The following is a 72,089-nucleotide window of genomic DNA, read 5'->3' as shown; positions in this document are numbered from 1 at the left end:
TACGTGTTATTCATGCTCTAGGAGCCCAGATCTACGAATGAAATGGATTGGATTCGAGCAAAATCGCATTTTTAGCTCTTGCATGGAGCGGACTCGGCGAGTCGCTCATCTGACTCGGCGAGTCTCCGGGTTTGTCCCCCTTTTGTTACGTCGAGTCGGGTGGTGAGTCCAGGAGGGACTCGGTGAGTTGGAAGCCAGAACTCACCCATAGTGGAACTCAGCGAGTCAATGCCCAAACTCGGTGAGTTCAAGGCAATCTCCTTAGATCAAGATCAGACTCGGCGAGTTGTTCATACAACTCGGCGAGTCACAGTATAACTTGTTCATCGGATGAAGATGAACTCGGCGAGTTGATCATACAACTCGGCGAGTAGGATGAAGGACTTGAACATCAGTTTGGAAGGAGAACTCGTCGAGTCGACGCCTAACTCGACGAGTAGAAACAGAATTCAGGACAGTCGTTTGGACATGGACTCGGCGAGTTGGCGAGCCAACTCGGCGAGTCGGGTCAACTGGAAGTTGACTTTGACTTTGACTTAGGGCATGATCAGGGGTAAAATGGTCATTTTACCCAAAGGTCAGTTAGAAGTTTTTGACTAAGGGTTTGGTGGGAATATAGCCGGAGGATTTCCGGAACAACAGCAGCAGTCAGATTATTCCCACGAAGATCAGCAGCTACTCCGAGGTGAGTTACCTTCCAGTAGCGGTGGGTCTAAGGCCACAATGTTGGCCCACCAGTAGGAGATGTATGATAGATGATTGTCTTTGTGATATCATCTAGGTTTGCTACTACCTGATATGTTATATGCTAGCATGATATGTTGTATGTGATAGTAGTAGAGTTCGGTTGTTAGGACCGAAGGGTAGTCAGACACCTCAGATACGTCTGACAGTATGTGATGATATGTTTGCATGCTGGCTTGTTATGTTATATGCGATAGAGGTAGTAGGAGGGGACTAGTCCCCGAGTTCGGTTGTTAGGACCAAAGGGTAATCAGCACCCCAGAATGGCTTGACATGGGTAGGTCGGCACCCCATAATGGCTTAACACGGGTAGGACGGCACCCCAGAATGGCCGCACGGGTAGTCGGCACCCCAGAATGGCCGTACCGGGTAGTCAGGCACCCCAAAATAGCCTGGCAATATGTATGTTATGTATTGTATGGTATGTGGTATGATGGGGGAACTCACTAAGCTTTGTGCTTACAGTTTACAGTTTCGGTTTCAGGTACCTCTTCATCGAAGGGGAAGGAGCTGGCTCGGTAGCGGCACATCATGCACACACATTGGTTTCCGCATTTACTAGATTTTCTTGGGATTTATACTCTGATGTTTCGACGGATTGTATGACTTGACTTTTGAACATGGTTTATGTTGTGACGTAGTTCGGTCAAACAATGTTTCTATCTATTAACATTTTCTAAAGTAATGTTTTAAAAAAAAAAAAAAAAAAACGGAATTTTTAGACGTGAAAAAATTGGGTCGTTACAACTACACCACCCACCACCTCCGCCACGACTTATCGCCGACACCATCACCATCATCATCACAATTACTACCGCCACCATCGTCATCACCTTCGCCACTACCCCATATCACCTATATCGGCAACCAAACATAATATTTCGTCATCACCTACGCCAACCAAACACCACTACTGTCACCGTCAACATCACTCCCACCATTACCATAATTTATTATTTTTATAATTTATATAATATATTTTTACCCGTTCAAATTACAAAATATTCGTTGCTAGTGCAAGATGTTAGACACGTCTACCCTGAAGATCAAGAAGCGACGAAAGCAGTCAAAGCATCGATTCGGGGAAAATAGAACCTTAGACGCAACTGAAATTTCAATGTTTTATTTTTCTCGATATTTTTAATTTTTTTTTCTAGATTTTCAAGGATGTAGTTTTTTTAGATTTTATATTGTTTTAATTTTCTAGGATTTTAAATGAAATTTCTAGTTATTTAATTAATATGATTGTAGTTTTTTATTTTAAACAAATTTTATTTTTAAAATTAAAAAAGAAATTCATATGTAAATTCATGATCGGATCATGATTATTGATAAAAATGATAAAATCTTATTTGACGTCCATATTGTACCATTTTGCAACCCTTTAGACGGATTACTTATAATAACAGATTGTAATTATATGTTATATGAATCAATAAAATGATGACGCAAACAATCACTCCATTATTGGTAGTCAAAAAATTTGGTTATCATACAAACCATCGAGGTATAATAGATGGATCGATAAAACATTTTTTTTTTTTGACAAATAGTGAATATCCAGTAAAAAGAAATGAAACAAACATATACTTTATACATATACAATAAATATTTATATTAAAAGATTCTTATTTTTTAAAACAATATATTTCAATAAATTATATAAAATAAATGATAAAACGAATAAAAATAGAGAAAAATGACTAAATCATCCATTTGCCATAATTACATATAAAAAATAGCAAAAAAAAGACGTTAGCTAAAAATAGCCCACGATACGGTCAACGTGCGTTGACTACGGTCAATGGGAGAAGTCTATGTTTACCCACAACACGGCTTTCCTTATCACCTTTAGAAAGTGTATCATAAAGACCGCTTACATAGTCAGACCGTAAATTTTCCTGATTATTTGCAATATAATCTAAACGGCCTTCTTCAATACAGGTATCTGGTAGCTATATTACATATTCACCGATAGATTCTTTGCATTGTTACGGGTGTCATTACGCAATTTCAAACGCGGAGATCAGCCATGACAATGTCATACTTGTTAGAATTGGTACCATCACCACAGACAATGCATCCCAAAGTACTAGGGCAGGTGGACCATATCTGTGATTAGGGACATTGTTAAACAAACAGACTCCATATTCATCACATCAGCCATCTCTTTTGCAGTTTTGAAAGTACTTACATATTCATTGTGAGCAGTGAAAATGTCCGTGAGAAACTGAATGATATTACTATCCAAATCCATCATCTTAGGATTATCAAATTCCCTTAACCTGTTAGAAAGCTCGTTCTTAGTATCAAAAAGATATAATTGTAAAACCTCAGACCCTTTGTATCTTGGGGACATAAAGACCCAATCCGATTGCAGACTTGACCTGAAACTTTGAAAACATAAGGACCAACCCCATTATTAATTTCATCATCTATGTACTCCCCAAATGATGTCATGGAAAACATGCTATTATAAGCGCTGATGTTAGCCAAAAAAAGCCTTATTCCTAAAAAGATGGAGAAATTGAGGATGTAGAGGAACAGGATAAGGGAGAACAACTTTACCAGATTTACAACACTGATTATACCTGGGATGCCCAGGATAAGAATCCTTCACAACCCTTTCAATATACCAAAAGAATGCTCCACAAAACTCACACACGCAAACACAATCCCCACAATTGTCATACATAGGAACAATAAACAGAGGCAGACGACGTCAAGACTTGCGAGGAATCACAACAACAGTTGGATATGAAGATAACCCACATTCAACAACTGGATATGAAGATGACCCACATTCACTAATTTTCTGTTTACCACTCTTCTTCATAGCGTCATAAATTACATACAAAAATCAAATTCAATCAGGGTATGAAGAACATACATTAAACAAAGCAGTCTCACATTCACAAACAGAAGACATCAGAAGAAACATAGTTGATAGAAATTGCAACATAAAAAAACAAACAATTACCTTACCTGAACAAAACAGAAAAACAGAGAAAAAAGAGAATAGAGGGAAACATAAGGATGAAAAACCCAGAGATATGCAGAAAGTGAACATGTGTCCTTGGGACTAAGAAAAACATCCACAACGAACATTGAAATAAGTGATCCCACTAACCAGTTTCCACCATCGACATTGAAAGAGGGGAATCAAAGAATACAATTTAAAATAAATAAACCAGTAAGCCTTACAATACAATGGAGGGACTGAAGGTAAAAAAACCAAAAACAACTGGACTAAAAGAAACAAAAATATAACTACAACCAATTTTAATACTCCGTATATACAAGTTTATACTCTTCGCCTGATTCAACCCCTATGGCCCGAACAGATCGTCCCTAAAAACTATCTAAGTTGAATTTAGGTGATAAAAACCACCCAAAATTTGAAGCACGATCACATCTCAAAAACCAGAGTAACCAGTTAAACGCAAATTCAGGTACATAAGCAATCGTTTCCGCTTGAATATGATGTGATGTCGAAGGTAAGAAGAAGAACCGTTGACGAAACCAAATCGGGAGTGAAAAGATCTCTAGAGCAAGAAGTACCAGTAAAACTGTCGACGATCTCTTCCCGTGGTGATGCTGACCCAAATGGTTTCTTCCCTTCCGCATTCTTGCAAAGATTCCAGGGTGGAAATAAACCCTAATTCGAATGGGTTTCAACTAAATTTTTGTTCATTGTTTTTTCTGGATTTGAAAATGGAGGTCTTCATGACTTGTTTGGGTTATATAACTTTATATACCTTGTTGAAGGAGAAGGAAGAAACGAAAGATGACATGGTCCACGGATATTTGTGAAATAACATATATGTCTTTGTCCCTTCATGTTTAATCCAAACAATTGGTCAAGGGACAAAAGTGCAATATGAAAAACTTTTGTGGCCAATCTCCAAAACATCAAAAAGGTTACTGTACTTAACTCAACCCACTTTTAATATATATATATATATATATATATATATATATATATATATATATATATATATATATATATATATATATATATATATAAAATGACTGTGGTTTTTTATTTTAAACAAATTTTATTTTAAAAATTAAAAAAAGTCATAGGTAAATTCATCACCACATCATGATTATTGATAAAAATGATAAAATCTTATTTGACATCTATGTTGTATCGTTTTGCATCCTTTTAGTATGATAACATCTACTTATAGTAACAAATTGTAATCATATGTTATCTAAATCAATAAAAATGACAAGGGAAATTATTGGTAGTCAAAAATTTTGGTTATCATACAAACCAACGAGGTATAATAGATGGATCGATAAAACAATTTTTTTTGACAAATAGTGAATACCCGGTCAAAAAAAAAAGTTGAAATAAACAAATACACTATACATATACAATAAATATTTATATTAAAAGATTTTTTTTTAAATAATATATATTTCAATAAGTTATATAAAATAAATGATAAAACGAATAAAAATAAATGGATCGATAAAACAATTTTATTTGACAAATAGTGAATATCTAGTAAAAAAATGAAATAAACAAATACTTTATACATATACAATAAATATTTATATTAAACGATTCTTATTTTTTTTAAATAATATATTTTCAATAAGTTATATAAAATAAATGTAGAGAAAATGACTAAACCAACAATTTGCCATAATTACCTATAAAAAAATAGCAGTATATATATATATATATAGTTAGGCCAATGTTGACTAACGGTTAACGGGAGAAGTCTACGGTTTTAAGACAATGAGCTACCGTTTCCTGACAAAAACAAAATAAAATAAAATAAAGTTATAAAAACTTAGACTTTTTACCTATAATCATAGGTTACGGTTTGGGAAACCGTACTTCATTGAGAGGAAACCATAGGTTATATACAGTTTTAGATGTTCCAAATTAAAAAACAAGAAATTATACTTAACCCGAAATAGTAGACCATTTGACGAAACAGTAGCTCACTCTAACTACCTAAGGTTTCTGGGCTATTTTTGAACAATTGCTAATTGTTGGCTAAAAATAGTTAAGTAATTAGTTAATTAGGCTAGATTGATAATTGTCTCATAAAAATACATCATCGACGCTAGGTGTTGTTTGTATTTCTTAAAAAACCATTTTTAACCACTTATTGTTTCAAAGACTTCTGACTTAAAAAATTGTTGCATGTGTGTTGCATGGTGCAACACTTAACTCTCAGCTTCAAACTTATTAACACATTACTTTAACTTATTGCAACAGTCTGTAGAGGTTAAAAAATAAACATATTTTTTATTACATGTTGTAGCTATTTGGTCCCCTTCTTTTGCTACAGAGGATTGCAAAAGTGGTCCACATACTTCAAACATTTTCGTTTTGAAAAAACAAACGACACCTAAAATCCGTATCGGCTTCCATATAAACATGACACTGGTAAACTATTACTCTGATAAATTTAAATATAAAATAAATTTTAGGGGGTGTTTGGATAGGAAAAAAAAAAAGAGGTACTTATTGCTTATTCCCACAATAAGTTAATTTGAGTGTTTTGATAAAATCCAGCTTATTAAGCTAAATAATCTAATTTTAATAAGCATGCCTCATCATGCTTATTGTTTATTGTTTATTCCCACCACAAATAAGATATAAGCATTAAGCGAAAAAACTAATCCAAACACCCATTAATAAAGATACGTATATAATAAAGGTAAAAATAATACTTTAGTTTATTGGTAACTAGATTATGACCTGCATTAAACGCGGAGAACGTAAATTAAATACATATCACATTAATAGGTGGCATTATCTTAGGTTGAATTTTAATATAAAGAAAATGTTAGTTAGATTCATTTTTAGAGTTTTTGAACAAAACTTATTAAATAAAAGTATTTAATATTTAAATTAAAGCAATTTGAGTTTTTAATTAAGTAATTTTTAACATAAATGATCTATGTGGTCTTTGTTTTATCACAACATAATGCGACTTCTTGATTAAAACATGTTATATAGTAGCTTTATGAATTGAATTTGTTCGGTGTACCAACCCCCATGGAGGCTCATATCATATTGATCATGTAAAACCAAAAGCAACAATAAGTTGTTACATGTACCAACAACATTAAATTTTGCAAAGAAATTCGATAAACATTATAGATAAAGTGAATTGTCATAACCATAATCATCAAATTCAGACATTTTAATTTAGTTGATTTCAAAGTATTTTTTTCTTATAAAAATTAAAATATGATTCTTCAAGCTACACCCAATCATATATACATATCTTCCGATCAAATAAATTATTACAAGAAAAAAAAACATGTTATGAACAAAAATATAATATTAGTTTCATAATTTGCTAAATGTTAACACTAATAAATAATAGTGAACTTTCACAAATCTTGAATTTTGGTCACTACATCCAACTAACAAATGAAATTCAGTTTAGAGGATTGATTCAAAAAGTGCATTCATGACTTCTTGTAGCTGAATTATGGAAAATGTTAAGACCTACTTAGATATGTGAGAATGGTCTCTTAGGCTACAGTTGGTTTTTATAGGGCAATATAAATTCAAAATCGTTAGCACATATCTTTCCTACCTGCTTCAATTATCAAATTTAGATCAAACTTGTCAAAATCAAATTATAAAAAAATAATAAAAAAATAACCAGATATGTAACCTAACAACCAAACAACATATTTTTCATCGAAATAAATATCATAAATCTACAATTTACACTTTATATATTATTCTTAAATTATATATTACATTTTTCATCTTTAATGGTCACTAACACCTCTTTCTGCCTTATTGTCGTGACACGCATCTATATCGAAAATAATAAAAAGAACTATAGAGAAAAATGTTGACAGAGTGATACTTCATTGAAAACGCAACAAAATTCTTTATAAAGCCGCTAGGATTCTTCTATAAACCTAGAAGGTCTATATAGTGACAACCGTTGTGGCATCCATGAGAACGCACCACTTAAAATAACAGTTTTGATTAATGTAAGTGAAAAAAATCATTTAGAATGCTTACAAGTTGTGATTGTTTCCACTTGGATATGAACATTAACATTCTTATAGAGAAATGGAACTTCAAATGAACCATACGTAGTCAAATCAGCAAACATGACAACACAAAAAGAAGCCTAATTTGGTATATAACGAAATTTCCAACAAATTTCGAAATTTTAAGGTTTAGCCGAACGGTTTTTTTCAGTTTATCAGAATTTTATTTTATTACAACCTTATATGTGTAATCAAGAGTCTAAATCAAATGAAAGAAGTAATTGTTCATTTCAATACGGTAAAAAAAATTACAATATTGTGAAATTGCATATAATTTGCATGTTTGCTTATTGTCTTGGAGGTACCCGACCACTTAGATATGTACTATTATTTGATTAATTAGTGTATAAATTACATTATAGAATATGAAATTTAACCATTGTTTAAATTCATTTACACTTGATTTAACAATAGAAAATAGACAAATTTATAATCATAAAAATATGCTTAATTCAACAAATTTGTTATCAAAATTAATAGAAAACTGGATTTCTTGAAGAAACAAATCAAATACACAAAAACGAATAAAAAACAAAAGCATCTAAAGATCATGTCAGAAAGGTATAACCAATACGATATTTTTGGCACTTTTCATGTAACACCGTAAATTTCAGAACAAAATTTTCAATTTTCTTATAAAACATAATTCCATTAATATTCATCAAACAACCATATTAATTATCCAAAATAGGTCAATACAAAATCCCAAGATCACAATGTAAAACTCCGAGTGTGTGTGTGTACGGATCAAGCCGGCGCCTTCCCGCGGTCGTCACTAGTACCTGAAACAATAACATCAAACACTGTAAGCACAAGGCTTAGTGAGTTCCCCAAAATACCACATATAACACATATTAGCCACTCGAGGCTATAACTCTGTGGGTCCGTGCACCCAATCTCTGTGAACCCTCAGGTTCTAGCTCTGATAAACATGCACTACATAAATCACATAGAAATAATGCAGTACAACACATAACATACATAGCATACAATACTCTATCACATAACTCAGGTTACCTACTCAAGGTAATATAGTATAGTGAGAAGACTCACGTCGCGTATCTCGGTATCTCACGAATCCTGGAAATCCCTCGTGCTCGATCCTCCGAGCTCTAATCCTCCTATAACATTATATGCTTCTAATTAACACTTTGTATCTCTAAGGTTGACTATTTATAAGGAGTCAACACAGGTCAACTCTGGTCAACGGTCAACGGTCAACTCTGACCGGACTCGGCGAGTACCATGGCGACTCGGCGAGTCTAGACGTTTTCACCACCCTCTGAAATCCTCTTACTACACATCGAGTATCCCCCCCCCTTTACTCGACGAGTTTCACCTGAATGAATCGCGGGGCCACCCCGACTCAACTCGCCGAGTCTCAAGGACAACTCGGCGAGTCCAGGTTTGACTCAGTCCACTCGTCATCCCTCTCCGACTCACCCTGACTCATTGAGTCTACCCATGACTCGATTGGACCACTCGCTGAGCAGTCCCAAGACAATCTTCAAGCTACTCGCCGAGTCGGATGAACAGACTCGGCGAGTCCATGCCATGCAACCACTCCAACTCGCTTCTAAGGTCATATCTGCTTCAAAAAACTATAGATCTGGCCTCCCTCGACTGATTCATCACGTAAAGCTCCTATCTTGGTGCTCATAACACACCCTATAACTCAATAATGGCGTTTTTGACCCAAGGCATGAGGATTCCAATCCAAAGCCTCCATTGATCCCCAAAAAGCTTGGGTAAAGGGACACTCTGGACCTCTAAGGGTCCAGATCTATGGTTCCAACCTCATAAGGGACCAAAAGAGCACCAAATCTTGCCATAAAAGGGTTCAACAAACCCTAAATCTAGATACGCAATAACAACAAGAAGGTAACTCGGATTTATTACCACAAAAGTGATGCTCTGGACTCCAAACCCACAGAAATGGCTCCTTCTTGCTTTCCCTTGGCTAGCTCTTCTCCTTTCCTTGCAACAATGGCACCTCCAAGGTCAATAATGGCCTCCTACTTAGCTCCAATGCTCACACTCGATTAGGGTTTCACTAAAGGGGCGGGTGAGCACAAATGACGGCCATTAGGCCCTTTAAATAAGTCTCAAACCCGAGAAATTAGGGTTTCATTACACAGCGCTGACTCGCCAAGTCCATATCCTGAACTCGTCGAGTCCAGGCGCGATCCTGCGTCCAAATCTGCGTCCCTACTCGGCGAGTCTGAGCTCCAACTCGCCGAGTCCCCCTCACAAAACAACAAAATACAACTAACAAGATACCTGATAAAATCTGGCTGTTACATTTCAATATAGACACGGTTAATCTTTTCTCATCTTTAAGATGATCAGTACAAGTGAGTAGAGAAAACAAAATTATAAACATAAAAATATGCTTAATTCAAAAAAATTGTTATCAAAGTTAATGGAAAGTATTTTTGTCGAAATAATCAATTATCAAGTGTGTAGGATATTACCACTAAGGGATCTTGAGTTTTTCATCATCCTCAAGCTTCAATAAAAACATCAACTAATGTTCATCACTTTCAAGTAAAAATATCTGCAATTTAAACTTAGTTATAGTAAATCTAATCAATAACATTATAGGAAAAGGTAAGGTTAAGAATAATTACATAAAGTTATTGAGTTAGATAGTTGGAAATCGAGCAATTGTAATTTAACATGTATGAGACCGATTATTATCTTCAAAATTGGAGTATTTATTGTATTAATAAGAATTAAATACAAGGTGACTGTTTTGCCTTTGATGAATTTTGGTACCATCGATGTACATTGAGAAAGAAATAGAATAATTAAAAAGATATATCATATTGATTTTCAAGCATATAGGATGGTCAGTGCATACGTTATGGCTTTTAATTTGGGGAGGATTTCAAATTTATTTTAGGGATAACAACAATTGGTGAATGTTTGAGCGGAAACATTGATGGACAACATGTTTGACTAAACATTGGTCAATATGACATAAACAATTTGATCTAAGGGTGGAAAAGGTATAAGTGAAACACAATAAAAAATATTTATTATTTTAGATGATGAAATAAAGTGTTTTTTTTTTTTTTTTTTTTTTTTTTTTTTTTTTTTTTAACATAGAATTCAATCTTCTATGTTGTAAATGTAAATGTATTACACTTGGGTTGTTGTGACTTAGTAAGACATGTGGAAGATATGGTGGATAACCTATTGACCCCATGTTCAAATCATGACACTACTCAGCCTCTATGGCCATGGAGGTTCGCCTGCAGTGACTCCAGGGCATGAGGCATAACCTCATGTTCGTAGCGGAGGATTAGTCGGTGCACGAAAGCTGGTCCATAAACCATCGTTAGGGAAGTTCCATTTCCAATAAAGAAATGCAAATGTCTTAGCATTCGCCTCTCTCTATCGTCATTGTAATGAGTTTTATTATTTAAATCTGTAAAATTGTGGATATCATTAATATCTAAAAAATAATAATATTTCAATGGTAAATGTTTACTAATAAATTTATCAATAAATTCATAAGGAAATATAAATAATTGTTTAAGAACGGTTAAAATATTTGTAAAAGTTTATAATTTCATAAAAGGTTGTAGTTTGCTAATATTTATATTGAAGTTGTAATTAATAACATTGTAACAATGCTGACAAATTCACATTCAAATTGAATAATAGAGTAAAAAATAATTAAAACTATAAATTCATATGAGTTCAAACCCAAAAGGTAAACAGATGAATAATTCAACATTTCACAAAACCCAAAATGTATTTAAATGATCATTTCACAAAACCCAAATTGTATTTAAATGATCAAAATTCTAACCCAAAAAACGAATAGTATGAAACAAAGTAATCAAAAACAAACCCAAAAACCAAATAGTATGTAAACATAATATGAAATCAACCGTACTCAAATCACCCAACTACTTATATAAAATCATGAAAATCATATATTATTTTTCTTTCTTTGGAATTAACAGTTTTGGTTTGCCTTCTCCAGAAGTACGATCTGTCATTGATGTTAATGATCGTTTGGTTGATGACATTATTTTTAGATTATCAACATCGTAAATATCTTCCAAGTTGTGATTTTATTCTTCATGTCTAAACACTTTTTTAAAGGATGTCCACTTAGTTAGTGGACTTGTTGCAGTACTTTTATCAAGATTCGAAGGGAGTGTGGCGTTATCACCAGTAAACGAAACTGCATCCTAAATGTAGAAAATAAACTCATATGTCAATTTAAAAGTTAATGATATTTTAAAGTATTTAAAATATTAGATTTAATTAAAACCTTTAAATTTAATGTGTCTTGACATCCAAATTTCGCTGATAAAACGTTAAACGAATCGGATTACGACGCCTATATTTGTAGTACATAAAAATATGTTGGTTGATCAACTAAAATATAAAAAAACGAATCTAATAAGTGTAGTGTTTGTAGTATGTTCGTAAAATAATGTTACCTGTTCGATGTTAAAATTTTCAAATTCAACAGTGATTTTATTATGAACATTGAAGTTTGAGATTCATAACCATCAACAGTGTTCTTCAAATTATAATGAGAAATTTGAATTTTAAACGCCAAATTTTTATCCAAAAGTAATTTCAAAGCAAACAGATAAATCTTCATATTACCCTCCTAAAAATGAAAATTTTAACGGTTATAAAAATATACAGACAAAAAGTAAAATTCGTTTTATGTAAATGAAGTTAATATCAATAATCTCATTAAACTTTTGAAGCAACTCTTGTGTGTTTTTTTTCCAGAAGTTTCTTTGTGTCACAATCAAATAACGTAAGTGACACCATACTAGTAAAGTCTTGTACTGTATCGATAATATAAAATTAGAAAATTTAATCGAAAATTATAATAATATGTATAAAAGAGTTACTGAAAACCTTGGAACAACATATACATCTTTGTTCATGCAAGTTGATGTGTAACAAATAAAAACTTCTTTATCCTGCTTTTGGCCGGTTCCACTAGCTTTGTCATCATGCATAAAATGACTTTTATGGTTTTTTCTTGACAAATATAGGTCAACACATTAAAAAATCGATATAAATGGTATAATTTTGTTTCTGTAACTAAATGAATGAAACTAAAATGCTTAAAGTAGATTGATTTATTTTTTCATGACCTCTCAATAATAACACAATAATAACAAATAATAAGAATATACTAAATGCAAGAAATTAAAGAAGAATAAGGAAAACAGACTAAAGTAAGAGCTTGGAAAAAAGAATTGGAGAATAAGATTGCTCAAGAAGAACACTGTAAATCGTAGGACTCAATCCAAAATCGTAATAATAACCACTTCAGTGTAATCGTGTGTCTATATATATACACACACACACACACACACACACTATCCGTTTGCCCGCGCAAAGCGGCGGCGGCGAATAATTTCTTTCAAACAATTAGTTCCATTCGGAGATATGTTATATTTTTAAGAACACTTGCACCATTATCGATCGGTTTCACAAAAATAAAAAGTGCAATGCCAAAACCAAAAAATATTGTGGTGGTGGATTCCATAGAGGAAAAGGAGATGAAGATTTGAATTAGTCTCCAATCAATTATATTTTATGCAAAAAAATTAGGGAACTCCAATTTGAATGAGCTTTTAAATTTCAAACGATTTGTCGAAAAAAAGTGTTTTGGATTTAGAATGCACCAGATACCAGAGAAGAGATATTTTAGGAGTACAAGTTGTGTCAAAATTGATGAAAATACTAATTTAATCCCTAAAAATAAGGAAATACTAATTTAAATGTGTTTTTAATACTTGTATCCCTAACATTATTATTTGTAAGATATATATATATATATATATATTATAATATTATTATATTAATAGTTGGTTGTACTTTAAGCTTAAAGACTTGAATGTCTTAAAAAATATTATTATTATATTGATTTTATTTATAGAAATAGTAAGATTTCTTTTATAAGGTAGTATATATATGGTGTTTTTGAATAAGGCAATCATTATCTTCTAAAAAAATTGGGATCCTAAAATATCATCTTGGAGATTTTCCATTCATCTGGAAAAAAGAAATGTATCAACTATATGAATTCAAAACTTAAAATTAATTAACTTTAATCATCAAAATTTTAGTTATCATTATACAACGAATGAGAAGGCAAACGGATAACAAGTTACGCTGATAAGCCCTTTTGTATGGTAAAGCCAATTCTTTTGAATATTACATCCATAGATCTAGGGGATATAACATTGATATGCATGATCCGTTGTAGTCTACTAAGAAGTTCTAGTGCATCCGAAGTAAGGAAACCAAACGTATCAAATGCAAATAGTATGAACATATATTGATTTTCCATGCACGGTTTCTTATTTAATCAGTTTTAAAATTCAAACAATTATCTCAAATTGATTCATTTTATGTGAGATATACTGAGAGATAAATTATGAATAATATTGATTTTAATTTTGACTCTTAAATATTTTGTTGATTTAATGGGATTAGATTAGATTTTATAGATTAATAACTTAATTATTTAATTATTGATATGTTTGTTTAATGAGTTTATATATATATATATATATATATATATATATATATATATATATATATATATATAAACGGGTTTGAACTTGAAAATCAAAAGTTATAAATAATGAAGTTAAATTAGGAACAATATTAATTAGAAAAACTAATATCATATATAAATAGAATGATGTTTTTCAATTGATAAAATAATTACTGAATTTAAAGATTTTATAATTAAATATAATTATATTTAAATTTTATTTGTGGAAGATGATGTAAATAATTTTATATTAGGATGGAAAACATAAAATTAAAACACACCATTAATGGTGAATTAAAAATTATTGTATAATAATATTTAAAGATACGTATAAAAAAGAAATTCACTGGTACACTGAAAGCGTGCCCTAGGTTCTTCCTTCTTTGTCCTGACGGCTTCGTCTTCGGCTCTTCACTTCATCAGTTAATCCCCATCCACCCGGCAGCCATCAACATACCGACGCCCACGGCACTTAACTAGCCGAGCCACGCCACCACACCGTCGTCGAAGGTCCCACCTTCTCCGGCGATTGCAGGTATGCATTTTTTCTTTGTGTTTGTTTGTTTGTCCTCCTTGAAACCCTCGTCACCTTCCATCTCCGGCTAGAATCAGTAGAAATTTATGTGGCAATTTCTAGAAATTTCTTTGTGTTTATTTGTAGAAATTTTGTTTGTTTGTTTGAATAAGTTTCTCTGTGTTTATTCGGTAGCAATTTCCAGCAGCCTAACTTAGTACTTGACTATTTTCCATTCCTGTTATTTGCATAACCTGAGTTTTTCAGTAGCAATTTCCAATAGCATAACTTGATTTTTTAGTAGCAATTTTGAGTACCAGTAGCTAATCCGGAGTTTTGATGGACTTCCTGGTTATTTTGTTAACAATAGCAATTAGCACGTTTCGGCTTTCTGTGTGGTCATACATATATATGATTTTGTGCATTGTATTTGGAAATCTACATGCCTTTCACTATCCATCTATGATGATGTCAGGGAAATTAGATTAATTATGTTAAATGTTAGTTAACCACCTGCTAACTTCTCACTTCTATCTAACATGCATTTTTTTTATTATTATTGTAAGTTTGAGCAGCCATTTATGTCAACCTGTCTACTTATTGATGATTTTGATTTTTGTATATTCTTGCAAGTGAGTGAAATATATCAAGAATGGCAACCAAGGCAATGTATCTTTCTGTGACTAATCAGTCTATACTCTCAAGTCCTGCAACTACAAAATCACTACAAGTTAGATCATTCACTGTGAGATGCTCCACTGGTGCTGCCTCCACGGGTGTTCCAGTTTCTGGTATTATTTCTTTAAAGTTTAAACAAGTTGAAAATTCTACCAGTTATCTAAATTTGGTTATCTGTAAACAACTTCACATATGTTAAGCTAATGGAAGGTTTATATAGCTCCTTGGAAGGTCTCAGATGCTAGACTTGTCCTTGAAGATGGATCCATTTGGAAAGCCAAATCATTTGGTGCTTCTGGGACTCAAGTTGGTGAAGTTGTATTTAATACTTCATTAACAGGGTGAGATATGGATATATGAGGATGTAAATAGATAGAAAGCAATGATTTTTTTTTTTTTTTTTCTTGGCATTTTACCTTTTGAACAATAATATGTGTCCATATGCTGTAGGTATCAAGAAATTCTTACAGACCCAAGCTATGCAGGCCAATTTGTCCTGATGACAAACCCACACATTGGCAATACTGGAGTGAATATTGGTATGTAAGCTTGCTTTTGTACAAGCTTTCTAGGGGTATTTTTGATTATGGGAATGAAAATAGATTTTAATCATCATGATCATGATCTGAACAAGAATTATATGTTTACATACAGATGATGAAGAATCAATCAAGTGCTTCCTGGCTGGTTTAGTCATTAGAAGTTTGAGTATCAGGTATGATTTTCATTTCTGTCCTCCATTGTTTCGTGGCTTTATTTTAACCTAACCTAATTTTGATTATTAACAGCACTTCAAATTGGAGATGCACGGAATCACTTTCTGACTATTTGTCAAAAAGGAACATCATGGGAATATGTATATTTTGTTTTTTCTATTTCTATTTCATCATATTAATTACAACTTACATGTGAATAGGTTTTGATTGTTATTTGTGGATTGTCAGATGATGTTGACACGCGTGCAATCACCCGAAGGTTACGGGAAGATGGAAGTCTGATCGGTGTCTTGAGCACAGAAAAGTCAAAGACGGATGAAGAGCTTTTGGAGATGTCACGCACATGGGATATTGTTGGTAATGACCTTATCTTAAAAGACCAAAATGCCCTCATTATATATGTTTAAATAAATCCGATTCGGTTTTTGTCATTGAACTCCATTCCATTTCTCTTTAGGTGTGGATTTAATTTCTAGCGTCTCTTGCAAGAAACCTTATGAATGGGTTGGTAAGACCGATATGGAATGGGATTTTAACTCCAACAAAAGACATGGCAACACTTTTCACGTGAGTTTCTTTTATAAATGGACTCAAATCACTATAATGTCATCCGATTCCAAACACAAGAATTTATTAAATCCCTGTTTATGAAGGTGGTGGCATATGATTTTGGAATCAAGCACAATATATTGAGGCGATTGGCATCTTATGGGTGTAAAGTCACGGTTGTTCCTTCAACATGGCCAGCATCCGAGACTCTTAAAATGAAACCAGATGGGGTGCTTTTCAGCAATGGACCAGGTGACCCTTCTGCTGTACCTTATGCTGTTGAGACAGTGAAGGGTATTATCGGAAAGGTTCCTGTTTTTGGAATTTGCATGGGACATCAGTTGCTTGGTCAGGCGTTGGGTGGGAAGACATATAAAATGAAATTTGGTCATCATGGAGGAAATCATCCTGTTCGTAACCTCAGAAATGGAAGTGTTGAGATTAGTGCCCAGGTATTGTATATTATTATTATTATTATTGTTATTAATAAATATGATTAATTAATTAATGGGGGGAATACGTTTGTTGCAGAATCACAATTATGCGGTTGATCCTGAATCACTTCCAAATGGAGTGGAAGTGACTCATGTGAATCTGAATGATGGAAGCTGTGCAGGTCTTGCCTTCCCTCGACAAAAACTCATGTCTCTTCAATACCATCCGGAAGCTTCTCCTGGACCCCATGATTCAGACCTTGGTAATATTCAATGCCCTTCTTCCTTATCATTCGCAAGTAAAAATAATTCCTTACCATTGTACTTGTATTGCTTTGTTTCTTGCATTTAGCTCCTTTATTTGTGTAAACACCTAATATTTGAGTGATTGCAGTATTTGATGACTTTATGGAGCTAATGAAAAGGGAAAAGGCAAGTACATGAGTTGTAGTTGATGCAAATCTTGACAAAGAGTCGTAGAAGATTTTTATTTAATGCCAAACCATCAAGGATTAAGGATTCTGATGTTCTTTCTTTTATAAGATTTCATCACCTATTTGGTTTTGTATGCAAAGTTGTGTTTGGTACATTGAATGAGACTGGATTGGACTGGACAATTTTTTTTTTTTTAATGAAAATGAGGGTATTTATGTCTTTTGCACATAAGAGAGATCCCCTCCAAGAGCATGTCCTTTTTTTTTGGATACAAAATTGAAAATTTTGTTCCATTGATATTAGTTTATGCTCATTGCACACCAATTATTGACTATAGTTGACTGTCAGTCAGCTGACTTTTTTTTTTCTTTTTTCTTTTTTCTTTTTCAACAAGTTACTTCCAATGTTCCAAACATCAATGTATCTCCAAACTTTTCTTTAAAGGGCAGCATGAGAAATCTACATGTTAAAAACGCTTGAAAAACCATCCCGTTAATATAAAAAGAGAAGTTTTTCAATCATAAAAAACTAGGGCGAATAATGCAAATTTGATTAAAAAACTAAAACAAATGTTTATGCGAACAACTATTTACCTAGTTCATCATTGCAATTGTATCATTGAATTTTGAACTCATGTTGAGGAAAGTTGAAACCACATCATTAATCAATTCCTTTTAGTAATGCTTTAAGTTTATGATGCTTGTCCAAAACTAATGCAACAACAATTAGTTATGATGATTATCACCTCAAAAGTTAGGATTTAATCAAGAAGTCGTTTTGTCTTCATTATGTGAAAATTTTAAATATTGATATACACAAAGGCGAGGATGCATAGAGTTATGCTGTGTCTATATGGACCCCTTTGAGTTGGATTTTTTGGATATAATATTATATTTTTTGGCGGACATTATTAAAAGTTATAGATGTAGACTTACAAATTTTAAATAAAACAAATCAATTAAAAATATATCGGTAGACATCATTATATATTTTAGATGAAACAAATCAATTAACAAAAAAATATAGTCCTAACAACCTTATTTGCCTTTCGGCCATATTTTGAAGACAAACAACCTTATTTTTTGTTCCAATAATAATTCAAGGTGTTTAACTTCTTTTAACTTTAGTCTAGGGTCTCCCGTAGATATTATACAATCATGAGGGGTATTTTAGAAAATCTGGGTATTGCAGTTCCAGTTTTACCCTCCAAAATTATGGCGCGCAATTCTGCAAGGCGTTGACCAACCACCAAATTAATGGTGGTGGGCGCGTACAGTGATGTAGTTCAAGTAACCGAAACCCTACTTCCTCGCTCCTGTATCAGGTGTAATTTATAAGCTTTAAATTATTTTTCTATAATTTCATTTGTTTTTACTTTTGTCTCTTGTGCATTCCAGCTTCTTCGCATATACCCATAATTGGCTTTATTACTCGTCAGATTAGTCGAATTCATTCCATATCTACGACCCCCTCATGAATGTCGTAGGGATTTGATATAATTTCTCCAGTTACAGCATCGAATTCCTTTCTCTTTATTGTTTCAATATGATGGCTTATACGAGTGTCGGTGATTACGAAAGTCGGAAAGTGGGAACGATTACGATGTGATGATTACAGATCCAGCTGTTTACCTGTCGTTTTAGAAGCAGAATCCCTCATACAAGGTTTGTTTTTCTTGATTTATTTCGCTTTCAATTCTTAAATACTGAAGTAATTCAGTTGATGAAGTGTACAAGAAAGTTGTATTTCTCAAATGCTTACAGTTGTATTGAAACCTTCTTCAGATTTGATGATCTTGAGGATGGTTTTCTATTTGTGTTTTTGCTTTTGAGATACATATAATAGTTTCTATCACGCAATTTAGGGGGGTTTCCGCCTATTCTTTTATAGATTATTTAGGTTAATACCAAATATTTATGTTTTCTGCACAGATTTGAACTTGTTGAAGGTGATGGAGAACAGTCAAAGCACGACGAGCGTTATTGCAAAATTGATGGGTTTTGATGAAACGCCACCCCATCAGCAGCCTGTTTCTAGGCAACAAAAGGTCTTGTCTGACAACTATCTACAGAAATCTGGTTCTATAGGGAAGAGATCAAGAACATATTCCCAAAACAATCTTCTGGGATCCAAGAAAAGGGTGAATCAAAGAACAAATGATTCTTATGTCGACCAGAAAGTTTTGAGTTCTGAAAGCAACAGAGAAAATGGGAAATCAGACACAGTGTTGACCAGAAAGAAGATTTTTCTCAAACCAAACTTAGCAAATACACAACAATCTTCCCGACCTTCCTTTCTACTTGATTCTCAGACCACTTTTGCCTGGGAAGCCAAGAAACAACTATTAGAGAGGCTCAAAATGACCAGAGTTTTTCAAGAACGTCAATCTAGTCGTCAAAAGTGTTGTAATCTTGGTGAATCGTTTTCTTTGAACAATACAAAATCAACCTCAAGACTTGGAAGTTCGATTGGTATTAGCAGCAATGAAGGTTGGAAATATGATTCTGCTACCAAATTACCAATATTCAAACGTTTGAACTTTTCTAGTTTGACCAAAAAGTCTGTGAAAATGACTACGACCGATGTGAAGCTAGGTTCTGGGAAACTGGTGAACGTTATGCATACAAACACCAAGAAGAATCAACTGGTTTCAAATTCAGCAACTCCCTTCGTTGCAAGTTCTAACACAGATGCAGGAACTGAGGATGGTGAATCTTTTTATGGTGACACCAAAGAACATCCCGATAGCAAGATTGAAGCTTATCATCATAGTCCAAATTCAGTTCTCGAACCCCCGTTCAGGGAAGACAATTCGTCAAACTCCGAGTACTGCGAAAGTTCTAGCAACGATCTCCATGGTTAGTGTACACAAACCAAATCTTTTCTGTATCATAAGCTTTATACATCCGTAGTCTCATGTATGCTAATATTTCACAGATCTATGGATGGAAGATGATTTCGGCCCTGAAATGGCTACATCCAGCGACGACGAAAGATCATGTACTGGTCAAACCCTAGGGTCAATGACACCATTCGGAGCCACAGAAAGTCGCGATTTTTCATACATGGTAGACGTATTAGACGAATCAGCGTTTCAAGATGGCGACGTGGAGATACGTTTTGAAAAATGGCATTCCTCTGAATGTATGGCGAGCTATTCAATTTTTGAAACATTAGAGAAGAAATACGGGAAGCAGGAATTATGGCAAAAGTCTGAGAGGAAGCTCCTATTTGATCGTATAAATTCAGGAATGATCGAGATTCTCAGACCACGGATTGATATTCGTGTTTCCCCTAATTTATTACAGAGAAAGATGAGAAATATGTCGAGAAGAGACGTCATCGAGGAAGAACTATCGATGTTTTTACTGAATCAAGAAAAAGGAGTCAACGATGGAGTGTCTGAGAAAGCGGTCGGAAGAGAACCATGGTTTGATCCGTTGGACGAAATTGATTCTCTCGTCACAGAACTCGAAATCTTTTTGTTTGACAAGTTAACAGCAGAGTTGGTCAATGTTTAATTTTTCTATATATAATAACACGATCATTCCACTTTTGAAGCTGAAAGCACTCCAATAAAAAAAAAAAACAGAAATTAAACAAAATACATGAAGATCAAGATCAAGATAAAGATCAAGATCAATAGATCAACTTCATGGTGTAGTAAGGTAGACCTTGACATTAACAATGGTCTCAACGCCATCAGTGGTATGTTCATCCACCTGAGGAAGACTTTCAATGGTGGCATACCCTTTAGCCTCTTCATACTTTCCGGTCCCACCAATGACAGCAATATGCGAGATTTCCGAAGCAGTCCGGTGGACCCCAAAGAAACTAATCGTGTCATCCACCTCGTGGTCCCCACCATGGAACAATGTTGTAAGCGCAAACGTATGACTAGACCCGTCTAACGAGCTCGCGAGGTAAAACCCTTGTCCACTTCCAATCACCCCGGTTCCAAGCTCGTGTCCTTCGGTCAACTCATTGTCAATGACCGTGATTGACCCAAACATGAGTTGTTGGAGGGTGATTCCGGCCGGTAGTTGACCGGCGGCAACAAACGGTAAGTTGTTTCCGCCGTTTACGACATTGTTGTTTCCGGTGTTTTGTAGGACAATGTTGGAATTAGGGTTGTTAGGGTTGTTTCCGTTGAATCCGGCTAGGAATGGGAGGTTGTTGTTGTTGACTATGCCATTGATGTTGTTGAGTGGGATTCCGCCGGTGATTGGAAAAACTTGACTGTTGGGCGTGGAAAAGGGAACAGTGTTTGCGCTTGAGGTGGCTACGATTCCGGTGACCACCCTGCTGGTAGCGTGGGACCCTCCGATGACGTCATGCATAAAGAAACTCATCGTTGGATGATCTGCTCCACCGGTTGCTGGTACAATTCCAGTACCAATTCCAACAACCGATGTAGACCCACCTGCGGGTGTTGTCACCGGTGTCGTGACACCATTGCCAACAATTGGATTTTTTACTGCTGGGGTTGTTATGGAAGGACTGACGAGTGGTGCAGGTGTGATGACGGTGGGGGTGGGGTCCACTTGAGGGGTCACGTCAGGGGTATCAGAGTCGTCTATTGGATCAGTGGAGTCGTGTTGGTTGGTTGAAAATGGGGTTGTGTCTGTGAGGATGCGGGTCCCCCTAGAATATTCCAGAGAGATTGAGAGTAAAAAGATGCAAAGTGCAGTTTTGAGAAGGGGAGAAGGGTTGTAGAGGGCCATTTGGGTGGCGTTGTATTGAGGAATAGATAGAGAGTTTGTGTTTTGATGATGAGGAGAAGGACGAATATGGACATATTTATATATGTGATGAGAATTGAGAAGTGGAGCTGATGAGGTACTATGGAGTAGGTCTTTTTAGTGGTTTGGTTTATAGCTAATTATGATTTATGAGCATATTTGTTATGGGAATTTGAATGCTATTGTTGAGTTGTTGTATGAGAGCATATTTGATCTGCTCCAATAACCGAAGGACTATATCAGAAGGATGGGTTTGGTGATGAAATAATATGAACCCTGTCCATTTTCTTTTTATAATTTTGTAGGAGAATAATGCTTATAAAAAGTAACCACTATACTTTTCCCCCTCTGTTTGACAGTCGAAAAAAATATTTTTTATTAAATTGATTTTCTTTTTAAACAACCTTAACTGGATATTATTTAAGGATTTCCATATAACCATAAACAACTAGGGTTGCGTTTAGTTACGGAAAAACAATTTTCATTTTCCGTTTTTTGTTTTCCCTTTTCGATTTTCGTTTTCCGTTTTCCGTTTTCATTTTTCATTGAAAAATTTAGAGAACGCGTTTAGTTAAACTTATTCATTTTTCATTTTCAGTTTTAGAAAATTAGAAAACGTGTTTAAATGTCTATTTTTCTATCAGTTTTCATTTTTAAAAAACGGTAGTGGTAGTAGGGTGTGGGTGGGGGCGGTGACGGTAGCGGGTCGGCGGCGGTGGTGGTGATGACAGGCGATGGTGGTGGCGGCGTCAATTTTATCAGTGGTGGTGATGGTGGTGGTGCTAGTGACGGGTTAGTGGTGGTGGTGGTGATGGTAGGTCGGTGATTGTTGTGGTGGTGTTGGGTGGGTGGGGGTGCGAGTGTGTGTTTGTGTGTGTATGTGTGTTTGTGGGGATAGGTGTAGGTTTGTGTGTGTGTGGGTGTGTGTGTCTGTGAGGGTGGGGGTAGGTGTGGGTGTGTGTGGGTGTGTGGGTATGTACGTGTGGGTGTGTATGGGTGGGTATGTATGTGTGTGTTTGTGAGTTGGTGTGTGTGTGTTTGTTTGTGGGTGGGTGTGTATGTATGTGTATGTGTGTGTGGGGGGTGGGTGGGTATGTATGTGTAAGTGTGTGTGTTTGTAGGTGTGTGTGTGTGTGTGGGTTGGTGTGTGCATGTGTATGTTGGTGAGTGTGTGTGGGTAGGTATGTATGTGTGTGTGTTTGTGGGTGTGTGTGTGGATGGGTATGTATGTGTGTGTGTGTGTGCGGGTGGGTGTGTGTGTGAGTGGGTATGTATGTGTGTGTGTGGGTTGGTGTGTGTGTGTGGGTTGGTGTGTGTGTGTATGTGTGTGTGTTTGTGGGTTGATGTGTGTGTGTGCGGGTGTGTGTGTGGGGGTGGGTATGTATGTGTGTGTGTGTGTGGGTGAGGGGTGTTAAAGTGGGGGTAAGTAGAAGTGGATGAGGTGAAGTGGGTGTGTGTTTATAGAAAAATTTTGGAATTAGAAAAATATGGAAAACAATGATTATCAGTTTTCCAAAATTTTCCAACTTGTTTGTACTTTTAGAAAACGGAAAATTTTCATTTTCCGTGAAAAATTTAGAAAAATAGACGAACTAAACGCGTTTTCAAAATTCTCATTTTTCTTGGAAAATTTTTCCAGAAAACGGTTCATTTTTCCGCAACTAAACGCACCCTAGACTTTTTTTTTTCCTAAACCTCCCAAGTAATTTCAATATTTAAATTCTTTAGATCTGTATGACACAATACTAATTGTTTATTGAAAATGGTTGATGATTACATGTTTACATTATAATCGTTTGTTGAAAACATATATTTTGATTATTAGAAAAATAATGTAGTTTTGATGTATAAGAGAAGTTTTGATAGACGGGTGAATGAATATTTTGCATATAAGATTGAACTTGGAGAGGGCCGATGCATAATCCTATTTTGATTGTGATAATGTGAAAGGACTAGTAGGATTCCTTCAATCATTTTTATCAATTAACTTTAAGAGTTTTGGACAGGAACACTTGCTTTAAATTCACTTTTATGGTACAAGAAAACATTAAGAAAAAAGAAGTTACGGATATATAAGTATATATTAAGTAGAATTAAAAGATACACGACTAAGAAAAATAATATTGATTATCATTTTGTGTCATTTTTTACAATAATTTTTATGGAAATTGACACTATAACACAATCAAAATTGGTGTTTGTTCAAGTCAATTGTTTTTGATACCTCCCTAATTTACCTTTTTGGCATCAAATCTGGTCGAGTGGGTAGGTTTTAATGTAATTTCGCGATCTGAAAACAATTTTGGAAGTATATCAAAAAGGTTATCTAAGAAGAAACATATTTGCAAAACTTTTGCAATCAAATCTTGGATAGACTGATTACTTAATCGAAAAAGAATTCTTCCAATAGTTTAAGCAAACTGTATATCATATCCCATGGAGACGAAATTATAAACCCTTGTGGGTTATGACCTTACTTACAGGGAAATAAAACCGTAACTTAACTGGGAAACTATAATTTATGAGATTTATCCCAATATCAAGAACAATGAAACAGTTTCATGGCATCCCATCAGTCTCCTATGCATTTGAAATCCGTCCTTGAGTCTTGAAATTTAGATGAATTAGAACATACAAGCTGCATGTAGTTGACATAAATATAATTCTAACATCGTCATTATCTCTACACCCATGATTTTGACAACTAGTGAATACCTTGTTCATTAAGCAACTCTTTTGTGTAATTTGAGTTGATATCTTTTACTTACTTGACACAAGAATCATTATAATTGATAACACCAACATATGGACATCAAGTAAATGCCTTAAAATACCCCTTAAGTAATGTTCATAATTGACGTGTTCTAGTAGGACAAATTGTCCTTTTATAAAAAAAAAGGGTGCGTCTTTAGGTGTAACAATCCAGGGAACAAAACTAATGACAGGTTCCAATAGGAGCTACATTGAAAAAAGATTGTTTTTTACCTAAAGCAAAAAAATCACATGTATGTTTATTACAACATTATAATTTGTTATTCTTTTCCTCAAATTAAAATATTAACCGTAAAAAAATTACCAAATCAAAGCATTGTACTTCAATTTTTTTTTTTACTTATTAGGACTTTTTGGTCTAAAATTCAACCCAATTATACAAGTGAAATATAGTAAAATTCTTTTTTGTTTTATTTTGTGACGGTTAAAAATTGGTTTTTGACAGTCATCAGTTTTCTCCACAAACAAAAGCAGCTCTGCCTGTTTTTTAGAAGCAATACAAAGAAGGAAGAGAGCCAAAGGGACGCATTATATTTCAAAGTTGGTATTAAGCTCTGTTTCTGTATGCTTATTTTTTTACTATATATGAAGGGCAATTGCCTTTTTGTGAAAATCCTTTTTGTTAATTCAGCATACTTTATATTCATGTTTTTGAAGTTTATATCTATTGTTTCTGCAGTGGCTTATGTCAAAACCTTTGCTTTATGCTAAAGTCTGTTTATTCCGGTGAAACACCTGTACTTTGTTAGAAGATAAACAGAAGCAATTACTGAGTAAACAGAAGCAGAATGACCTTTTGTTTGCTAAGCTTAAAAAATTAAAACCCCTTAAAAAATTAAAACCCCAGAAGATTAAAAATACTGCATCCACACAAGGAAAACCTAATTGAAGCAATTACAACATAAAATCGGAGTTGGTTTTTTCCGATTTTCCCCAAACCGGTAGTGAAAATTGAATACAATACAATACAAAATAGAAACAATAAGCTCGCACTAAACCCCTTTGATTATTGATATAAAAAAAGTTCATGACAACAGCTCCTACTTATCGATCTATCTTCACCCAATTCCTCGAATACACCCAACAGAAAAACATCCCAAATGGCCGAACACTCCATGCTCATATCATCAAAACCGGCTCCACCCATTGCTCTTACATTGCCAATAGTCTCGTTAACTTCTACGCCAAATGCCATCTCTTAGCCGAAGCTCATCTTGCTTTCGAAAGCATCGAAAACAAGGACGTTGTCTCATGGAACTCATTAATCAGTGGATATTCTCAACTGGGTGGTCGTCAGAATTCTATCCTTGTCATGGAACTTTTCAAGAAGATGATGAGCCAAGAGAATATGGTGCTACCCGATGCTCGTACTTTTGCCGGTTTATTTACCGCTGCTTCAGCTTTAATGGATTCATATGGAGGGAAACAAGCCCATACAGTTGCCTTAAAGTTGGGAAAGTGTGAGGACATTTTCGTTGGTAGTTCTTTGTTAAACATGTACTGTAAGTCGGGGTTTGTTGACGATGCCCGTAAGGTGTTTGATGAAATGCCAGAGAGAAATTCAATTTCTTGGGCTACTATGATTTCCGGGTATTCAATGCAGAGGATTTGTGACCATGCATTGGAACTTTTCAAGGCGTTGGTAGCTCAAGAAGAGGAGCACGTCAATGAATTTGTAGTCACAAGCATCTTAAGTGCATTTACTTTGCCTGAATTCATTCACATTGGACAACAAATCCATTGTCTAGGACTCAAACACGGCCTTTTGTCTCATGCATCTGTAGGTAATGCAATCGTCACAATGTATTCAAAATGTGGAAGCTTGGATGAAGCTATCAAGGCATTTGAGTCATCAAACAACAAGAACTCCATTACATGGTCTGCAATGATCACTGGATATGCACAGGGAGGCGACTGTGAAAAAGCATTAAAATTGTTCTCAAAAATGCATTTCAATGGGTTAACCGCTAGTGAATTTACACTTGTTGGGGTCCTTAATGCTTGTAGCGATGGTTTAGCTATAGAAGAAGGAAAAGAGACACATGCATACTCAATAAAATTGGGGTTTCAACATCAAATTTACATAATGACTGCTTTAGTTGACATGTATGCTAAATGTGGCTCCTTAGATGATGCTCGAAAAGGGTTTGATCATTTACAAGAACCTGATATAGTACTATGGACATCAATGATTGGAGGGTATGTTCAAAATGGTGAAAACGAGAGTGCTATGGACTTATTTTGTAGAATGCAAAAAGAAGGTATCTCACCAAATGAACTAACCATGGCAAGTGTTCTAAAAGCATGCTCAAGTCTTGCAGCTTTAGAGCAAGGAAAACAAATCCATGCCACTACTATTAAACATGGATTTGGGCTTGAGGTCCCAATTGGAAGTGCACTTTCAACCATGTATACTAAATGTGGAAGCCTTAAAGATGGAGGTCTTGTATTTACAAGAATGCCATCGAGGGACATTGTGTCTTGGAATTCAATGATTTCTGGTTTGTCACAAAATGGTCAAGGGAATGAAGCGATTGAATTATTTGAGGAAATGCAGATTGAAGGTATGAATCCGGATTATGTTACTTTTGTAAATGTTCTTACTGCTTGTAGTCATATGGGAATGGTGGAAAGAGGTTGGGATTATTTCAAGAAAATGTCAGATAAATATGGGATCACACCAAGAATCGAGCACTATGCATGCATGGTTGATCTTTTGAGTCGTGGTGGAAAGTTAAATGAAGCTAAAGATTTTATAGAATCAGCACCTATAGATCATGGTCTTTGTTTGTGGCGTATTTTATTAAGTGCTTGTAGGAATTATCATAATTATGAATTAGGGGCGTATGCGGGAGAGAAATTGATGGAATTAGGGTCATTGGAATCTTCTGCTTATGTGTTGTTATCGAGTATTTATAAGGCTTTGGGAAGATTGAAAGATGTTGAAAGAGTTAGAGAAATGATGAACTTTCGTGGTGTGAGTAAAGAACCTGGGTGTAGTTGGATTGAGATTAAGAGTCATTTTCATGTTTTTGTTGTTGGAGATCAATTGCATCCTGAAATTAAGGAAATACGTATGGAGGTAAATAGGTTGAGTAAGCTAATGAAAGATGAAGGTTATCAACTTGAATTTGATTCAAACTTTCGAGGTTTGGAAGTTTGAAATGACTTTGGTTCGCAAAATGTTTTTGAAGGAATTAAAATATGTTTAAGAAATTGAAATTTAAAGGATTTGGAATATGGATGAATTGAATTTTGTCACGCTTTTGGTTAGCATGAAATTGAATGGAATTTGTTAGCAAATAGAGGGAAATGTCATTGAGAGGGGAGGGGAGTTTGTTTTTTGAAATTTCGGGTTAGAAGAGTATTTTTGATTAAGTTTTTAACGAAGAAATGCTCAAAATTGGATTCCATTGGTTTTAGGATGGAATGTTTAAATTTAAATCATAGGATTTTATGAATTTCGATAAAATTAAAATTAATACTCATTTGCACCCAAACATGGGTTTGGAATGGACTTGAATTCCAATTTCCGACCAAATCAATCTTGTTATGTAGTTTCAGATTTTTAATTTATTTTATTTTGTATATATGTATTAATGCAAAGTGACGGAGACAACAATTGTGGGAAATGAAAAAGAATCCATAGCTAAAGGATTCCTCACTCATTGAAGTTGTTACTTTACCTACTACCACTTTTAATATGAATTCTTGTTCAATTCATGTTCGTGATTTGAAAGCCTTAGAATATAGACTAATTAAAAAAACCCTGATTTGCTCCATTAGGTGGACTTAAGTCCATCATTCATGATTGTCTTCATATTTTAAAATTAGGTAGAGTTTTTGACTTTTCTACATGATTGATGGTGCATCGGTTGATTTTTTTACGTGATCATGTTATATTAGGTATTGATATATCATACCAAAAAGTGGAACAAATTGGAATAGAGACTCATTCTCGTGATCATGTTACATTAGGTCTTGATATATCATACCAAAAAGTGGAACACATTGGAATAGGTACTCATTATCGTGAAAATGATTGTTTCGACTAACATACTATGAGTAGATGATTACTTAAAAATCTAAAGAAATTCAGAAACACTTTACTTGCATGATTTGGTACACACCTCAGAAATGGAGGTATTATGATTTTTATAAAAGGAAAGGCAAGAATACAAGGTTCTTACTATTGACTTCTTACACAAGTGTAAACCCTAATTAGCATTCTTTTTACTCGACTCATCATTCTTCTTCTTTTGCTCCCTCTCCATTCTCGAGTTTCCTTGAGCAATTTTCTCATTGATCCAAGCAATAATATCAGCAAACACAATATCAGTGTTTTCAGTAAATTCCCCATAAGTCAAAGCATGCCACATCCCTGGGTACAACTTAAATGTCTTGTCAGTACTAGATGCTTTCTCGTACAAAAGTTTGCTTGCTGTGGGGTCTGTCACCTTGTCGTCGCCTCCATGTGCAAGAAAAAATGGCAGTTTCACCTCTTGGAGTCTTGTTTCGAGGTTTGTGGTGACACCAAATAATTCATTAGCAGTTTGCAAGCGTACACGACCTTTGTAACATAATGGGTTCTTACGAACCTGTCACAAGGAAATACAAATGATTTGATTGATGTTTGACAATAAGGCTATATTTGGCGTACTAGCTGAAAAGCTTACTGTTAGCTAAAAAGCTAGCTGATAGCTAAAAAGCTAGTTGATAAAAAATAACGTTTGGTAAAACTAGCTGAACAGCTAGCTGAAATATATAAAATTACATAAAAGGACATTTAAGAATCTATGTTTCTATAATTAATTAAGGGGTGTATATGGAAAATTTATAAAAAGCTCCTAAAAAACTAGTCTAAGTAGCTTTTCAAAAAGCTAGCTTAAAAGTTAGTTTATAACCTACTTTTTAGCTTACCAAACACGACAATATAAAAAAGCTTAAAAAATAAACTAGCTTATCAGTAGCGCGCTAAATATAACTTAAGTGAAACTAACTTATAATAATTATTATAATAATTAATGAAGAAAAAAAAAGTGAAGATTGTGTACCTCCTCTCTAATTTTAGGATCTCTAAAGGCTAGTTCAATAATATCTTGACCAGGGACTATTCTCCACGTTGGTATGATTCTTGTAAGGTGTGATAATATGCTTACCACAATTTGTGGTGGTTTCATATCGTCAGAAAGCTGAAAATTTTAACATATATAAAATGTTACAAATATTAAATAAATGGGAATGAAATAAATTAAAGATAACCAATAAGGACAGAATAACAATACAAGAAATTTAATTTATGTTTTTTATTTTGAAGAATTGTTCAAATAAACAAAAATTGTTGAAAACTAGAGTCATTCATATCCTAATGTGACAACTTAAAAGGCTTAAACGTAAATGATCAAATCTTTCTCTTTAATAAAACTACTTCAGTTATTTGTCAATGAGATTAACCACCAACATATAATTGGTAGTAATCAGTGGACTTTTCACATGAAACATTCAACTACCTAGACAAAGTCGCAATAAAACATAAAAGTTTATTTTGAGTTATTGAAAAATTCAAATATACATAAATAACCATCATAAAATATGACATCTTGGTTAATTTTGTCTTGTAAAGAAAAGTTTAGTTATTTGATGAAATATATACGAGATCCAACTTCTTTTGAACAAAGTGAATATTTGATTTTAGTACTACTAAGAGATGTTTCCATATTTTTTGAAGTATTATGTTAATGATTGGTACTTTTTTATAACAATCGATAAATCTTGTGTTTTAATTTTAAACTTATACATAATATATTGTCAAAAAGACCTCACCTACCCCCAAAGAAAACACTAATGTTTAGTCAGAGATAACTAATTTGATAAAATTTAAATCGGCCTTGAAGTATTTATTAATAACTAACTAAAACATTTTAACAAAATAAAATCATTAAAGAAGAAGACTACTAGAAATATACATTAACACACCTTACACATGGGTGCAACCAAGACTCCACCGTCCCAGAAATCTGGTTTCTTCATATGTAACCTCAGAACCATTGCTCCCCCCATGGATTCTCCAAGCAATACCCTCAATTTATTTTTATTTTCTTGCTTTTCTGAAAATTAAATCCCCAACTCAAATTTAGCATTTATTTCTTTCTTAATATTATTTTCTCCAAAAAAAAATCGAGTTTGTATTTTCTCAAATAACATAAAAATCATTTTTTTTTCTTTTTTTAGAAAATATAATAACAATAATTTGTGATGGTTATCCATCATTCAAAAACAATACCCAAAATCTCGTATTTCCTAGTTTGGATGGAAATGGTCAAGATTAAGATTCAACCCTTCTTTCCTCGTGTATTTTTCTACTAAAAATAGAAATAAAACCTCAAGAACACAATTTTTTTTTAAAAATAAATAAATAAAACTAACCACAAACGCTTGTGAAAAAATCAGAAGAGTCGTCAACCAAATCACTAAACGAAGGGATGTAACCCAGAACTCCATCGGATTTTCCATGCCCTTGACAATCTATTCCATAAACTCCAAATCTTGCCTTTACAAGCCTCATTGCAGGTCCTACTTACGTAAATTCAACTCATTTAATAATCATTTTCTAATATAAAAAATGTAAATGAATTAAATTTCAGAACAATCAAGCTCGCCTTTCATGGAGAAACTACACTCCATGGCATACCCATGGTTAAGAAAGACTAAAGCTTTCGGTTCGCAATCAACTGGGAGCCATCTGCACGTAAAAAGCTTCACACCCTTTGAATTTGTAATAAATTCCTGAAACGAAAATAGCAGGATTTTGACGTGTGTCATGCATGATTTCATGAAGAAACAAAAAACAGAGCAACATGATGGAGAAATAATAGAAAGATTCGAATTGTACCTCTTCGTATTTGACATTTGCATCTTCGATTGCCTGAGCATCATGGAAAACAAAAAAAAAAAAAAGAATTTGATCATTAAATAAAACATGAATCATGCGAATCTGCAAAAAAGAAAAACATAGGATGGATGCACAGAGACATACCATTAAACAGTGTATGTGTGTATCTGTGTCTGTATTTCTTCAATGAAATAGAAATAAACTAGTTTTGTGGATCCTTAGATATTGGAATGGTGGGGGGGGGGGGGGGGGGGGGTAGTACTTAATTGATTATGTAGTAGGGCGGTTTATACTTTATAGGGTGCTGAAATCAAATGTCTAATTTGGATGGTTAATTGATTAGATGTCATTTTATTTAAATTAATGTGTAATAAATAAATAAATAAACAAAGAGACTTGGGTATCATTATTGGTTAACTCATGGACGTGCCATAGCTTCAAGGTTTGTGTTTACTGTCAAATTTTACTTAAATATCGTCTTAATTCATACATGTGTATAACATTGAATAATAGTTGAAAATACGTATAAAAATATTAATTATATATAAAATTTCCGCCTTAAGTCATGTCTTACAAACGAAGTGGCTTGCCAAAGCTCGGAAAAACTTGAGACTTGATATTGCTGTCAAATTATGTCTTACGTTATTTAGAACATTGGGTGCAACTAAGTCAAGCCAACTTGTGAGATACTCGAGTACGACTCAAAATTGACTCAGCTCAAGTCGAGCTCGAACTACTCAAGTACATTATCAAGCCGAGCTTGAGTATTGGAATACTCAACTCGTGAAGCATGCGGGGTTAATTGAGCATTGTTATATTTATACATTTATTCTTTGTTTTATTAATATTTACATATTATAGAGCCGAGTCGATTCGAGCTCACGACTTAATCGCATTTCTATTGTAATTTAATCTAATTTTATTTTCTTAGTATTTAATCGAGTCGAGCTCGAAAACGTCGATTACTTTATCGAGTTCACGTTTAAGTTTGAATTTAAGGCTCAAGTTAAGTTTCGAGCTCGGGTTACTTAGTCAAGTCGAATTTCGAGTTTGGTAATGTTCGACTTGACTTGACTTGATTACACCCCTAGTTAAGTGGTTATGTGATAAGATGCTAGTTCTCATCTCTTTTATAAATAAAGATAAGTTGAGCCTTTTTAGATTACTAAAGGCTTTTATATATATATATATATATATATATATATATATATATATATATATATATATATATATATAAAAGTTGTGCACCCCTTAGGAACAGTAAAGTTCCTAAGAGAGGTTGGCACAAGTGGTCATCTCATTATAGGTGATGTTGCAGTTTTGGAATTTTTTTCGTCTAAGGGTATTTTATGGAAATAATCTTATTCTGTCTACACGCGTTGATGATCGTAGCTGATCTGTGACTGTACTAGATGTTTATCCGCATTCTACCAAATAATGATCACGAAGATAATTATCTCTACTATAACTCTTACTAGTGGGTCGGCAGTGGTGCCTTAGACCCACTTCTACTGGAAGGTAACTTACCTCAATGTTGTGAGGTGTGTGAACTGTCCTCGATGTTAGGATCAACTCCTCTCAACTCCTACACATAACAAGATTCCTTAATTACCATTTCATACTTTTAACCCTTTTAATGGTCAACTCAGGTGAAAGTCAAAGTCAATGTTAACCTCCTGGTTAAAGTCAAAATCTGGTTGACTCAACTCGCCGAGTTGGTTCACCAACTCGTCGAGTTCTATAATCCTCAAAGTGCTGGACTTCGATCCTAATCGTCGATTCTTTCAAGAACTCGTCGAGCTTTCCTTCATATATAATCAGGACCTTTTGATCATGACTCGCTGAGTTTATTTTTGAACTCGTCGAGTCCTGCTTCATACAAGTTGGCACGTTTAGTTCTGGACTCGCCAAGTTCGTCCTTGACTCGTCGAGTCATTCTTCATATCAATCGGGACATTGCCTTGAAATCGTCGACTTCATCCTTGAACTCATTGAGCTCTCTGATCTTCAAGTCCATATTCACGTCCATTTTGTAGAGTCCTCTTATAGGCTCAACCGGATTGCTTCGAAACAGAAAAGGTTGGGGAACCATGGCCCGACTCGCCGAGTCCTATGAGCGACTCGTCGAGTCCCCCAAATTCAAGTCCATATAGTTTATTTCAGTCTGTCTTAATGCCTTCAGAACATAGATATGACCTCCTAGGATTGATATAGCACGTAAAGTTACAAACTCTACTTGCATGCATGGGTTAACTAGCTCATAAAGACCCAACATGAAGTCTACATGGTGCATGGAACTCCTATGGCTATAAAGTTGGCACTATTATGCCATGGGAACCCACAAAGGTTTAAGATCCAAAGTATAAACCCATTAATATGCACAATCACGAATATGGATTTACTAAGACTTTAAAAAGGTAGACAATATCCCTAAATAGAGATCTTATAAATGAATAGTCAAGGTATCAACTTTATACCTCAAATGAGCTGGGAATGTTCCAAAACCTCTGGATCTACTTGCTTTCTATTGATCTCCCAAGCCTCGTCTTTTTTCTCAAGCTTCAAAAACACACAAAGCTCAAGAACACTCAATATTTGATTAAGGTTCCATGAAGAGAGTCTGAGGGTGATGGGGGATGGAGTGGAGACCCTATAAGTTGTTTAAATAGGGTGCAAACCCTCAAATTTAGGGTTTCATCCAGACAGGTCTACTCGTCGAGTCGGGGCTTCCGACTCGGCGACTAGATTCTTCCACCCACGTCCAAGTTTTGCCTCTACTCGACGAGTTAGGGCCTCCAACTCGTCGCATCCCAGAGTAAAAGTGCAAAAATTCATATTAAAAATACGTATAAGGAACTATGTGTTACATGATTGGGTTGGAAACCTTAAGGTTTCGAAAACCCTAATTTTGGAAATGTTAGTTTGGGATTTGCTGGGACCCTCATTTGGACTGTTAGATTGGAATTTTTTAATGATGTCCGACTATATTGTATGAATGGCCTAGTACATTGATAGACTTAATGGATTAAGTCCTTAATGGATTAAGTGTTTTAATTAAACCCTAATCATCATTTTATGTGAAAACCTTAATTTTGTTTGGGCCTTGCGTTGGGCCTATTTGTTGGGCTTTAGTGATTGGGTGAAACGCCGGTGTTTCTGGGCTTGCCATTTCTAGCAATGTAATAGTCTAGGTTAACCTTTGTAACTAAATTTGAAATAATAAAAATGTATTATTTGTGAATTATGTGAATTATGTGATTTATGTGTTTATTTTCTTGATTTTTATAATTTAATGAATTAAGAATAAAATAAGCGTCAAAATTAAAGTGTGAGATAAGCCTGATATCTTTGCATAAAGTTGTAGTGGTCGAAACAAGGATTCCGGAGATATAAGGAATGCCAAAATCAGAGTTATAACGAAGAAGTTATGACCTGTCGAAGTTTCGCGACAGAACCGACACGATACCGAGTGACGTAAAATATGAATTTAAGATAGAGCGATATTTAGCCTTAGCGAACTAAACGAAAGTCGTAGATTTCGTTAAACCGAGAGCGTGCATAAAAGGAACGCCCAAATCTGACTTCGTATGAGGAAGTTATGATTTTTCTAAGTTTCGACTTAGCAGTATGCAGCCCGAATACTCGATTTGAGATCGAGCGGTTTTAGCCGAAACAATCTAAATGAGAATCGAAGATCTTGTTGTTAGTAGCGAAACGAGGAAAAGTTAGGCGAGAACGGACGTCAGACGAAGAAGTTATGAATTTATAACGAAGTTTTTCTGTCCCGGCCTTCTAAAAATAAATAATAAAAATAAAAGTCAAAATTAGCCGACGGACTCTAAATGAAAGTTGTAGAGTATGGTATGACCTTCACGTGGATATAAAGAACGTCGAAAACGGAGCTCGTATGCGAAAGTTACGCAATTTAGAAGTTCGACGAGTCAATTACGCCCCGCGTAATTTGAGTACGCCCAGCGTACTCAGTCGGATGCAACTTGTCTGACCGATACATGAGTGCCACCAGTTGACGCACGCAGTGACGTCAAAGTACGCCCCGCGTAATTTGAGATTACGCCCCGCGTAATCCCAGACCCTCAGCCTATAAATAGAACTCGAATTCAGCCATTTTCTCTTGTTCAAACTCTTCCTTCTCTCTAAGTTTTGCCTCGTTTTGCGTGCCGTTTATACCCCGAAGGCCCGGTAATATTCCCAAGCCCCGAAGCAAGATCCGAAGCCCCGAGGATACCGAAGAGCGTTATTCCCGAGTCGAAACGCTGCCCGCGAGGAGCCTGGTTTTGTGAAGATCTTCCAGATCTACGGAGAAACACCTCTTCTGCAAGCCGTAGTGCTGCCCGATCATCTTCTGATCAAGTGAGTGTGTAATTATTTTATTTCCAACGCAATATTATGAAGTATTTCATATAAAATACGTGTTAGGTGTATATATTTGGTTGTTATACGTGCGAGTGTATATTCACTCTCTTCTATCTTATAGATCTGATGTATTCTCTATGAAATACGTGTTATGTGTGTATGCCTCATCTGTTATGTGGAATATGTATTATTAAAGCATGTTATACAGGTTTTTAAACTATGTATAAAAATGTATATTTTTATCTACTAATATGTTGGGTAGAACATGGGTAGATAATTGGTGTGTAATAAACAGATGAGAGGCCTCGGTGTTATTGGTGTTATTCTAGTCATTCAGCAGAGTATGAATGACGACCACATACTATTCTAGATTGTCCTGTGGAACACTAGCAGGCTCATTACCTGTAGGTGTTGTGAACGACGTGTTCACCGGTGTACTCTATCCCCCACATGGTTGCCTTTAGGACACTTAATGTTGAGGAAGCCCCTCTGCACTAATGTCCGTCCCGATGAAAAATCCTGAAATAGGTTCCTTATAATAGACGTTATTTTTAGGAACGTAAAGTGAGGATAACGGGAATGGGTAATCGGGTTTATTGTTGATTGTTGTAATTAAATATAATTATTGTGGGTTTGAAAACCCTATATGCTCACCAGGCTCCCAAGCCTGACCCACTCAGTTTATTTGTATTACAGGAAGTGGCGCAAGAGCTTAAGATGGGCGAATCATCAAGTTGTTTTGTTTACAAGTCTGTATATGTATATATTTGTTGAATGACTTGTAATGTTGTCGTTTATGCTTTATGATCTGTATCGGAACATGACATCCCGACTTTTGAATATGAAATGAAATCATATGTCTTATGAAATGTTTTGATAAATATCTATTTTATCATGTTTTGTTTTTGGGAACAAATTCCGCATCTCTTTTAAAATTAAAAGGATTTACTCTGAAAATGTTTAAAAAGCATAAATGAAACCGGTCTTTTCTGGCCGAGATTTTGGGGATGTCACATTGGGCTACTGATGGGTCATCCATTAACAAGTATATGGACTAGAATATTTGGATGTGCTTTAGGGTAAGGCCCATGTGAGGGTTTGAGCCTAATCTGGAAAATTGGGTCATAGGTATGCCATATTGGGCCTTGATGATTATCAGATGTTGGACCATTGGAATGCTAAATGTTTGGACTGGAATATACAGTTGGGCCTTAGGGTAATACCATGTAAAGTTTTGGGCCCAATTTGGAAATTTGGGCCATATGTTGGGCTTTGGTTCATTGTTTGACTTTTGGGCCTTTGGATTGGACCTTGGGATTGAATCAAGCTAAGTTGGGTGGGGGGGGGGGTAAAGTAGTATATTATCCCAAGTATGGACTTATGGTTATGTGTTGGAGCCCAATTATTAATTGGGTGTTACTTAATGTTGACAGTTCGGGAATCTATCATCCAACAACTAGAGTTTTGTCCGCGGGACTTCAGCAGTGTGAGGAGTTACCTTCTAGCATAAGTGGGTCGAGGGCACCAATGCCGACCCACTAGTAGTTATTTATAGTTGAGACAACTGTCTTTGTGATAATTGTTTGGTATGCCACTATTTGTTATGCTCTATGTGCTAGGATGCTATGATATTATGTGATAGTGCCGAATTGTTGGTTGAAAGAGACCGAAGTCATAGACAGTAGTCGTATATGCCTAACAATATGTTTATGATATGTTATTATGTGGTAGTGGTAGGGGTGAAATAGTTCCCGTAACCGGTTGAGATAAACCGGGGGTAGGTTAGGCACCCATATATGCCTGATAGGGGTATGTCGGACACCCCAGTATGTCTTACAAGGGTAGGTTGGGCACCCCGGTATGCCTAACAGGGGTAGATTGAGCACCCCGATATGCGCATCAGGGTAGGTCGGGCACCCTTATATGCCTTACAATATGTTTATTGTATGGTATGTGGTGTGATGGGGGAACTCGCTAAGCTTCGTGCTTACGGTTTACAGTTTTGGTTTCAGGTACTTCTTCTTCGAAGGGAAAGAAGCCGGCATGACTGCAACACATCACACCACTATTTTCTGCACTATGATGTTCTTGGGATTTGTACATAGACATTATTATGACTTGTTTTGAGACATATGACTTATGGATTTTTATGATATGGGATAACTTAATGATATTTTCAATAATATGTTTTATGAGTTATTAAATTAAAAATGAACTTTTTGGTTTTGGATTTTGGGATGTTACACAACGGTTTTGTAAATTCAATTATGACAATGTATGGTTTCAATCAAACAAATGTCACTTAATGGACTTTGAAATTAAAGTTTTAATTGGTTAATTTTTTTTATAAATAAAAAATCTCTCTGTGATTTTTGGGACGTTACAAATATTATCGGACATGTTGTCACCGATGAGAGTAGAAGACAATCGCTGATAACCCTAATTTCTACCAAGGGTCGTTTTATTATTAGTCCATCCATTCCCCTTGATTTTACCAAATTTTGATAAAATTGTTTGCTTTACCATATAACATTAATGTAATAGTACATCTGAATTAACTAAGATGTTTTGGATCTTTTTAGGGTGTATATGTACATTGTTAGTTGGTTGTACATCCTAATATTAATATATGTAAATGTGTTTATGATTTAAGTCTTTTTGTGTGGTTGGACATTTACATTATCTAAAATGAAATGTATATCCTTTTTAATTTAATATATTTTTTCTTAAACTGATTTTAATTTAAAATAAAAAATAAAACTCCACATCATGTATAACCTTATTAGAATCTCTCTCTTATTTTATCCCTTTCGATCTATTGCTATTTTCTTTCTGTCTAGATTCTAGAACCACTATTGCCACCTTCTTTTGTAATTGCCACCATCACCTCCCTCCTAACGATTACTAAACATGGTTAGTATTTGTCGTTATCACCATACCTACCGTCGAGTTCATCCTCATCTAGTTCACTACCACAACCTCGATCACATACATGACTTGTCACCACTATCTTTGCTACAAATCTGGTTCGTCATTACCACATGGCCCTTGAGCACCATCATCATCACATATCACATCATTGAGAGAGACATATGAGGAGACCTGTGAGGCATGATAGGGGTCCAACATATAAGATTCCAGAATCACTGTTGCCACCTTCTTTTGTAGTCGCCTCCATCACCTCTCTCCCAACGATTACTACCCCCGGTTAGCATTCATCTTTGTTACCATACATATCGTAGAGTTCATCATCATCTAGTTCACTATCACCACCTCGATAATATACGTGGCTTATCACTACGATCTTCGCTACAAATTACCTTCGCCAGAATCTGGCCCATGAGCACCATCATCGTCACATATCACATCATTGAGAGAGACATACAAGGAGACCTGTGAGGCATGATAAGAGTCCAACATATTAGATTTGATGAAGGTGACAATAAAAGAGGTTATGAACAATGACGAGACTATGTATCTTAAAGGTGGGTCACTTGACTATTTTTTTTATAACATATTATATAAAAATAAAAATTATGAACCAACTTAAATATTTGAATGAACTACGTTGATATTTTTAGCAACAAAAATATATGTAAAAATCAAGATTTTTAAAGCCATTTTTTTTCCTTCATTATTTACCGGTTTCATTTAAATAGTAAATCATATGGTTTTATGTTCTAGACTCATAAATGGTTGTGACGGCGTCTAACAATGATGTTGTGGAGTTGTCTCATAATGAGGTTGTGGAGATGGTATTGTGGATGAGTGGCATAAATAGACCACCAACACAAGTGATTGCGACTGTAATAATGTGGATAGTTGGTAGTGGTTGGTTCTTTAGAAAGAAAGATGATGAAAAGAGTGGGTTGAATCCAATTGAAATTGTGGTTTTTATGAGGAAAAGAAAAGGAAAATAGTGAGTATGGGTTAAGGTTTTTTTTTTTTTTTTTTTCCTGATTAATAAAAGATTATTTTATATAAAAAAAACTTAGGTGTTTTTATATCGAAATAAAATCATAACGACCAACTGAAAACATAAAGAGGTGCATAAATCAAATGTATTTTTTTTCTGAGACGGCATATATTGCATGTTAACATGTATCAAAACCAACAATATAAGATCCATGTTAACATAGTAACATGTATCAAAACCAAATGAGGCTTTATGATAGGGAGTGGAATGCTATCTTAGCCCAAAATCCAATTGTAAGATACTCTTAGTGGGCTAACAAGGTCTATTAAAATATTGGATATTTGGAAATGGATCTAGCAAATAATAGACTGGACTGGGCTACAAATAGCTTGAGCCTTATATATCAACCCCAACCTTCCGTTCATATCTCGTAATTAGGGTTTCAAACTTTCAGAAGGAGCAATCCCTGCAGTTCACTTCGGCTTCGATCAATGGGTAAGCTTTCAGTTTCGATTATTCGACGCTTATCTTTGTTCTTCTCGATTTAATTCGACAATATTGCCTAATGTATGTTTCTAATATACGGGAAATACAGCTCGAATCAAAATTCATGAGCTTAGGAACAAATCGAAGGCTGATTTGTTTGCCGAGTTGAAGGATCTCAAGGCTGAACTTGCTCTTCTCCGTGTCGCCAAAGTTACCGGCGGTGCTCCGAACAAGCTATCCAAGATGTAAGTAATTTCTCTCTACACACATCTGTCTTCATTTATCGCTGAGATTGATTGCAAGTTACCTTCAATTGCAGACGAGACTTTGCTGTTTTATATAGTATTGCAACTAAATAATTACATATTCCTCTTGCTGCTTTTCTTGCCACGGGGTCAAGTTTTGCATCGAATTAATTGAAAAACATTGAATTTCTATAACAAAAATTTAGCAGATCGACGTTCAGGTATTATTTATTTATTTATGTTTTCAACATGTATTTTTGCAGCAAAGTGGTGAGGACATCAATTGCTCAGGTTCTGACTGTGATTTCACAAACTCAGAAGTCTGCTCTTAGGGAAGCTTACAAGAACAAGAAATACTTGCCTCTTGATTTGCGCCCAAAGAAAACCAGAGCCATCCGTAGACGTTTAACCAAGCATCAGGTATATTTGTTGGGAGAATTCCATATTGATATAAATTAGAAATAAAATGTGATTTAGAGATATGATAATTGAATCATGTCCAATGTTTGATTTAGGTTTCATTGAAGACTGAAAGAGAGAAGAAGAAGGAGAAGTACTTCCCATTGAGGAAGTATGCTATCAAGGCTTAAGGTGGAAATTATCCAGGATGATATTTAGGTATTAATGTGTTTAAAACTTGTTCCAATTTTGAAGTCTGATTCTCTGTACGATTGATCAGAAATCATGTATTTGATAGTTTGTTTGCAATGAGTTACAAGATGATCAACATTTGTGTTTGCTCTTGATGTTGCCTTAGCTATTTCTTTTTGAATGAAGTTTACTATTGTTGGCTCCCTTGATTATATGTATTTGTTTTAACCTATCTTAAATTATTGATTACTTATTTAACAAAAATGGTAATCTGAAATGGCATGATATATAATTTCACCATTTGAGTCATGTTTCAAAATAAATTTGATATTTTTTATGTATTTGTTGGATTTTGAATTATAGAAAAGGCAATAAGATGTTTTTTAATATTTTGTTTGTGGTTTTTTTCATTTTAATGTTTTGCTTATTTTGATGTTTTAGACTAATCATTTTTGAACATTACTCTTTTTTGTAACATTACTCCTTTTGGCATGATGAATGAAAGTGAAAATTGTTTTTTGTTTATGAAAATGACCTATTAATGTTTGTATTACATTAATTTGTAGTTTTCTTTTAAATAAAATATGATGTCCATTATTTATTTTGGAACAACAATTATATAAACAAAACTCTAGCAAGAAACTAGATTAAAATAAAAGTTACACAATTGTTAAAGCTAAAGAGGATTACACATCCACTTATCCAATACATTTTGCTTTTTTTTTTTTTCTTCCATCGCTAAGATCACCTTTAACTTATTTTTATTTTTTCTCCCAAAAAACAGGATAAATAGTATTTCATTTCCAATCTTATTTTATTTTTCAATCTAAAAAAATATATTCCTAGTATATTTTATATAGATTATCAATCATATCTATTATACTAATTCGGTTTTAATAAAAATATAATCTATATAATTTTTTTCATTACAATACTATTAAACAAATAAGATTATATGTATAACACCTAATTATAAGTTTTTATAAAATTCATTATCGTATTTTAAAATTTCAATATGTATTTAAATTTTTATGATTTTGATAAACAAAAAATAAACTTTATATTTATAATTAATTAAATATAATTTAATATATAATATACTATTATAAATATTAAATAATATGGTGTTATATTATTTATTTCTCCTAAAATAAGGGAATAAATGGAATAGGATTGGAGAGAAATGAAAGAAAAAATAAGAGAGAAAATGAAAAATGGAAGTGAGTTGAAGATGTTCTAATTTAAAAGAAAAACATAAATACAATATCATAAAAAATGTCTTCATTCTTTGGTTTAGATGTTTCAAAGAGCAAGGCGTTTGATAAGTCCAAAAGTCGTGATAACTACCACATCAAAACACTACTTTTGCAAAGTATCCAACGAAGTCATATCGGACCAAGAGACAAGCTAGAAAACACCAATATAAAGTAATAGTTTTTTAAAAGGATGATCCAAACCTATCTTTAAAAGTTCTTTACGTTTTCAATTTGAGTCTTCTCCTTAATTTAATCTTTGACTTTGGTGGTTATGGATTTAGTTGTGTTTCATCAAAAACAGTCAAACACCTTCATCTTCCTCAAGGGTATCTACGTATGAAGCTTCTCCCCGCAAATAAACAATTAGTTAGTATGATATAATTAACCATTTACTGATAGATAGAATAGACGCATATGATAGATCACATATCTAGGCATTTCTATTTTCGAAGGTTCCTATAAGACAATTATAAACTATTATCCCATCATATATGTAACCTATTTCTGTATTTCTGTAAGTGGTTTCCATTATAAATCAAATGTACCATCATAGCCTTCATTAAACTTCCTCCTATTTAAGAATCGTTTTCCTGATTTTGAACTGATTAGACACATTTCGGAGTATGAAAACTACTACAAAAGAATACCTAACTACAATCAGTATAACCTATTAATACAAAACACATACGAAAGACCACTTAAAATACAAAATCAATCTATGTCAGGAAAAGTTCATCACATTTGGGGATAGGATTTTCATTTCGGATATTGATTTATTAAAAAATTTAAATGTCAAAAATTAATATACAATCAATTTTGGTTTTCTACAATTAGTTAATCAAAACCTAATAGTTTGTTAATATACCTAATTTTACATAATTATAACTTTATTATTCTTCACATATACACTAGAATTTACTTCTATTAATGGTTTGTTAATATACCTATTTTTACATAATTAAAAGTGTTTATATTCATTCAGTTCATTTAATTTTTGAATTTGAAATGATTTTTTTTTTTATGTTTTTTTTTTGTGTACAGAAAATATTAATTTGGTGTGGCGGCTATTATGTAGCGGTTTGCTGAGACTGGGTTATTTTGGCCCTTACACTTTAGAACTTTCTAACTTCACCCCTAACAAGAAATTCTTTATCTTAATAAGTATCCCATTCCTACCCTTGGCCATTTCCAAATTTCATCACTACCAACTTCGGCTACAACACTAAATGTACTATTTTCCCTTCACAAAAAGTTTAGAGAACACCAAACATACACACACATTATGAATAACAAGACAACATTTTATAAATTAAACAACTGCTTACATCCTGCGAACCCATAAAAATAAAAACAACTGTAAATCTATTCCTCAAATGAATTAGCACAAAATCAAACTACAATAAATAGCAAGTGGCACTAAACATCCTCATGAGACGGGCAAAGGATGATCCGAGCAATAACTATGGTCTTCATGACCCTAAAGTCTCATCTTGTGGTCTTCATGACCCTAAAGTCTCATCTTGTTTTCCAATCTTGTAACTCCAATATGGCTTCCCTACGTATATATAGGTTTGAAAACTGTTAGTCTTTCCTAGATTAATGTTGATAAAGTCAAGTGCAAGTAGTAATAATGGACCATGTTAGCAACCATGACATCAAGTGATTAAATACTTGAATTTGTGGCCAAAATTTGAAGTATGTATATATGACTTTCGTATGTAAGGAACTAGTAAATAGGTTTGACAAGATATAAAGAAACAAAGTTTGTAAAAAGTTTCAAACAAGCTATATAATATATAAAAAAACATTGAATAATGCTACCCGACTTTTAAATTGGTGTAATAGTATAAAATCTTCATATAGAAATGATTTTGTTTTGGCATTATATTTGTTAAAACCAGTTGGTCTGGTGATTTTGAAAACGGGTCAAAAATGTATCGTGGGTAAGAATACGGAGGGAGATAACTTAGTTATATGTGGCCATATTTAATTTTGACCACTAAATTATGGTATTTACGTTATTATTATAAAGTGTGTCATTCATGTGTGTGATGTGTCCTATCATTTTAAGAAAATAAATACCAGTTGTGTAAAATAAAATAAAAATGACCTACTCTAGATTGTTATTTGGGGAATATTAACCACAAAATTAACAAGCCGACCATGAAAAACAAGTTGGCTATCAACCATAATGCACTACACACTGGTTCCCCGTCCATTTTGCATTTGCATTTAAATTTGAATGATATGATTTTGCATGCGCAGACATAAAAATTTCCAACCTTTTGCTTTAAAAAAGTCTAATGCAAATTTTGTAATTCAAATAGTTTCCTATGAAATCTGATCCGTCTTATTAATTGAATATATATATCAATAATACAATATATGGACGTATCCTAAATACATATGAATGGGCATCATTTTTAGTTTTGCAAGTTGATTTTAACTAGGGTTGGAATTTTGGTCATGGGTACCTAGACAGATTGTGATGCCCGTCTTTATAAGTAACGAGACGGAAACAGACTGACATATATTAGTTTTCATACCTAAATCGGTTCCGTTGTTGATAAAAAACATATTTTCTTGATGCAACAAAATATATTAATTTGAAGTAAAATAGTGAAACTGAAAACCATGGTATAGACTATAGAGAGAGTATTTGGTGTTGAAACGTAGATAATGGTTAACAACAATAAAGTATTCTACAATTTAAATGATCCCGTTCATCTTTTCATTTGCTTTTGTTTGTTATGCTAATATATAAATGATAATACAATTTAATTATTATTTTTAGTAAATTAGATCTGCTATAATAAATGAATATTTTTTTTTTAACACATGTCACACTCTCATTCAATTTAACAAATGTTATTTTATGGTTATTTTGAATTGAGTAAATTACTGAAATCATCCCTGTGGTTTAGTTAAAATTGCATATTTGGTCCTTAACTTTTATTTTACACTCGGATCGTCCATGTGGTTTGATTTTGTTGCATTTTTCATCCTTATGGTTTGGTCAAAATTGCATCTTTGGTCCCTAATTTTATGTATGTAAGGGACGAAAAACGCAACAAAATCAAACCATAGGGATGAAAAATGCAACAACATCAAACCACAGGGACGATCCGAGTGCAAAAGAAAAGTTAGAGACTAAACGTGCAATTTTAACCAAACCATAGGGACGATTTCAATAATTTACTCTTTTGAATTAATTTATTTTCCACATATGAGTTTTTTTTTTTTTTTTTTTTTTTTTTTTTTTTTTTAAATTAATGTTTGATAAATTTCACATAATACTTTAATGTTATAATTATAATAAATGTAGTAATAAATTAATATTAATTTCATTAATGGACTTATCTTCTTATTTTAAAATTTCCAAATTAAAGCTCATTAGTTTATTTTGTTTATTTATTTAAATTATTTGTTTAAATTTAAAAGATAAAAAACATTTTCATTATAATAATTCATTAATTTTCTTATTTTTCTTATAAATTCAAAGTTTTCAAATATTATGAATTTTGTATTTAATTTTTTTAATTAACTAATGTAATATATGAATCTCACAACTAGTTAAATTATTAATAAAAATTAATTGACCGGAAGATGAATAAAGGAGGATATTATGATGGTGACTTTTGGTACAAGGAAAGACACGAGAGAAGATGGTGGATGGATCATTTTATATACTTTTAACGGAGACTTTCTAACATAGTTAGAAGAAAATGGATGGAGGTTGTAATTTTCTAAAATCACAGTAGAGGTGGCAATCGTGTCGTGTCGTGTTGAGTTCGTGTCGTGTTGAAACACTAAACGGGTTGAAAGTGTTTGATCCTAACCCATCCCATTTAATTAACGTGTCGTGTCGTGTCAACCTGTTTATTTTCGTGTGGAGTTCGTGTCGGGTTTCGGGTTAGGACTATATCTTGAAATATGTCGTGTCATGTGAGGTTAAAAGATTGAGAATGTTGAAAGAGTAGGAGTTTGGTAGGCGAAAAGGAAAATCTAATAGTTTGGAGGCAGAATAGATGAAGTCATAACAAATTCAGATGACAAAATTAAAAGATTGGAAGTTGGGGAAACGGATGACAAGGTCATGAGGATGTGAGAGTGGTGAAAGAGATTTGATAGTTTGGAAGAAAATGAAAAACTGAACGTGAAGTTTTGATCTAGACAGTTAAATCATTTCAACATTACAAAACAATTCAATTCGATTTTTTTTTTTTTTTTTTTTTTTTTTTTTTTTACTTATGGTTTTGGTTTTGTATCTTTCTAGATTATTTAAATAATTAAAAAAACTTGCATATAAATAAACGGATCATTTTCGAGTCATATTCGAGTTGAAATTCTCAATTCTAACCTTACCCATTTAATTTTTATATCATGTCGTGTCAACCTGTTTATTTAAACGGGTTGAAATATCTTATCCAAACCCGTTTATTTCGTATCGTGTTAATTTTTGCTAACTTAAGCACCAAAACTGAAAATGTGATCACAACACACGAAACCGAAACTGTAATTAACTCTACTTATAAATTTTTATAAAGCTTATGATATAAAAGTTCATAGGGGACACTTTAACCTTTAATTTTCCCTCCCTATTTAAATTCCATCACAAACCCACATCTTCAACAGAAACCAAATCACTCCAACCTGAAAAGGATTCGCTCATTGGCCATTGCCTCATTCCATTTGAATCAATGGCAATCCCTGAAACCCCTCACTCAACTAATTACAAACTGTCAAACAAATTGAATAAAAGACCAAGAAATCTAATCACTCTCTTCTCCTTCACTACCAACTCTACTTCTTCCTCTTCTTCTTCTTCTCCATGTTCATCTTCACCATCTGAATCCATTATGGAAGAAAACATAAAAAACTCAGAGTCAATCATCCACAAATGGGACATCAATGGTGATTCTTACACCAGATTCATCTCCATCTTTCAAGACAACACGAGAGAAGCCACAGTTTTCATCAATTGCGTCAAAGGAATACACCGTGCTATGCATTTCCTCGTTTCAAATGATCCGAGGTCAGAGATGCTAGCTGTTGCTCAGAGATTGATGAAAATCGCAATGAAACGTCTCGAGAAAGAGTTTCATCTAACCTTATCGGATAATCGTGAGTACTTGGAGCCTAAATCTGTTTCTAGCTGGCCTTCTCGATTGTCATGGTCCAGCACTGAATCCGAAGATGAGCGAAAACTACAGATCATCTCGGTTTCTGATGCTGAACCACTGTCGATGATTGCAATTTCAATTCTCAGGCTGATAGCTGATACGATGATTAGTTGTGGTTACGGCAAGGAGTGTATCAAAAGTTATAAAATCATACGAAAATCAGCCATCGATGAAGCACTATTTCATCTCGGAATCCAGCCTTACTGTTCTTCACACATCAAGAAGATGGTAGACGCTCCACATTTTGAATATCATGTCAAAAGTTGGTTGAATGCGGTTCCAATCGCAGTGAAGACACTCTTCCACCGGGAGAAGTTTCTCTGCGATTACGTCTTCACTTCGTTTGTAGAAATCAGGGATTCCTGTTTCGAGAATTCAACGAAAGGAGCGCTGAATCTGTTCACATTTCCCGATCTTATCGCTACGAGATGTAAGAGACTGAAGTCGGAGACAATATTCTTGATGATGGAGTTGTACAATTCGATTTCAAATCTCTGGCCAGAAATCGAGTCACTCTTCTCATATGAATCTGTCTCGTCGGTGAAAATGCAAGCTCTGTCGTCTCTTCACAAACTCGGCGACTCCATCAGAACTGTTCTTCGTGAGTTGGAATCGTCGATTCACAATAACTCATCTAAACTTACTGTATCCGGCGGTGGAATTCATCCGTTGAATGATTCAGTCATGACTTACTTATCATCGCTGGCTGAGTACGGCAGTGCCCTAAGTGATGTCATCGTAGATGACTTGCCGTTCAAGGAACAATCGCCATTTCTGGAATCCTACATGGAGTGCCTGAACACCGACGAAGTTTCGCCGCCGGCCGTTTCCGTAAAGCTCGCATGGATCATTCTCGTTCTTCTATGCAAATTGGACGGCAAAGCTAAGTTTCACAACTACGTTGCACTATCGTATCTCTTCCTAGTCAACAATCTCCATTTCATTATCGAAAAGGTCCGTGAAACAAATCTGAAATCTATTCTAGGAGAAGAATGGATAATGAAACACGAAAAGAAGTTAAATCAATATGTATCAAGCTACGAATCCATGTCTTGGAATAAGGTGATTTCATGTTTGCCGGAAAATTCAGTGGTGTGCCCGGAGAAGGTGAGGGATTGCTTCAGGAGGTTGTATTCTACATTTGAGGAGGTATACGGGAAGCAAACGACGTGGATTGTGGTGGACGAAAAGATGAGAGATAAGATGAAGGCCTCGATCGCGAACAGATTAGTGCCGGCGTATGAGGAATTTTACGGCAAGCATTTGATCACGTTAAGCGAAGACGAACGGTGTATTAAGATGTTGACGAGTCTTTCGCCGGAAAACATGGCAAACTGCTTGTCTGTGCTTTTCCCGGGATCGCCGGTGATTTAAAGAACCTCGGGGTCGTTTTCATTGACTTTGCCAATCGTTTCAGTATCACAAACTTCCCGCCCTTTCCGATGATGCAGAAATATTTATGTTCATTTAAGAAAGCATTTAAACAGAAATATTTATGAATTACAATTTACACACATATATAAACTTGAAATCATTAATTAAATCATGTCCCAACCAAATTAAACTAATACACACAATCAATGGTTATATAGCTGTTTGAGTACATTTTGTCTACGAGGTGCATAAATTAACCTGATCAAATTCAAACTGATTGATCCAAACCGATTATATTGTATATCAATCACAATTGGATTGGATCGGTTTTGAAGTTTCAAACTCCAATTAGATTGGATCGTTTTGATGTAAGTATAAGTACTTACCATTCAATCATTCATATAAATGGAAATTCAGGGATTTTAACAGTAGCAAAATTCATAAGGGACTAATGTATATTCATAATACTTTTAGATACACACATAAACAAAAATATTTATCAATCACATATGCATATTTACATGCTTATGTCAATTAATTCCGATATCTTATGTCCGATTAATCTCACAAATCACGAAGTGCCTTGCTCAGCTGGTATTGCGACAGATTGCCAACCAGTACAGACCTGGAGAATCTGTTTCAGTGCATCTGTAGCAGGCTCCATTGTCCATTTTGGATAAAACTCACTTGGATGAAACATCTTTTCCCCATTTGCTTCTTTCATTGGACATGATTGAGCTCCATTTAAAACCAAGTCCCCTTCCGAAACTATCAACCCTGATCTTCCTTCCTCCTTATCTGCTGCCTATTTATATTTTACCAAAAAATTGATCATAAAAACATAAATGTATGTTCAGGGATTAATAAAATAGATTCGAGAGCAAAAGTTCGATGTAGTTGCCTTTTCGGTATAAAACTCGAATGCTTTTTTCTTCTCTCCTGCTTCATAGATGTTGCATTGAGAATATATCTGAAGCAAAAGTATATGTATAAGTTAACCTTGACAGTTACTACAGTTAATAAGTAAAATTTACCTGTGCTTCAACACTAGCACAAATAGCATATACTGCCCAATTTCTAGTGTAATTGTTGTAAAGATGAACTTTCCCAAATCGAAGACGAGGATGCCTTTGTCGTGTCCCATCAAAAAAACAATGATGAATTGTGACTCTGATACATCTATCATCAACATGAGATGGATCCGCTCCAATAAGCATTGTCTTATCATGATTAGCAAAGTAACATCTGCTAGCAAGAATCAGAGAGATTCCATTAAGAAATGAAAATCATCCACAATATTTTTCATCAGGAAATTGAAAAATTCACCTGGAAACTGTAATGTCTGTGCTTTGTCTGGTTATATCTATAAGTCCATCATCATAGTCACGCAGGCTGCATCGATCAATCCAAATGTGCTTTGAATTTGGTTTAATTTGTATCCCATCAACATCATGTCCTCTACCACCTTCAAATTCCAGATTGCATATTATAATATTTTCACATTCCTTTAGTCTCAAACCTTTTCCTGTTAGTTTTATACGCTGCCCACGACCATCAATGGTTTTATGTGATGAGACATTCAAGTAGGATGACAGATCAATGGTTCCTGAAATTTCAAAGATTATCCACAATGGTTCTTTCTTGCGACATGCTTCCCGAAGTGATCCTGGCCCATCATCTACAAAGACATTTATTCAAATTGAAGGTAAATACGGATTTCGTTACAATCAAACACGGACATTATCATTTATTCTGCTAGAAATTGTTCTTAGAATCATATCGAAGTTGATATATAGCAATTTAGAAATTCATCCGTGTATAAAGAGAATCTGCTCAGGATAACAGTAATTTCTGATTGTTTTAACAAATGAATCATACCGAGATATTGAAAATTCACTCATATGAAGACATATTATCAACAGAAAACCATACACCGTGAATAAAATTGTTTTATTAATCATGAAATCGAAATGATCTCGTAAAAGTTAAACAAATTACCAGCCAAGGAGGTGACGCGATGCACAGGACCATGAGCGCCACCGACTGCAGAACGGCCAAAACCCTCGCCCCAACCGGCCATTCCTTTCAAGCTTGAATCAACATCGGCGTATGGTAACGTTATCGCCATGTGTATGTTTACGTGAACGTTGTTACGTTGGCTGAGGATGAGACTTTTTGAGGCAAAATGTAAGCGATGGATCGTCGCCGGCCGGAGAATAAAAGCGGAAACGTTTTCAAGGTGGGGTGTCGTAGCATTCTCAATCATACATACAAATGGAACTTTTCCGTTACCACAAAGCGTTTATAAAGGTAAAATAAATAAATAAAGATAAAAATAAAACGTTTGTTAATTTATATATTTAACTTTACTTTAAACGTCCTTATAGTTTAGTTTTGTTTGAAAGTTGGTCCCTAATCAACCTAAGAAAAGAAAAAACTTATTTGCCCTTATTCATTTCTTTTATCTTTTTTACATTATAAATTATTTTAAAAGTATTTATAAATATGTTGAAAAATTTGAGTTAAATATTTTAACTCTTTAAACTGAAAAACCAAACCATCCCACCCATAATCCCTCCTTCCTTATTGTGTTCAGTCACGGAAAACCACTTCCTACCACCATCACTGCTAACCTTCGGCTTCCACCATCACTACCTCTGTAATTGGAAAAAATACCATTGATGTTAAAATCCAAAAAAACGCTAACCTAGAAATCCATTCGCAAGATCAAAGCTATTTAAGAAATCACATCCGAAAACCCATTAAAAAAATCAAATCCAGAAACCAAACACTACATAAACAAAGAAACAGATACTCACACATAGATGTAAAAAAACCTGATGCAACTTCGATTTCTTCTGATTTGAAGCTCAATCGAGTTGACATGGAATCGATTTCGTCTAACAGTAACATGAGCATAAACATGGTATAGTCTTTAGGATTTTCAGTTATTTTGAACCCTAATCGACCATGAGGGTTTTATGGGGCACAATGGAAGGGAGAAAACGAAGGGGGAAGGGGAAGGAGATAGGGGTTTGGTTGGAAACAACCAAGGCAACGTCGGGATCTAAGATTTGTTCGTTAGACGTCGGGTTCCAGAAATCGCTGGCTGAAGTGGTCGACGAATGCCAGGTCCTGCGTAGTAGATCGCTTCTTCTTGTTGGTGTCGGTGCCATGGGAGATGTGGGTATCGCTCGAAAGACGAACCGATGTTTATAATAGGTCGGCAAAGTGGTTTGTGGTCATCGCCGAAGACTATGGTTGGGCGAGTTGTTAATTTCGAGGAAGATGGTGTAGGCGATTAAAAATGATAAATAGGAGTATAATAGAAAATAAAAAAATATTAATGGCAAATCATTCTTTTTTATGATGATTATGGACCAAGTTCGAAATAAAATTAAACTATATGTACCTTCTGAGTTAAAAAAAAGTAGTCAATGACCAAACACGTAACTTACCCCAAATCACAAGGATCATTCGTGTAATTTACTCTACAAAAATCAAATGATCAAATCCATGGTTAATTTATTAAAAAAAGGTTAATGTCACTAAACTTAACTTATTGCTTTTTAGGGATATAAAATCGATATTGACCAGCTTATTTGGTCACCATTACTGTTTATATTCACAATACAATATCAAAGAGAAGTTAGGAACAAAGGTATCAGATCGTGTACTTGTATGGAGCAAATATATTTATATTCACAATACAAAATCAACGAGAAGTTAGAAACAAATACAACAGATCTTGTACTTGTATTCTACAAATATAATTCATTTATTGACAAATAACCAAACACATGACATCCCTTCATACGACTACTACAATTCAACAAAACCATTTCCGTTGACATCTCGATGATCATATGATCATAAAACCATTTTCTACCATCATCATTGACAACAATTCAAAACATGAACATGATGCTTGAAGAAGTTGGATTGGATTAAAGAAAAACATAAAATTCAAAATTGAAATACAATTAAAGCCAGATGATCGTGAAAAAGCTAGAGAATTTCTACTCAAGCTTATTACCCTCTTTAATGGTAGTAATTTGCTTCTGGGTGACCTTAACCCCTGACTCGACAACAACAGCCATTGGAGATTTCCTACTCAACTAATATCTTCATTTTGATTTAGGCTCCACCAATGACCAACAAAACGAGGGCGTTAAGTTACTATGACATGATATATCATTACATTTCGTGTGAAAGTTATGTTTGCATTTGGGTAAAATCCAACTATTCACGCCTCTTCAAACTCTAACAAACACACAACACATTCCATTACATTTATGTGGGTTTTCAATGAGTACACAAACAAGTGAAGTGTTTTGGAGCTAAAATTTGCATTCAGTTTATCATCTATCTTTTTTTTTCAATCTCTAATTTTCTATGTGGAACCGTTACCTAATAAATGGGTGCAAATAAATTGTGATGAATATGAATGGGAAGATGATTTAGAGGTGAGGAATGAGATGTTCAAGAAAGGAAGGAGAAATGGATTTATGGAAGAACCTAAACGGGTTAGAAAGAGCTTATGATGGTGGTACCAAGGGTGATTGTGATGGTTGGCAATAGAGATGTCGGTATGGTGGGAGAACATACAGAGTTAAGATTGTTGACATTATCATTTATTTTGTTAGAAATTGTTCTTAGAATCATATCAAAGTTGAAATCTAGCAATTAAAAAAAGTCATCCGTGTATAAAGAGAATCTTTTTTAGATCACAGTAATTTCTGATTGTTTTATAAAATGAATCATAACAAGATATTGAAAATTCACTCATATGAAGACATATTATCAACAAAGAACCATACATCATGAATAAAATTGTTTTTTTTAACCGGAAATCAAAATGATCTTGTAAAAATAAACAAACTACCAACCAAGGAGGTGATGCGATGCACACGACCATGAGCGCCACCGATTGCGGAACAACCAAAACCCTTAGCCCGAACGACCATTCCTTTCAAGTCTGAATCAACATCGGTGTATGGTAACGTTGTCGCCATGTGTATTTTTATGTGAACATTGTTATGTTGGCTGATGAAGAGACTTTTTGAGGCAAAACATAAGTGATGGATTCCCGCCGACCGAGAAATAAAAGCGAAAATGTTTTCAAGATGGGCCTTCGTAGCATTGTCAACCTTGCATAAAAATGATACTTTTTGGTTGCCACAATGCATTTATAAAGCTAAGACAAAACACACAAAAAAATCCCAAAAATCTTTAATTTTACATGAAAATTCGATTTTGACAATACGTTATTTTTCATCTCAAATTGGACACCGTGTATTCAATTGTTTACAATTCTGAATATTTGACTGGTCAACCTGGTTTCCTGCTGATGTGATATTATGATGTGTTAGTTTTGATGATGTGACATACTGACATAACATGTTGATGTGTCAAAATTGAAAAAATTACACAAAAGACACAAAATTTTTGTTTTGTTTTGTTTTGTTTTTTTTTTTTTTTCAATTTTGACACCAAGTTTTAATTTGTTTTTTTAATTTTGACACTCCATTTTTTTGTTCCAAATCGAACATCATTTTTCCAATTTTATTCAATATATATATATATATATATATATATATATATATATATATATATATATATATATATATATATATATAATGGTATAAATATTTTTCACCTAAAAACAACATTTTTTTTTTGTATAAAATAAGGTTTTTTTATATTTAAACCTTTATGTTATGTATAAATATATACAATGAAATGTTCCTTGGCAATTAAAGCGAAATGTTCGCAAGATCTTATTATATATATATATATATATATATATATATATATATATAAATAATGGTATAAATATTTTTCACCTAAAAACAACATTTTTTAGTATAAAATAAGGTTTTTTTATATTCAAACCAATAATGTTATGTGTAAATATATACAACGAAATGTTCCTTGGCAATTAAAGCGAAATGTTCCCAAGATCTTATTAATTTATCTGAATGTGCATTCCATATATCAAGACTCATTTTAAAGTTACATATATAATGACAAATATCGTTATAATATAATCGATACATATTTATACATAACATTATGGTTTGAATGTAAAAAACCATGTATTTTATACAAAACAAATATGATTTTTATATATTTATATAGTTTCAAACGCAAAAAAAAAAATTATTTATACGGTTTCAAATGGTAAATAGTCAAAAGTGAACAAAAATTGAAAAAGTTATATTCGATTTGAGACAAAAAAATAAAGTGTCAAAATTGATAAAAAAAAAACTTAGTGTCAAAATTGAAAAAAAATGAAAACTTAGTATCATTTGTGTAACTTTTTTCAATTTTGATACATCAGCATAACACATCATCAAAACTGACACGTCATCAAAACTGACATATCATCAGGTCACATCAGTAAGCAACCGGATTGCCTGGTCAAAATAGTCAGAATTGTAAAAAATTAAAAAGACGGTGTCAAATATGAGACGAAATAACACAATACCAAAACCGAATTTTCATATAAACTTAGTGAATTTTGTGATATTTTAATTGTTTGTTTATTAAAAGAACAATCTCCGTTTTCTTTCTTTTGAAAAAAGAAATTAGTATAACACATTTAAATTTGTTTTTTTCCCGGTAAATCAAAGTTTGTATAATCAAATGATTTATTTCCTTTGTTGACAATTTTTTTTTTCAAATGACGTATTTTTACCCTTTCTACCAACTATTTACTTCATATATATATATATATATATATATATATATATATATATATATATATATATATATATATATATATATATATATATATATATATATATATATATATACACACACTAGTCGTTTACCCGCGCAAAGCGGCGGACGACAAATAGTTTGTTTCGACAATTAATTTCTTTTCAATGGAGAATGATTATTTTCAATTCAATGATTAGTTTGTTTTAGAAACCATGTCATATTAAAAATAAAGAAAATTCATGAAATGATAAAATTATAGGGTTTTGAGTATTTATTTGGATGAAAAAAGATATAGTCAAAACCTTGGAAGAGAAGATTTATAGGAGTTTGTTTAAATTTTAATATTATTTTATTAGTGATTAGTTGTACAATTAGCTTAATGATTTGGACGTCTTAAAAAAATATTATTATTTTATTCAATCTATTTTTAGAAATAGTGGGATTTGTTTTATAAGATAGTAAAGATATATATAGGTTCATTCAAGACCACCTATATTTTGTGAGACCGTGAGACGTATTTTTTTATTTTTTTTAATTTTTTTTAGTTAATTCAAGTTCCGAAAATAATATTTAAAAAAAGATATTTTGGATTTTTTTTCATTTATTTTGCATTTTAAAATTATTTTTTAAAATATGTACAATGTAATATTATATTAGAATATTTCACGTATTTTTCGAAAAAAACGGGATTTTTTTTATATTTTTTTAGTTAACTCAAATTCCAAAAATAATATTTAACAAAAGAATTTTTAGATTGTTCCATTTATTTTGCATTTTAAAATTATTTTTAGAATATGTACAGTGTAATATTCTATTAGAATATTTCACGTATTTTTTAAAAAAAAAGAGATTTTTTATTTTTATTTTTTTTAGTTAATTCAAGTTCTGAAAATAATATTTTAATTTTTTTTTTTAGATTTTTATATTTATTTTGTATTTTAAAATTATTTTTTAGAATATATCAGTGTAGTATTGTATTACAATATTTCACGTATTTTAAAAAAAAAGGATTTTTTTTATTATTTTTATTTTTTAAAATTTTATTATATTTTTTTTAGTTAGTTCAAGTTCCGAAAATAATATTTAAAAAAGAATTAATGGATTTTTCCATTTATTTTGCATTTTAAAATTATTTTTAGATTTGGTCTCACGGTCTCACAAAATTAGAATAATCTCATTTGAATCTTTACCTATATATATATATATATATATATATATATATATATATATATATATATATATATATATATATATATATATATATATATATATATATATATATATATATATATATATATATATATGGACCCAAAAAAAATTAAGACTTTGTCTTAAAAATCAAAGAGAAGGATTTTCAAACAATAAAATTTAATTGAATGGTATGGATTACGTTTATTCTGATCCATGTGAAGTCTTTTTAACCTATAAAAATATGTACAATTAATTAGAAAGAGTGTACAAGTGTTAAAACTTCTTATCTGACTCTAACTCTTATTTACTCGGATGAAAGAACTAGTCATATACCAACATTTACCATAACCCTAATTTCTCCAATTTCTTATCTGTCTCATCGTTTTCTCAAATACATATCGCCGCCCACCACCAAAACGATTCTCCTCCACAACCATTATGTAACAAAACAAATTTTCAAAGGAAAATTTTAATTTTTAAATAATCAAACATTTCCAATAAACCACAAAAATCTCAAGAACATTTGTTTTCAAATTCATAACATCAACAATTTTATTTCAAATATCAGAGTGTCTGATCAAAACAAGTGCCGAAGAGTGCATGCCGTGGTATCAAGCCTTGCCCTTGCCCTTAGGCTCAGATGTACCTGAAACAAATCCACAAACTGTAAGCTAATGCTTTGTGAGTTCCCCAGAACATACCCCACACAGTCCACGTAATCACATATACCATATCAGCTATAAAAGCTACATAAACCACATAAGTCATGCATACAACATATAAGGATGTCATGGAAACCCTCTAAGGTCTTACACCTAGTGCCACCGAAACCCCCGCGTGGTCTTAACTACCTGCCATAAGAATCCCCACATGGTCTTCCTGCCATGGGCACTCCCACATGGTCTTCCTGTCGTGGGAACCCCCATACAGTCTTTACTACCATGAAATAACATACAAGCCACACATGCAAATATACTAAGATTCCATGGAAACCCTCCAGGTCTTATACATAAGTGCCTCGGGAACCCCGCGAGGCCTTTCATGCGAGTATCACAAATAAATACCATGCCACATATCCCATAACCAACTAGTCATCTCTCATAACTATAATTGGTCGGCCTTGGTGCCTTAGACCCATTGGCATGGTGAGGAGACTCACCTTCTCAAAATGCTGAACTGATAAGATAAGATCAGATAAGTCCCAACGCGCAACTCCACCTCAACTGCTTAAAACCATCATGTGATTAACTTGTCAAAATCCAAAAATACCATAAATACACTCTATGTCAAACTTGGTTAACCTTGGTTAAAGTCCAAGTCAACAGTTAAGGTCAACAATCCATGTTGACCCCAACCCGTCGAGTTCATTCGGAGTCTAGAAAACCGAGACAAACCCTAGCCAACTTGTCGAGTTGTCACATCAATTCGGCGAGTTCACTCAATATCCAGAAGATGGGGAAACCCGATCCAACTCGTCGAGGTGACTCGACGAGTTTTCCCTTTCCTCAACATAATCAGTCCTTCCAGTCAAATCAAAACCTCCAAATTACAGATCCATTCCCTTAAGATCGAAATACCACGTAAAGTTGCAAACTTTACGTGCATGCGTGGCCTCAAATGGATAACACACTAAAAACTAAGGTTCATACAATGTTTAGAACATGGACAAGGGCCTAGACTAGGTAAAGGAAGCATGTTTATGTCTATGAAGACCTAGACGTGTCCAAATCTGGAACCATATCCTCATAACAAGTCCAACTTCAAGTATGACACCCTTTTGCACCAAAAGTGACCATATTCTTCCATAAGATGAGTTCTAAGCAAATAGAGATTTAGCAAGCAACTTTTTACTTTCAAATGGATGCTAACACCAGGTAGACATCGGATCTAAAGCCCTCTCCTCACTTTAATCTCTTCAACCTCCAAGTTTCTTTCCAAAAAGCACAAGATTCCCTCTCCAATGTTCACACACTGTAACACCCATAAAAATCATGCCGAATTTAAACTTTTTCAAAACATTTCAAACCATTAAACATTACAAAGTTTGTTTTCAAAATGGTATAATATCTGAGTATCCCAGAAACATAACACAAATATAAGGAGTTGTACGATCATGCCTTTGCCTTCCCGCGATCATCTGATGTACCTGAAACAAAAAACTGAAACTTTAAGCCCAAAGCTTAGTGAGTTCCCCCAAAATACCGATAAACTGCACATAACACATATACAAATAACAACATGTACTGGTCCACAGCTTTACATATTGGATTATCCTTGGGCCCATAATGTGAGTATGGATTGCCTTCCGGGCCCACATCTCACATTTGGAATGCCACCGAGCCCATAGTACGAGTCCGATATGCCCCACCGACCCTCAACTCGTATCTAGAATGCTCCCGAGCCTACAGTACGAGTCTGACATGCCCTACTCGGCCCTCAACTCATATCTAGAATGCTCCCGAGTCCTCATTATGAGTCTGGCATGCCCCGCCCGACCCTCAGCTCATATCAGGAATACTCTAGGGTTTGTTGTCTACCGCACGGAGCAGTATAACCTCAACCCAACCCACATGATATGTCAAAATTTAACATAACTAATGTGCATATAGATAATCACATAATAATGTAGGTAGTCCTACAGATCTACCAAATTGTCATAGCAACTAGCATGTAACACTAACTTATACTCAACATACTATCAACTGCTAGGATAACATATCCAGTGGGCCAACATTGGTGCCTTCGACCCCTTAGTATAGTGAGGATAACTTACCTCTCAACTGTCGAATCGAAGTGATAACTCAAACTCTCGAACCCCAACCACGAGCTCCACCACCTATAGTTGCCATAAGATCATTTCCATAATTTTTCAATTTACCAAAATACCCCAAAATACTCTAGCATGCTAAAGGTTGAAACTTTTTGATTAGAGGGACCAAAATGAGCCTAGATCTGAAGTTGCAACTTCAGATCTTGGTTCATCACTCGAAATGGAACACCAACATGCTAAAATGGCCCTAAAACCCAAATATAGAAGGATCTAGCTAGAAGGAGATCAAGGTAACGACTTGATACCTTCAAATGATGCTAAATTGGGGTAGACTTCTGATCCTCACACGTTCCTTGCCTCAAACTTCTTGATCTTCAAGCTCCTCTCACCAAGATCCACCTTCTAAGCTTAAAACACACAAGTATGGAGAGAAAACGACGATTTAGGGTTTCTGGACTCACAAGGGGCTGTATGGGAGGGTAAGGGGGGCTAATGACCCTTTAAATAGGGTGCAAAACCCTGAAAATTAGGGTTTCATCCTTTAGGTCCAACTCATTGAGTCATGTATCCGACTCGACGAGTTGGTCATTTAAACACGTGGTCACAAGCGTTCCTACTCGACGAGTCAGAGCCTCTAACTCGTTGAGTAGACCTTTTAATATGGAAAATTAAAGTTGTAAAATTAAATCTAAGAGTTGGGGCGTTACAATTCTCCCCCACTTGAACTAAAATTCGTCCTTGAAGTCTGCTGCGGTTAGGGCTGTAAACGAACCAAACGAACACGAACAAGGTCTTGTTCATGTTCGTTCGTTTAAGTTAGCCGAACAACAAATGAACACGAACGGATAAGCGAACGAGATTTTCTTGTTCATGTTCGTTCGTTTAACAAATTACTTTGTTCATGTTCGTTCATTTATGTTCGTGAACATGCTAAACGAACATAAACGAACAAAGATAAAAAAAAAACACAATTAAACATATATGAACATAAACGAACATATAATATAACAATATAATAAAAAATAATTGAATATAGATGAATATAAATAAACTTAAACGAATGAACATAAACGAACGTAAATGAACATCATAAACGAACGTTCACGAACATAAATGAACGAACGAGACCATTGTTCATGTTCGTTCATTTAACTAAACGAACGATAATTTTTGTTCATGTTCGTTCATTTATTAAATAAACGAACATAAACGAACTTCCCGCCGAACAGTTCACGAACGGTTCGCCGAACGTTCAGTTCGTTTACAGCCCTAGCTGCGGTGAACATCTCCGGATAGTGCTCCCGCATCTCAGCCTCCGGCTGCCACGTCTACTTGTACCCTCTTCGGTGCTCCCACTATATCTTTATGAAACATCCCAAAAATACAAGCCAAAAATTTCATTTTCAAAGTCATTTATCAAACATAAATCTCATTTCCATAGAATGAAACCGTAAAACAAGTATCTCAAAACTCATAATATCTAATAACAAATAACAATCTTATAATAAAACCAGAGTAAACTCCCAGGTTGATCAACGGTGGTGTATGAAATGTTATCAGCTCGAGCCCTTCCCTTTACTAGCTGAAGTACCTGAAACCAAAACTGAAACTGTAAGCACGAAGCTTAGTGAGCTCCCCCAAACTACGACATACCATACAAAACACATATAACAATCAACATAACTCTGGGACTACTCCCACTGCATCAGGACGAATCCCGACATCAGCTTACCCGACATCAGACTCCTGTCTGGCATCAGGCTCACCCCAACATCCGACCACATCAGGCATCGGGCTTACCCCGACACATACACAACATAACATATATCATAACACATAACATAATCGCATAATCTGCATCGGGCTTGCCCCGACATCAGACCGAAGTTCGGAACAACAACATATAACACAAAAACTAGCATACATCGGGCTTGCCCCGAAATACCTAATACATCGCATAATGACTAACTTACATCGGGCTTACCCCAGAACACATAACACATAAAGATGCATGAATCACAAAGACATCAAGCATACATAACTACTTCTCGGGACCGTCCCGACATCAGACCAAATTCCGGAAACATAAACTGCATCGGGCTTGCCCTGACATACTCTACTACTTAAACGGGCCATCATTGGTGCCTTAGACTTGTTCCTACTGGAGGAAAACTCACCTCGCGTAGCTGACTGCTAAAATACTAAGCGGGAAATGTCTAACTGCTGCTCTGGCGACTCCCCGACTATAATTTCCACAATGACACTTAGTCAAAACACAGATAACTATTGTCAGGGTAAAATGACCATTCTACCCTTGGCTGGAGTCAACATCCTAGTCAAAGTCAACTTCCAGTTGACCTGAATCGTCGAGTTAGCCTGCCAACTCGTCGAGTCCCTTAGTCCTTCCTTTGTCCTTAATCCGATTCTACTCGCCGAGTTTAACAAGAACTTGATGAGTTCTCCTTTATTCATGATATTGAGACAACCTTTAACCGACTCACCAAGTTGTATGAACAACTCTTCAAGTCTATCTTCATCATATGAACACGTCCAGTCTATGACTCACTAAGTTGTATGAACAACTCATCGAGTCTATCTTTATGGGTTGGGAGATTGCCTTGGACTCGCTGAGTGTGTTCCTCCACTCGTCGAGCCCCATGGTTTCCAGGCCATGGCTATGTCCTAATATGTTGAGTCATTCCTCTGGACTCATCTAATCTCTTCTAGACTCAACTGGGTTCCCTTGAATCCCGAACTTATTTGGGGAAATCAACCCATGACTCGCCGAGTCCCAAAACTGACTCGTCAAGTCTACGAATGACCAAGCCCATAAGTCGATTTTTGATGTGCAAAACTTAACTAAAAGGTAGATATGGGCTCCTAAGGCCGATATATCATGTAAATTCATAAACTTTACATGCTTGCATGAAATATTTGAGCTTAAAAGGGGTCAAAATGGGGTTAATAGCATGCATGAGGGTTCTCATGGCCATAAAGATGGTACCTTTATGCCATGAGGACCCTTCAAGGTCCAGATCTAAAGGTGTATCAACTTGGAATGTCCAAATCCCAAGAATCAAGCTTCAAAGCCGAAAATAACCACAAGAAGCTCTAAGAAATCATAAGCCAAGTGTGAAGCTTTATTACCAGAAAATGATGAGAAAATGGTGCTAATTCTGGATCTGAAATCTCCTTTTGAGTTCATCCTTCTTCCTCCTCTTCACCTAAACTTCAAACACATAAGGTAGCTCAAGAAATGGCACACAAATACTCACAAGGCTCAAAGGTGATGGTTTATGGTTTTCTGGACGTTGAGGGAGTGATAAGGGAGGTCATAGGGGCATTATGTTCTTTAAATAGGGAGACAAACCCTTGAAATTAGGGTTTTCATTAGACATCGCCTACTCGCCGAGTAGACTACTTAGTTCCCGACCCGGATTCGATCTTACTCGACGAGATGGGCCTTCAACTCGTCGAGTCTAAGGGTAAAATTATAAAATTGACTTAATTAAATGCATACCTAGAATCGGGTGTTACACTTTACCAAAGGTATCTCCTTGTTCTGAAGAACCTTCACCTTCATTTCCAGAATGGTCACGAGTCTCTCCACATAATTCAGGCACTCATCAACCTGAATTTCTTCCAATGATACTACGGCCTCCTCGTACAGTATGCACTTTTGCAATTGCAAAACATGAAAAATGTTGTGCATATGATTGACCTCCTTAGGAAGATCTAATATGTAATCTAACTTGCCAACCCTGGCAATGACCGTGAACGACCCGATTTATCGGGGACCCAATTTCCCCCTCTTCCTGAAGCGGATTACACTCTTCCATGGCGAGACCTTCAGGAGTACCATGTCACCGACCTCGAACTCTAACTCTAATCGGCGTCGGTCGGCGTAGCTCTTCTATCTACTTTGTGCACTCTGCAACCGCTGTCTAATCTACTGAATCTTCTCAGTAGTTTGTAAAACTACATCTGTCCGCCCCATCACTCTGTGACCAACCTCACCCCAATAGTCTAGGGTGCGATATCTACGCCCGTACAACAGTTCATAAGGTGGGGCACCAATACTGGAATGATAGTTGTTGTTGTAGGCGAACTATGAAAGAGGTAGGTGGGAATCCCAGTTCCCACTGAAATCGATGACACAAGCCCTCAACATGTCCTCGAGGGTATGTATGGTCTGCTCAATCTGTCCATCGATCTACGGATGATAAGCTGTACTAACATGCAGTCGCGTGCCCAGCTCCACATGGAACTTCTGCCAGAAATGGGATGTGAACTTAACATCATGGTCGGAAACAATAGAGATTAGAACTCTGTGGCGAGTAATGATCTCACAAACATACACGGTAGCCAGCTTCTCGGCCAACGAGCTCTCCCATATGGCCAGGAAATGGGAATTCTTGGTCAATCGATCCATGATGACCCATATAGCATCAAATCCCTTCGCCGTCCTCGGCAACTTGGTAATAAAGTCCATCGTGATCTGTTCCTATTTCCACATGGGAATATCTAGAGGCTGCAGCTTGCCATGCGGCCTCTGATGCTCGGCCTTGACCATCCTGCAGGTCAAGCACCTCACGACGTACCACACGATTTCTCGCTTCATGCACGGCCACCAGTAGCTCGTGGGTGAATAGAGAAGTGAGACTTATGAGACTCCTCCATAACCGCCTGCCTGAACCCACCAGAAAACAGAATCACAAATCACACACTGCTACCTATAGTTCTTTTCTTGGCAAGAGATTAGGTACTCCTTCAAGAGAAACTCGTTTTGCTATCCAATTCCCATGGATATATTGAACAACAGGATGTAAACTGGGAGATGAACCCTTTTAGGATTGACAGGACAATGCTTCCTTTACCCCCAGGACCAACATACATATAATAACTATCTTATTAGCATTAACACTCATACCTAGCCCAATCAGCCTCAGGCTGGAATACCAAGCATGCCTACGATGGTTCCAGTCATCCTCAATATGGAATACCGACGTATCCTGAATATGCTTGGCCCAATCAACCCTCGGGTTGGAATACCAAGCACGTCAGGTCTGATAAGATTAAACTAACCTTTAATTTATAAAGATCGATTAGATCTTGAACAAGTAAGTAAACAAAGACGATATAAACACAATAATAAGAACAAGATAGGATGGAATCAAACGTGTCGAATGATTAAACAAAATCCTCAGAAGAGCTCGATTAAGAACATTAACTGTAGAGGATTGGAAGGTTACAAGAACGATCAAAGAAACCTGTTGTCGTCTAGATGTATCGCTATTCTCAGATCTCTAAAACCTTAACCTAATATGCATGCAAGCGTAAACATATATACAAAACATAAAAGGTTCACGGTTGGACAGGCCCAAACCGGTACACAAAAAGCCTTAAGCTAAACGAGCCCAAAAGACGCAATCAACAAAAATGATCTTCAGCCCAACAATCTCCCCCTTTGCGTCAATTTGGAGCGAGACCTTCACTAATTACTGGGGCCAGCAGCTGAAGCAGGTACCTTCTTCTTCACGGTACTAAACAGACATTTGGTGATGGAAAGAACTGTCTGTCTAAACCGGATGTACCAGTTAATCATATCTTCAAAATACTTGACATCATCAGCCGAGTTCTCTTTACACCGTTTGACAATGAACAACACATGCTCCAAACAGGTTGTGGTGTAAAGATGCTTGTCAGCTAAAGCGAAGAGACATTTCTGTCCTTCCGCTCTAGTGAACATAACCGAGTTGCGTCTCGGGTCGATCCTGCCCAGTAGCATTTGATTGAGATCACTGGCCGATCCCACAGGAGCAATCTTTGGTTTCTTCTTGAAGACTGTGGCGACCTCCTGATCCATTAGGGCAACCTCCATGATGTAGCAGGCTAACATCCTTTTGACATGGTCTAGAATGGGACCATATTCAGCTTCATCAGTCAAAAGGATGTTATACAGGACGATCCAATCATGAGGATTTAGATTCGGTAGATCTGCCAGGGAGATAAGATGAGCAGTTCTTGCAGATCCCCGAATCAATTTGAACCGAACATTTATAAAACGTCCCTCAGTATAAGGTTTCAGCACCCGAACGTTTACAATCTTCTGGGCGCTCCAAGTAAGGAATTGTGGACGAGCAGCCGCCAGATAGAAGTCAATGAGCTCCCTGTCAAGCTCAGCATTTGGGTGAGGGACTTCAAAGATGTTAGAGAAGACGTGGAAGATGAACGCCTTTCGAGTCAGCGGCATATCGAACTGCGAATCGACAGTGTTGTTGCAGTCGAACGATATAACCGGCTCGAGCCATAAGATGCTGGGAGTTTCAATGGCCTCTTTGATTAAACGTTCCCTGGTCCAGGCAGGGAAGAGAGTCTTTCGGCTCTCAAGGAGATCGTGGGCTTCTTTTTGTTTGCGTTCAGCTTCGGCAGCCTCACGTGCCACACGAATGGCATCTTCACCAACCTTGCGACTGTTCTTTCGTTTTAAAATGTCAGCAATGGTCTCCTTGTCGCCTTCTTCATCTTCGTCCTCAACTATGTTTTTGCCTTTGTCCTTCACACCCGAACCTAAAGCTTGATCAGTTGGAGATGGTTCGGTCGTGTGAGTAGCTTTGGAGGAAGGAGGTGGTTTTGATCCTGTCTTTTCATCTCCCCCTTGTTTCGGAATGGACACAAAACTTGGGAGGCCTTCTACTTTGTTAAGAAGATCGATGGCTGGAGAGAGCTTTTCAGCAAGGGAACGCCTCACCGAAAAGTTTAAGATGGGATCGTGTGCTTCCAAAATGTTGGATATAACAGCGTGGACATCCGAAACACACGTCTTGACCACCTCCCGTTCAGATCGAAGATCTTCCAGTTGTTGTTGGGATTGAGAGAGTTGTGTTGTCTTGACCTCAAGTGCAGTTGTTTTGGTTGCCAGATCATCCATTAACGAACGCTCGGTTGCCAGATCTTCTTGTAGTTTGGCGAGGTGAGCATCAATGGAGGTAGTAAAGGCCGAGTTGTCGTCGCTTATGGTTTGGCGTAGAGTTGCGAACGAAGGCAACTCCGATGAGACAAAAGTGGCCAATTGTTGGACAATTGGTTCCAAAGATGTCTTTGTGGCATCTGCACTTTGCTGCAGGGACTGCAGCAGGGTAGAGGCATCAGAAAATAGTTTATCGACTTTTTCGGTCGCTGCGTCACATGCCCTGGTAGATGCCTCAATTGCAGCAGTTGCTGAGGCCGCTGAATCATGTTGAGCCCTGGAGAAGGCATCAACAATCTTCTGAAGGGCAGCTTCAGACAAAGAGGACTGCTGGTTAGACGAGGAGGCGAGAAGTAGGTCAATCTTCTCGTTGAGCTCTTTGAGATGCTTCTTGGTTACCGGAGCATCATCCTCCTCGTCACTTTGAACTTGAAACGGAATATAGTAGACCGAATCAAAGATCATGTTTTCTCCCCCAAGATAAGGGTTTTCGCCCTCAGATGCATTTTCAGGAGATGAAGGGGGTGGAGAGGTTGGGGGTGTTGAGGGTTTGGTAGGATCAGGTTGAGTGGGTGATGGTATAGTTTCGGTTGGTGGTTGAGTATGAGGAGTTTCGGTTGTTTGGGTTTTGGGTTGAGGAGGTTCGGTTACATGAGGTGATTCGGTTGTAGTTGTAAAGATTGGTGGAGGGGAAGGAATTGGGGAAATTGGTAGTTCTATCTCTGGGGTAGAGGACCGAGGTGGTGTATTGCCTCGTTGAGGAGATGCATCCCCTTGAGAGTCGTCAGAACCCGAACTCTCACCCTCAGAGTCACTCGAAGAAGAGGGTATAACAAGCTTTCGCTTCGGTTGGGTCTTCCTCTTCTTCGGTGGTGGGGATGGTGCGGCTTTCGGCTGTTTCCTCTTTTTAGGAGAAGGTCCCTTTGGAGCTTTGGATGCTTGCTTCCCTTTTTCTGCCTTTTTAACTCTGCTCACCGGTTTGTCTGCATCACGAATGGACCTGAGCATATGCGGGGTCAGATCCCTTGGACCAGATGGCCTTAGCTCCTTGAGCTTCCGAATCAACCTGCTATCAGAAGGCACATCACCATACATTGACTCCAGGATAGAGCCAATAAAGGAGAATTTTGATACATCTGAGACGATGATCTTCTTGGTATGGAAAGTACCAACAGAAGACATCGATGCACCTTCAGCAGTGGGAACATCAAATCTGTCCATGGCCCATTTTGTTATCAGTATCCAGAATCGGGCCAACGAGACTTCAGAGTGTCGGGATGATGAGGAGAGGCTTTGAATAAGTTGTTGCCATAGAACAAACCCATAATCCAGGTTAATCCCATTGTAAACTCCGTACATGATGGTGAGGAACAGACGACTTGCACCATCTGATCCTGAACTTCTCTCCGACAAGCCCTTGAAAAGGACTGTAAATAAACCGTTCCATTGTGGCGGCAAGCATGACTTTTTGAATCTTGCAACGGAGGTAAGAACTTCTGTGTATCCCATGTTGTAAAACATGTTATACAGATGACCAATCTGTATTGACTCCGGATGAACTCTTGAAGGGTCAGCAGCAAACCCTAGCAAGGTGCAGAAACGTGGGCGAGAGACGGAGGTTTTATGGTCTCCAATCTCGAAAAACACCCGGTCGACAGCCTTGTCATAATATGCAGTCGCGTAGACCTGCGATAGGGCCGCCATCAACACCGATTCGATTCTGGAAAGAGCCGGAACAAGTTGGGAATACTTCAAGCACTCTATGACCGGCGACATGTAGGAGTCGTACGCCAGTGGGTTAAGATCAATGACCAGACATTGCTGTGGGCGAATGGGAAGAATCTGTGAGGTGGCATGAACTGAAGAGGAATCAGCCATTGTTGCAGGTATGAAGAGGATGATGAACAGGAAACTGGTTGGGAGTGTTTGCGTTCTGGAAATTTTGAAAGTGGTAAAGAGGTAAAAGGTGGTGTAGTGGGCTATTTATAGTGGGTGATAGGAGAGAGAAAAATCGTTTCAAATCTCTTTTGGAAATTTGAACCAGTTTGTTGAGTGACAGATGGATGACAGTTGGGGCGTGCGATGATCACGTAGGAGAGAGAGTGTCAGGTTCCTAGGATTACGCCGCCCAACAAGCGCTGTTTCATATGGACATGCCGTTACTGTTTAACCACGCGCATTGAATGCCACAGGACAAGAAAGAACTTAAGGTTTAAAAGAATGCCCGTTAAAATTACGATCAACCATTTATTAAGAAATGTTGAAAGGCTTCTTTTAATTAGGCTAAAAACGACTGGCTTGAAAATAAAATCTCAGAAAGAAAAATAAGAAATAGATCCCAAGGGAAGAAATGTTATGGGTTTTAACAATTTCATAGGAATCACATAAAATTGGAGATTTTAATAGGGTACTTTCGTCAATTCTTTAGTGAAAACTTGAGCAATTTAATTGTTCACCGTCAATTCGTTAGGTGTGGAATTTTGGGTTTCACTTAGTTCGTAGTGACACAATACTAAGATCATAAACACAGATGTTGTGTAACCATAAACCTCAGTGGTAATTTCTGAGAGTCTCAAGGGTTACTATGATGGAATGAGTGTAGTGGAGAAGTAATGTAGAGATGGTGTAAGAGAACAAAGTACCTCTGCTGCGAAAAGAAGGACCAAGCAGGAAACTGTTAACTCATGTGAGAAAAGAGTGAGGTAGCTCACGATTAGAATAAATGAATTGGCCTTATTGGGAAGACAAGGTTTGTGTATACCAGGTCATGAAGGCCATTATTCAAAATCTTATGAAGCTTGAGACACATACAGCAACATGCTTCTAGGGACACTTAGATATAGCATCAAATTTATCCCACAAACAAACACAAATCATACAAGAAATGAAAGAAAATATTTTTGGAGTTTTTGATAGGAAAAAAAAATAGGAAAGGGGGAAAAACCGAACCCGAACCTTCAGTTAGTTTCGGTTCTTGTAAATTTTGAAAAACCAAACCCGAACCTTTAGTTGGTTTCGGTTCTAGAAAATTTTGAAAAACCGAACCCGAACCTTCGGTTGGTTTCGGTTCTAGAAAATTTTGAAAAACCAAACCCGAACCTTCGGTTGGTTTCGGTTCAATAAAATTTTGAAAAACCGAACCCGAACCTTCGGTTGGTTTCGGTTCAATAAAATTTTGAGGAACCAAGAAATTTAGGTAAACAAGGAAAAGAGATTTTGACACGAGGAAAAACAAAAATAGTACAATAAATATACAACAAAGTAAAACTACCTTTGAAGTAACGAGTGAGTCAGATAGTTGAACCGAACCCGAACGATCGGTTGATTTCGGTTCTTACATTTGAGTTTGAGAGATAGTGTGAGGTACTGACTCTGATTCCATCATACCTAGTCCTTGCAATATTTTATTGAATGATGCTTCAGGAAGAGCTTTTGTAAAGACATCAGCCAGTTGATCAGTGGTTCTTACAAAGTGAACTTCGACGTTTCCATCTTCCACGTGATCTTTGATGAAGTGATACCTCAGTGCTATGTGTTTGGTTTTGGAGTGTTGCACTGGGTTATGACAGATCCTAATTGCACTTTCAGAGTCACAATATAGTGGGATCTTCTTCATATTGAGTCCGTAGTCTCGAAGTTGACTTTGGATCCAAATCACTTGTGATGTGCAGGATGCAACTGCAATGTATTCTGCTTCGGCAGTAGACAACGACACACACGTTTGTTTCTTGGATTGCCAGCTGACTAACTTCCCGTCAAGAAATTGACAACCCCCAGTTGTGCTTTTACGGTCGAGTCCACATCCTCCAAGGTCAGCATCAGAATAGGCTTGAACAAAGAAACCTGAGTTAGATGGATACCATAGACCTAAGGAGGTGGTTCGCTTGAGGTAGCGTAGGTTGTTCTTCACTGCAAGCATGTGAGGTTCGCGTGGGTTTGCCTGAAATCGAGCACAATAACAAACAGAGAACATGATATCAGGTCTGCTAGCAGTTAGATACATTAATGAGCCAATCATTTGACGATAGAGCGTGATATCGACAGCCGGTTTGTCTAGGGATGGGGTAAGCTTGGTGCCGAATGCCATTGGGACTTTGACTTTTGAGTCTCCCATCATACCAAACTTTGCTAGGAGAGTCTTCGTGTAAGCTTCCTGATTAATAAAGATGCCTTCGGGTCCCTGTCTTATGTTTAAACCAAGGAAAAAGTTAATTGGACCCATTGAGCTCATTTCAAACTTAGTCTCCATCAGCTTTCTGAATTCAGCTGTTAAGCTGGGATTCGTGGAGCCAAAGATGATGTCATCGACATAAATTTGAACTATCATAAGGTGGTTACCTTCCTTTTTGCGAAAGAAGGTTGGGTCAACCGAACCTTGTTTGAATTTAGACATCTTTAAAAATTTTGTAAGCGTTTCATACCAGGCCCTCGGAGCTTGCTTGAGGCCGTACACAGCTTTATCCAGAATATAGCAATGATTTGGATGCTTTTCGTTCACGAACCCTGGAGGTTGCTCCACGTACACAGTTTCTTCGAGTTCTCCATTGAGAAATGCACACTTGACGTCCATTTGGAAAACCTCAAAGTTCTTGTGAGCAGCATAAGCCAGAAATATTCTAACAGATTCTAGCCTAGCTACTGGAGCGAAAGTCTCTTCATAGTCTATCCCTTCCTCCTGACAGTATCCCTTTACCACCAGACGAGCCTTGTTCCGTATAACATTACCTTCCTTGTCCATTTTATTCCTAAATACCCATTTGAGACCCACAACCGAAGCATCTGGAGGAGTTGGAATGAGGCGCCAGACTTTGTTCCTTTCAAATTCGTTCAGCTCATCTTGCATTGCTTGAACCCAATCAGAGTGATCTAGAGCAGTATTGACTGTCTTTGGTTCAACTTTTGATACGAATGAGTTAAACATA

General features: G+C 35.4%; 6 protein-coding genes and 2 pseudogenes across 7 annotated transcripts; 5 read left to right on the top strand and 3 right to left on the bottom strand.

Moving 5' to 3' along the window:
• Positions 1-14,695: 14,695 nt before the first annotated feature.
• On the top strand, positions 14,696-17,818 carry CARA (carbamoyl phosphate synthetase A). Its single transcript, XM_078981812.1, has 11 exons — positions 14,696-14,888; positions 15,501-15,658; positions 15,766-15,886; positions 15,996-16,084; positions 16,200-16,260; positions 16,334-16,401; positions 16,490-16,618; positions 16,719-16,828; positions 16,915-17,262; positions 17,342-17,507; positions 17,639-17,818. Exons 2-11 carry the CDS (start codon positions 15,520-15,522, stop codon positions 17,686-17,688), a joined length of 1,281 nt encoding a protein of 426 aa, XP_078837938.1. The 5' UTR covers positions 14,696-14,888; positions 15,501-15,519; the 3' UTR covers positions 17,689-17,818.
• Positions 17,819-18,837: 1,019 nt separating this feature from the next.
• Positions 18,838-22,669, top strand: LOC145032857 (uncharacterized). Of its 2 annotated transcripts, XM_078981811.1 has the most exons (4): positions 18,838-19,003; positions 19,077-19,343; positions 19,611-20,537; positions 20,617-22,669. In XM_078981811.1, the coding sequence occupies exons 3-4, from the start codon at positions 19,631-19,633 to the stop codon at positions 21,198-21,200; spliced, it is 1,491 nt and encodes a 496-aa protein (XP_078837937.1). In that variant the 5' UTR covers positions 18,838-19,003; positions 19,077-19,343; positions 19,611-19,630; the 3' UTR covers positions 21,201-22,669. The 2 variants fall into 2 exon arrangements, with proteins under 2 accessions (XP_078837937.1, XP_078837936.1); XM_078981810.1 differs by lacking the exon at positions 18,838-19,003 and having other exon boundaries at positions 19,048-19,343.
• LOC145032859 (dirigent protein 24 pseudogene) lies at positions 21,186-22,403 on the bottom strand (annotated as a pseudogene).
• Positions 22,670-25,916: 3,247 nt separating the features above from the next.
• Positions 25,917-28,771, top strand: LOC145032856 (Tetratricopeptide repeat (TPR)-like superfamily protein). Its single transcript, XM_078981809.1, has one exon. It carries the CDS (start codon positions 26,221-26,223, stop codon positions 28,354-28,356), a length of 2,136 nt encoding a protein of 711 aa, XP_078837935.1. The 5' UTR covers positions 25,917-26,220; the 3' UTR covers positions 28,357-28,771.
• A 383-nt stretch (positions 28,772-29,154) lies between these two features.
• On the bottom strand, positions 29,155-32,327 carry LOC145029353 (caffeoylshikimate esterase-like). Its single transcript, XM_078977910.1, has 7 exons — positions 32,230-32,327; positions 32,086-32,118; positions 31,853-31,979; positions 31,620-31,766; positions 31,170-31,300; positions 30,248-30,385; positions 29,155-29,791 (listed from the first exon to the last, which is right to left on the bottom strand). Exons 1-7 carry the CDS (start codon positions 32,230-32,232, stop codon positions 29,411-29,413), a joined length of 960 nt encoding a protein of 319 aa, XP_078834036.1. The 5' UTR covers positions 32,233-32,327; the 3' UTR covers positions 29,155-29,410.
• Positions 32,328-40,777: 8,450 nt separating this feature from the next.
• On the top strand, positions 40,778-41,901 carry LOC145032855 (large ribosomal subunit protein uL29y). The gene is made up of 4 exons (XM_078981808.1): positions 40,778-40,870; positions 40,971-41,106; positions 41,370-41,526; positions 41,622-41,901. The coding sequence occupies exons 1-4, from the start codon at positions 40,867-40,869 to the stop codon at positions 41,694-41,696; spliced, it is 372 nt and encodes a 123-aa protein (XP_078837934.1). The 5' UTR covers positions 40,778-40,866; the 3' UTR covers positions 41,697-41,901.
• A 5,634-nt stretch (positions 41,902-47,535) lies between these two features.
• Positions 47,536-49,617, top strand: LOC145032853 (exocyst complex component EXO70H1 pseudogene; annotated as a pseudogene).
• Positions 49,618-49,930: 313 nt separating this feature from the next.
• LOC145032854 (putative pectate lyase 21) lies at positions 49,931-51,804 on the bottom strand. Its single transcript, XM_078981806.1, has 5 exons — positions 51,509-51,804; positions 50,837-51,188; positions 50,545-50,755; positions 50,412-50,480; positions 49,931-50,315 (listed from the first exon to the last, which is right to left on the bottom strand). Exons 1-5 carry the CDS (start codon positions 51,774-51,776, stop codon positions 50,082-50,084), a joined length of 1,134 nt encoding a protein of 377 aa, XP_078837932.1. The 5' UTR covers positions 51,777-51,804; the 3' UTR covers positions 49,931-50,081.
• Positions 51,805-72,089: the final 20,285 nt, after the last annotated feature.

The sequence above is a fragment of the Lactuca saligna genome, chromosome 2, assembly GCF_052625555.1.
Source record: "Lactuca saligna cultivar CGN05327 chromosome 2, ASM5262555v1, whole genome shotgun sequence".
NCBI classification, from domain to species: Eukaryota; Viridiplantae; Streptophyta; class Magnoliopsida; order Asterales; family Asteraceae; genus Lactuca; species Lactuca saligna.
The sequence above is the reverse complement of the archived record's forward strand: the minus strand, read 5'-3'. Positions and strand labels throughout refer to the sequence as shown.

What these genes read in the sequence shown, in the direction of transcription:
- CARA (XM_078981812.1), top strand. Translation starts at nt 15,520, where the DNA reads ATGGCAACCAAGGCAATGTATCTTTCTGTGACTAATCAGTCTATACTC. An exon ending in ATTAGAAGTTTGAGTATCAG is followed by an intron (nt 16,261 to 16,333) that starts GTATGATTTTCA and finishes GATTATTAACAG; the next exon opens with CACTTCAAATTGGAGATGCA. An exon ending in ACGCACATGGGATATTGTTG is followed by an intron (nt 16,619 to 16,718) that starts GTAATGACCTTA and finishes ATTTCTCTTTAG; the next exon opens with GTGTGGATTTAATTTCTAGC.
- LOC145032857 (XM_078981811.1), top strand. Translation starts at nt 19,631, where the DNA reads ATGGAGAACAGTCAAAGCACGACGAGCGTTATTGCAAAATTGATGGGT. An exon ending in TTCTAGCAACGATCTCCATG is followed by an intron (nt 20,538 to 20,616) that starts GTTAGTGTACAC and finishes AATATTTCACAG; the next exon opens with ATCTATGGATGGAAGATGAT.
- LOC145032856 (XM_078981809.1), top strand. Translation starts at nt 26,221, where the DNA reads ATGACAACAGCTCCTACTTATCGATCTATCTTCACCCAATTCCTCGAA.
- LOC145029353 (XM_078977910.1), bottom strand. An exon ending in CAAATGTCAAATACGAAGAG is followed by an intron (nt 31,980 to 32,085) that starts GTACAATTCGAA and finishes TTTTCGTTTCAG; the next exon opens with GAATTTATTACAAATTCAAA. An exon ending in GTGTAGTTTCTCCATGAAAG is followed by an intron (nt 31,767 to 31,852) that starts GCGAGCTTGATT and finishes TTACGTAAGTAG; the next exon opens with GACCTGCAATGAGGCTTGTA.
- LOC145032855 (XM_078981808.1), top strand. An exon ending in CCGAACAAGCTATCCAAGAT is followed by an intron (nt 41,107 to 41,369) that starts GTAAGTAATTTC and finishes GTATTTTTGCAG; the next exon opens with CAAAGTGGTGAGGACATCAA. An exon ending in GACGTTTAACCAAGCATCAG is followed by an intron (nt 41,527 to 41,621) that starts GTATATTTGTTG and finishes TGTTTGATTTAG; the next exon opens with GTTTCATTGAAGACTGAAAG.
- LOC145032854 (XM_078981806.1), bottom strand. Translation starts at nt 51,776, where the DNA reads ATGATTGAGAATGCTACGACACCCCACCTTGAAAACGTTTCCGCTTTT. An exon ending in GTGCTAGTGTTGAAGCACAG is followed by an intron (nt 50,481 to 50,544) that starts GTAAATTTTACT and finishes CTTTTGCTTCAG; the next exon opens with ATATATTCTCAATGCAACAT. An exon ending in TCGAGTTTTATACCGAAAAG is followed by an intron (nt 50,316 to 50,411) that starts GCAACTACATCG and finishes AAATATAAATAG; the next exon opens with GCAGCAGATAAGGAGGAAGG.